This window comes from Molothrus ater, chromosome 2 (assembly GCF_012460135.2).
Source record: "Molothrus ater isolate BHLD 08-10-18 breed brown headed cowbird chromosome 2, BPBGC_Mater_1.1, whole genome shotgun sequence".
In the NCBI taxonomy this organism is placed as follows: domain Eukaryota; kingdom Metazoa; phylum Chordata; class Aves; order Passeriformes; family Icteridae; genus Molothrus; species Molothrus ater.
Genome location: NC_050479.2, coordinates 14,500,902 through 14,572,990, shown reverse-complemented (window position 1 = coordinate 14,572,990; position 72,089 = coordinate 14,500,902). Strand labels below are relative to the sequence as shown.

The window sequence follows — 72,089 nt, the reverse complement described above, 5'->3', positions numbered from 1 at the left end:
AACACCCTCTGCCTTGCCACAATGTCCTTTGACAGAGATTTAGAGAGTGATAAAGTCCCCCCTGAGCTTCCCTTTCTCCAGGTTTAACCCCCCCAGCTCCCTCAGCCACTCCTCTCATGACTCACTCTCCAGACCCTTCACCAACCTTGCTGCCCTGTTGAGCTCTGTCTTAAATGTCTCTGCAAATGCACAAAACACAGGGGATAAACAAGACAAGGTGAGTAATGCACAGGTCTGCAAGGCTGTGATCCTGCTGGCATCACAGAGCTGTGGTGGGAAGGATCCTGGGATGGGAGTGATCAAATGGAAGGATGCAGGCAGTTTAGGAAGCACAGGCAGGGGGACCAGGAGGAGGTGTCTCCATCTGTGTAAATGAGCAGCTGCAGTACAAGGAGCTCTGCCTGCAGGTGGATGAGGAGCTGACTGAGAGCTCAGGGTCAGGACTGAAGGGAGGGCAGGGACAGGTAACACTGTAATGGACATCTGTGACAGGCTGCCATACCAGGGGTTCTGAACAAAACACAGGAGAATGGAGCAGAACATCTGTTCCGATCAGAACATCTGTTCTCATAGGAGAAGAGATGAAGCCCTCAATAGACAGGTAGGAGCAGCCTCCCATTCACAAGCCCTGGTCCCCAAGGGGCACTTCAACCACCCCCATATCTGTTGGAAACACAGTACAGCAGGGCACAGGCAATCCAGGAGGTTCCTGGAATGCACTGATGATAGCTTCCTTCTCCAGGTGACAGAGGAGCCACTGAGGAGAGGTGCTGTGCTCTGCTGGACCTTGCTCTCACAGTGAGGGGCTGGTGAGGAATGTGAGGCTCAGGAGAAGCCTGGGCTCAGTGACCAGGGAATGGTGGAGTTTGAGAGCCTTAGGGCAGTGAGGAGGGTGCACAGCCAGCTCAGTGCCCTGGACTTCAGGAGAGCAGATTTTGGCCTTCTCAGGGATCTGCTTGGTGAAGTACCAACCCTGAGGGGAAGAGGAGCCCTAGGAAGCTGGCTAATGTTCAAAGATCACCTCTTCCAAGCTCAGGAGGAATGCATGCCAACAGGGGAACACAGGCAAAAATGCCAGGAGGCCTGTGAGGATGAACAAGGAACACCTGGACAAACTCAAACACAGAAATGAAGCCTACAGAGGGTGGAAGCAAGGACAGGTAGCATGGGAGGGATACAGAGAAATTTTCCAAGCAGCCAGGGATCAGGCTAGGAAAGATAAAGCCCTGATAGAATTAAATTGGCCAGGGATGTCAAGGACAACAAGAAAAGCTTCTATATGTACATCAATGATAAAAGGAAGATAGGGAATGTGGGCCCTTGTGGTAATCACATATCTTCTGAACAGAGAGAGACATAATTCTCTCCCAGGATTTTCCTAGGAAGCTGTGAGAAAGCTCAGAGAAAACAATTATCTCCACTTGCTGCACCGGTTGTTGTGGAATGTGTTATGGAGATTGTTTACCAAAGGGTGGTTTCTTAACTGGGCTCTGGTGATGGTTTTGGATTCATTGACCAATTGGATCCACGTGTGTATCATGACTGTCTGGCAAGGGCGATGGGTTTTTCTTAGTATAGTACAGTATAGTATAGTACAGTACAGTAGTAATAAAGCAATGGATCTCGAGAGGGAAACACTCCTGTGGGGAAAACTGAGGTTCTTAATGACCTCTTTACCTCTTTCCTCACCAATAAGCTCTTCAGTCACACCGCTTGAGTGACAGAAGGCAGAGGCAGTGATGGGGAGAATGAAAAGCCACCCACCATTGGAGATCAGATTTGAGACCATCACAGGAAGCTGAAGGTGCATGGGACCTGGTGAGATGCGCACACAGGGTCCTGAGGAAGCTGGTGGATGAAGTTGCTGAGGCACTGCAAACCACATTTGACAAGTCACGGCAGTTCAGTGAAGCTCCCACTGACTGAAAAAAGGGAAACATGACCCCATTTTTAAAAAGGGAAAAAGGAAAGATCTGGGTAACTACAGGCTGGTCAGTCTTATCTCTGTGCCTGGCAAGATCATGGAGCTAATCTGACTGGGAACTGTGCTAAGGCACATCAAAATTATGAAGGTGATTGGTGACAGCTAATGTGGCCTCACTAAGGCATATTAAGGATATTTACCTAATTTCTGAGTAATAAAAAATTCTAGGCAATATTTTTTTATTTCAAATAACCTACTATTGCATCTGCAGATGTATCATTCAGTTCCTAAATTCTGTTCTGTAACAGAATCATTTTGCCTTATCTTTAAATAAAACTCTATTCAGAGGATATAGCCTGGAAAAACTATGCTTTATCCATGAAATTGTTGCTATAATCTAATCAATTAAGATCTTAATGTGTAGGCTTTTTAGCTAGTTTTGACTGAGAAAAAACATTTACAATTCAGACTGTGGTTTTGTAACTGTAGCATCAACTGTGAAATGAAAATCAGGGCTTTTTTTTTTTAATAATTCAAAGATTCTTTTTTATGAATGAAAGAAATTGCAGTCCTAAAAAAGTCAAAGCATGTAATCAGAACTTGTAAAATATTCCATTCTGTTTTATGACATCTCAACCCCAATCAAATAAACAGAGCCAGAAAGAACCAGAGACTTGATTGACTGTTTAAAGAAAAAGCTGTCAGTTTGATTACAGGCAAGTGAACAGACACATCACTAAATGTAAACTGCATTTAATTTTATTATGCAAGCAGCTTTAATAACGTCACAAATAAGATATGCAAACTGAAACACTGGGTGCAACTGCATACAGATTTCTGATAATGAGTGGGGGCTGTGGATCATAGCTATTTTCAATTTAAGTGTTCTAAATTTATTAGGGAGCAAAAGGTAATTAAAAACGAGTGAGCATCAGAGAAAAAATCCCACACTATGTTGTTTCAAACTGAAGTGGTAGAGCTTTCAAAAAGGTTTGTAAGAGTAGATTCTTGCAGTGCTGTGAAGAAATGCCCTTATGGTGCTTCTATTCAAAAATTTGCAGCATTTTTCTACTCCCCTTTTCCTCTGGTTTCATTCCCCATGTGTAAATAATTTTGAAATTCAAAATGACTCATTAAGTGTGACGGATGTTTGACACTAAGCTTGTGCAGATTTTCTGGTATACCCACAGGAGGCAGCAAGACATGAACCATTTCATAGAATCATGGAATCATTTAGAAGTCATATTTGTATCCCTAGATATCCAAGAAGTGGTTGTATGTTTACTTCCTCTATTAAAGTAAGTTAGAAGTATTAAAGTACATTTAGAAGTATTAAAGAACTCAAAGACCATCAAGTAGGACTGTTAATACAGCACTGCCAAGTGCACCATTAAGCCCTGTCCCTAAACACCACATCTGCATGTCTTTTAAACACCTCCAGGGATGGTGATTCTACCACTTCCCTGGGCAGCCTGTTCCAGTGCTTGACAATTTTGATGAAGAAATTTTTCCTGATATCCAATCTTTATCTCCCCTGGAGCAACTTGAGGCCATTTACTATCATACTCTCTGGTTAGGAGAGGTTTTCTTCCTTACCTTGCTGCCCATGGGAGATAGTTCAAACCAGACTCTGCTGAGGACTTCTGAAAATGCTGGGATATCCAGCTCTTGTAAGCCCAAAATTGGGCTTTGCAGCAGTGGCAATAGTTCTGTGCTGCTGTACGTTGAGGGGAGATCAGATTTCAGCTGTGTTCTCCCCCAGCCCATGGGACCCTGGTTTGCCAAGCTGGAGATCCCATCCCTGCCTGCTTCTCTGTGCCTCCTGACCCACCCAGCAACACAGTTACAGACCTGGAACCGCTCTGGTAATGCACAGCTGAGGGAAATGTGCAATCACAGCATCTGATGCACATCAGACAAAACTTAGGAGGGAAATGGAGATGGGGAGACAGGCAGGGGTGGCTGCTGCAGGATTCCCAGCAGGAGAGCAGCACTGCTCCCTATCTGAGCACTCATTCCCAATGCAAAGATGGGAAAAAAATGTTGGTGAGATTGTGGGTCTCACCCAGAGAGACTATAGTAAAACACAACTGTCCTGAAGCAGAAGATGGTACATACTCACAGCAACAATACGTCCAACAAAAAGCAATTCTGTAGCAGGCATTGTTGTGCTGGCTTTAAAAAAGAAAAAAAAATATTTAGTCACTGGAGAGGAAGCTGGCAAAGCCTGGAGATCAGCGATCACAATCTGATTACATTCAGTGTGGAAAAACAGAGAATAAGGGTTAGTTTTGTCAAGCTGAGGGAAATTATGAGAAGTGATTCTTTTCTGACTGGCAATCTTTTTTTTTCTGGCTCCTCAGAGCACTCTTTAGAAACTTATATGAGATGATTAAAAAGCCATGGATGAACAGTTGAAAAGATGTAATATTTTTCTAAAAGCTCCTTTTATTCCACTAGCAGAATGAAGGTGATAAGTTGAGTAACAAATATTGCAAAGAGAAATGGGAGGAATAGACAGCAGTCAGTGCAAACTCAGGGTAAGCTTTTGGAGCACAGAAAAGTGGAACAGAGATCAGCAGGTGAGAACTTTGGAAAAGCTACAACTGGGCATCAGTGTGAATAGTGATATAGAATTAAAAAAAACTGTACTAGGAGAAAAATAATTCTTAGTATACTAAATATACTTGTCATGAAGAAGAATGATAGCACAGCTAGTAATGAAGGAAAATAGCAGAGTTTTCAATAACTAATAGTAAGTTTTTTGTATGGAAGGAAACAGAATAGCTTACAGATTCATGAAGCCACAAGATATGTTTATTATTCAAAAGACACTGAAAAATAAGATGCTATTTCCAACTGCCTGCAATTTTTAAACTAGCTGGCCTGAGTAAGCATCAGCATAAAAGGGCCAGGCAGGGAGATGTGTGACTGATGCATCTCCTTTGGTACTGTTAACTCAGAGTGCTTAACAAAATTCCACACAGTAAATGTTCAGATCTGATCAGCAGCTTGTTGTGGGCATCTGAAGAACACAGCTATTCTAACTTCAACCTCGAATATAAAAATTAACTAATAATTATCAGTTCAATGAAAGCCACTCAACACAATCTGACCACACAAGACTTGGCAAAACAAGCCTGATTTCTTTGTTCAGTGTGTTTACCTCCTGTCTGATTGCTGTACTATATATATGCATTATAGATCTAATGGATGTATTTTTATTTATTATTATCACACACACATACACACACATCCTGGCTGAGGAACTGACACTTTTTGATATCAATAACCTTACACTAAACTCTTTTAAGATCTCAAAGGGCAATCCATGAGGGCATCTCTTAAGTGATTCTCACCAAAATTAGTACCAAGTGATCCCCTTCATCATTTCTATTTGTGTTCTAGAAATAAATATAAAATCATTCCTAATACAATTTGGCTTAAGCCAATATGCAGGAATTTATCTAAGGATGTCTACAGCAACGCAGGCAGAGCACCAACAGAGAATGCTCACAGCAGATCACAAGTTGGGTCCAGACCACAGGTTGAGTCCAAATCATTATGACAGAGCTGAAAAAATTCTGTGTGTGTTCGAACATGGGGTGCAGGTCATGCAAGGAGACTAAGAACTTCTGTCTCAGCACAAAGCACTTCTAAAAGATGTAAGTATCTTAAATGAGAAGCTGAGTATTACTACAGAAGGTAAAAATTCTGGTACCTACATTTTAAAGAAAATTAAAACTATTTGGGATCACAAAAGTTATTTAAATGATTGAAAATTATTATGTGAAATTAAGTCAAATTAAATTTATTTTAAAATTATTTAAATTTCTCACAGTGAAAAACTAAGGAGTCTGTTTACCCTGTCAAAGAAAGGACTGGGAAATCACATGAGTTGATTGCCTTGCTGGACAAAGATGCATAAGGATTCAGTTTTAGCAAAGACAGCACATGGAGAGGCAGTGGTTCAATATTGAGGTCATCCACAGCCAGGTAAGAAATAAAGCACACTTCAAAAATGACAGGCCTTGACCACTGGAGAAAGACATTAGAGGAATAAATTTGATAACCACAAGCCAGGATTAAGTGCCTTTCTGGAAGCTCTGCTTCAGTTAGCCAGGAGAAACTGGTCTCTAGGCAAGGATAATGGGACCAATATTAAGCTTTTTCATGCAGATCATCAGGCTGCTTGTTTAAAGATTCTACTCTAATCTTAAATACTAAAACCTGGCAAGACAAAAGGCAAGCGTCACAAGAAGGATAAATGCTGAAAGTATTAGAGGACATTTAAAACATGTAAATTATAGAGATGATACTGGGAATTACTCCATCTCTGGTAAATACCAGTATAATTTTGATTTTGTAAAGATCTTAAACATGGTTATGATTTTATGTGGGTGGTTAAGTTCTCAATGTTTCAATAGAATTTAAGTATCTATTTAGCTCAATCGAAGTTTTATCTGAATAACTAGGGATGTGAAATTTCTTTTTTCAAAATTTCAGTTCATCTTCTGCAGTTTATCATATGTCATCAATTATAACTTATTTCCACAGTCTTTAAGGAAAGGGGAACCAGACTGCATCTCATGTTTATAGTATTCTGAACCTCTCTCTAGCAAAGAAATTATTAAAACAGAGTCTGAAAGCCAGGTAAGATGAGTATAATGGTAAGAGATCACACTTGGAAAAGAGAGCTTGTGAATTTGGTTGAATCTCTGTAGCATGAAAGAGCATGAGAAAACCTAAAAAATCATACTTAATTTCATGCTGTTTCAAAATGTCCCACAGCATGTTCAATGTACAATTTTCCAGAGCCACGAATGCTTTTTGTCTATATGAGGCACATTTGGTCTTTGATAAAACAGTTTCTCCATCCTCATCTTCATCCTCAGTTTCTATATATTGAAACTCATCTGTAATGAGATATTAATGGCAGTGGAGAGCACTGGGTCTACTACTTTCTTCCAGAAACACATGGTAAAAATTTCAGAAGTTTCTCATTTTGGCCTCCAGAGGTCATCAAGACCTTTACTCCAAGAGTGCAGTGTGTGCAGAGCGAGGGTGGCTGGAAAAATTTCATTGATAGCTTCAGTGACTCATCAGTCTTGTTATGGACCAGAATAAAAAGTGGAAAAGTCTATTCCAAAAATATACCATGTGGAAAATAAAGAGAAAAAGAAAAATATTAAGGGAGGGTGGGAGGGAGAAGAGGAGGAGAAGGAGAAAGAGAAGAAGAGAGAAGAAAGAGAAGAAGGAGGAGAAGGAGAAGGAGAAGGAGAAGGAGAAGGAGAAGGAGAAGGAGAAGGAGAAGGAGAAGGAGAAGGAGAAGGAGAAGGAGAAGGAGAAGGAGAAGGAGAAGGAGAAGGAGGAGAAGAGGTAGTCCAAGGAGTACAATAACAAGAAGTGGAGAAAGAAGAAGGGGGAGGGGAAAAAAGAAAGAGAGAAAGAAACCTAACCAATTATTTACAGTCTTGAAAATCTGTGTTAAATATTTCCTCAGTTATTTTATTTGCAAAGAGTTCCCCAAATGTGTAGAGAATGCTCATCTGTTGCCTGGCACAACGCAGGACAATCTTTGACCATGTGGGAATCAAACTGAGATCTCAAGCAGCCAGACAGAAAACTCCAGATGTCTTGTATACCAGCATTTCATTCTTGTGGAGACAAAATGCCAGGCTGTGGAAGTCAGATAATTCCCCTGCCCCAGTGCAGTGACAGAGGAGAAGATGTGAGTACACCTCTACTTGCAGAGCACAGGTACAGGTGCACTCACGTCTGTAGGTGCCACATTGCTCCTGCCACTTCCTCCCTGACACAGAAACTGGGTTGTGCTGGAGAGGCTGGGGGATGCTGAAGCCCCTCCCCTGCAGCAGGAAAGGCAGATTTTGGCAACAGGTTGTTAAGTCAAAGTCTAGAATCAATAATTACTGGACTCAATTTCTTAGCAGTCCTGTTTGTGAAGTTAATATGTGTGTAAAGTACCAATTTGCCTCTGAGAATTGCCCCAGTCTCTTTGGAAATTTGGCAGAACATACTCAGAAAGTACATTTATTCTTAATTACATTTATTCTTAATTAAGAAATTCCAAGAAAACATTTAACCTGTGATCTCAAAATGAAATGTGAAAGTAGTTAATGAGAATGGAAATCTAGTCTGAACTGCAGAGAACTCAGCAAAGTTTGTTCTGTAAAAGATCCAGTAGGATGTATCTATACTGAACGTAAAGGGACTATGCCAAATGAAATCCAGGTAGTGAGGATACTTATAAATGCAATTTCTTTGCTTCAGTGCTCCTCACAATGTCATTCCTAGTCTTGTTACTTAAATTCTTTCTACATCATCTATAGATATCATTCACAAACTGCCTCATACTTCAGCCCTACTAAAAATATCATTCCAAGGGTGTCCCTAGTCCACGTTCCTCCTCATGCAGACATATTTCTCAATATAACAAAATGAAAGGAGTGCTGAAAAAAAGTCCCCAGATGTGCAATATGGTAATGTATAGCAAGGAAAATTGCTGGAACTGGAGAGACATTTCCATTGTGTGAAGTCCTGAAGAAAGTACTTCCATTTTTGTACAAGTTTCTGCCCTTCTACCATTTTATGATTTCTACTGCTTCTTAATAAGATGCCTAAAATTTTTAGCAGGTTTTGAAAAATCATGGGTATGATTTCTTAAATAACAATATCTATTAAAAGGTTGCAGGATGTAAAGTGGCATGATATTATCTTGAGATGATTACATATCTCTCTTTCAACATATTTGTCAGCTTCAATTTTCCTTTTCATTTCAAATTTCTGCCATTTAATTATCAAGGGAGACTGTCACAAAATGGAGAAAATTCCAGGTTTATGCTGGGTTCCTTGTGTATATGAGAGGAAAAAGTTAGGGCTGTTTAGATGGAAAGAAATCTCAATAACCTAGAGACAGCAGTGTCTGACACTTCCATGATGGTGCATTTGTTCTTGTCAAATCCATGAGAACACATTAGCATAGTTCAATTTAGATGACAGGTTTTCTTGGTTGCTTTTACGGACAATTTAGTCTGTTCTCAAATTCAAAAGGGCTTTTAATGTCTTGTGTTGAGATCTTGTGATCCACATTTATATGGTTTAGTGGACTGGTTTTTTATCATTTAGTGGTGGACTGGGCAGTGCTGGTTTAACAGTTGGACTTGATGGTCTTAAAAAACTTTTCCAACCTAAATACCTCTATGGTTTTGTGATCAGCAATATCAGTAAGGAGATCCTGGGTAAGTATTCCTTGGCTTCTGTGATATTCAGCAACAAAGAAAAGCGAGCATGAAAATATGACACTGTATTTTCTCTCTAAAAAAATGGCAGCATAAGTTATGTATCAGGTTGTCCCTTTCTCTGGTTTTCAGTCTTTGGGATATTTTACTTGCTTTCTCTTTAAGAAAATTATGAGAAACTAGTTCCAGATAAATGGCTCCTAATACTAATTTTAGGAAAAACATAGATCAGAGATGGGCAAAAGCCTAAAAGATTTTCAGTTCACCTTATTATTAACTTAAATCACAGTAATGACACTCAATCTGCATGTCCAGGGCAATAGAACACAATGGCAGCCAGGGAAACCCACTGAAATATTTGAGAAGTGGAACTTGATTTCGCACTATGTCAGTGATATGGTGGCATTCTCTCCTATAAATGAGTTACAAAATCAAAATTAACTGCTCCAGGTACAGATGTTGCAATGATGCAATTTTTTAAGCACTGTGCATATCCAGTATATGCTATCTGATATGAAACTGAAATTTCTCATTTGCATGTTGTTATGCTTTTGTAACAGACTTGAGTGTTTTGTGGCCACAGAAGATGAAACCTATACCTCTGCAGAATTATTGCATGTGGAATATATAATCACTCCAATAATTTAGGAAATTTTGAAACCTGTGGTATTAATTTATCCGGAAAGGGGTAGTTCCACCAGAATTCAGATGAGTTACTTTTTTTGGGGAAACACAAAGGAACTTTCTTTGTCTGGATTTTCTTCTTCACATTCAATTTAATCTGTGATCAAGCAGAGAATGTGTGATAACCTGCCTTTGGTGTTCTGCACCACACTTTACTGTACGTGCTTAATGACTTTAGGAGATCTGCCAGAGCAGCTAACAAAGAGCCTATCTTGTTATGTCATCCCTAAAATGCTCTTGTACAACACACTCTTGTTCCTGATAACTTCTGTAATGTTTGAGTTGTTTCAATTTATTCATTGAATATAATCTCCCAACAACTAAAAAAAGTGACCTGCAAATAAGGCTTTGTGTAGTTCTATTGCTATGTGTCTGGAATTTTTCAAAAATGCTAAAAATCAAGTGAAAAAGTAACTTGCATTCCAAAAGGGAACACTATGCAAAAATGACATCCCTCTGGAACCTATAGATAAGGTAAAATATCCTGAGGAATTCTGTGTTTCTTAATTTAAAATCTTGGTATCTTTTCTTGGAGATTGCACTGACAAGCACATTAGAATTGGGAAGGCTTATTTCATGAACAATAAACCCCATCAGCACAGCTTACTGCTGTATCCTGGGCTAATAGTTTAAGAACTCAGTAAAATACTCTGACAAGTTAAATAAGTGGCAATGGCATCATTATGGCTGTGATGGTCCAAGAATGCAAGGGAGGAGAATGTGCAGAGAGCAGTACAGGTACTACCACAGCCCTTGGAAAAAGCATTTTAATTTCTCACCTCAGAGGAACGTACTCCCTGCAAGGAGGTCCCTTTTCACCAGCGAGGTGGGGCCACAAGTGCTGTGCAGAGAGCACTCACAGCAGCACCTGGGGGCCTGGCTCTGCAGCCCTGACCTTTTGGTGGCCTTTTGGTGACTTGTGGCTGGTGGCTGGTCTGTGTCAGTAATTATGTCAGCCCATGGGAGTTGGTAATTGCTGCCTTATTGCTGCTCATTTTCATTGTGGGGTCCAGAGGGATGCTGCTGGTGTAAGAGCAAAGAGTGATGATTAATGGCTTTATGTGGAAGTCAAAGAGTGAAATCAGATTTTCAGTCCTCAAGATTGTGAGGCCACCTATATGCTCCAGGAATTCAGCAGTTACTATTTAACTGAACAACATAATTAAGTTAAACTGTAAACAAATGCTCTCTACCTTACTTAGTCTAAAGATTTCTTCTTCTGATCAGATTGAAAGGAGATCATTTTTGCTGGAAAGCCTGACCAATATCATTTTGGTTTACAAACCTTTTTAACCTGTTTTATAGTTATGTTTAAGTAATTCTTTATTATATGTGTGTGAATTTGGCTCATTTTCCTAGGACTTGTGTTTCTTCCTGACAATTTACATAATCACAGAATTGCATACTCCAAAACACAAAGAAAATAAACAAGACAATGAGGAGCTTGCTTAAACTATCACATCAATGAAGTATGTAGCTAAGACCTCTTAAGGCAAGGCATTGATAAAATCCATTCAGCAAGTACAAAACAGTAACTCCATCACCATGATCAAAGAGTTCTCGTGAAGCCCATGATCAAGTGAACATGATACTGGGAAATAAGAACCCATTTCTTGGAAATAAAGTCACTATTAAAAGGAGAAAATTATTTGCTTGTGTACTTGTAAATGAATGATGCCTTTTTAGGTGCTTGCAGAGCCTTCATCTCTAGAAGGGGTGATGTAATTAAAGTTAACCTGTGACCAAAAGCTGAAAATGTTCTTTTGGATGGGAAGGTAAAACAGTAATCTGCAATGTACAATATATTGAACTGGATAAAAGCATTTGCTTCAAAGCTCAAGGACACCTCAATATCTATAATTAGAAGGGCTCTCAAAGGGCATAGACAGAATCTTTCAATTGGTGTAGGTGACACTTCTTCTAAAACAGTCCCACAACATGAAATTCTGAGTTCCTTTTAACCTTTTAAGGCAAGTAAGTGAAAGACACAGTACAGTCAGCTCTGCTTTTGACTTTACCATCTCAAAGCAGATATATCTCAGTAAAAAGTTAAAGGGTGCAGCCAATTTCTGTGCCTTTTAAATTGTAATTCTGAAGTCCAATAGTGACTGAAGGTTTCCAACACTGACTTATTAAGGTGTCTCAGTTTTTATAATCTTCCTGGAATGATGTTCTCTCCATGCTTGATTTGTAACAATAAATATTTATTCTTTCCCCCCTCCCCCCAAAAAATCCCTGAGATACAACCTCGTCACATCATGAAACGGAGGGACTATGGCAGAAGCTAATCCTGACCCTGGAGGAGGCATCTTACAAAAGGAAACACCTCTTTACTTAGAGGAGGGCCCAAGAGAGGCTTTGTTTCCTTTCCAAACACTAAAGGGTGAGTGATAAACATCTGAACGCTGTGCATAACAAGCAGTATTGGAATGCCATATACTTTTCTCCTTTCCTTAAGTATTTTAAGCTTCTTCTGGATAATTGGATAATAACTGGATAATAACTGCTGCATATGGATAATTGATATTCTCAAGGCAATACCTCCCTGTATGATTCAGATACTGGAAGTATCCATGGGTCTGTAATGGGAACTCCATCTTCACACAATACAGTGAAATAGCATGACTTCAAAAAGTTCATTATTTTGATTATTTAAGTATCATCCCACTATTATCTTCAGTACAGCTACTGTGGTACAAAAAATACATTTCTTGGCTCTAAAGGACATATTATGCTATCAGGTTAATCTGAACCAAGTTGCTGCAAAACCACAGAGTGAAATCCTACCTCGCTTTCTGTATGATTTTAAAGCATACAACTGATAAAATAAAATTGTATGATTTTAAAGCATACAATTGATAAAACAGTTTTAATATTAAACTGTTGCTATTCTTTTATTAATTAAACTGACGCTATGAACTTAATATAACAATTTGTGTTGACTTTATATATTAGTCCTATTTGAAGCTTGTACATTGTGCTGCAGCATACTGATGGGACACGGGCAGCTTTGGCGAGCATCCAGGAGACTGCAGTCTTCAGAAAGTGTTTTCCTTAGTATGAATCAATGTGAAAGAGATTTTATCTAGAATGGTAGAAACTCTAAAGGGGCAGTGTTGTATCCCCAGTTGTCTGAGTGTGTGTGCAAGGCAAGGCTTCTGGGATAAAAGTAAAACCAGTCCTTGGGCAAGGCAGGCAGGCTTTTGGCACCACAGCCCTTGCTTTGGGAGCACTGGCTCCTCTTCAAGTCTGAAATAGAAGCCACAACCCAGCTGCTATTTAAAGGTTGAGAGCAATTGCTCTGAATTTAGTTTAATTCCATCCATCAATTAGACAAATCTGAAAGGAAATGCAATTGGTACCTGGGGAACAGAGCAGGATTTTAGCAAGGAAAGAAGTGATAAGGTCACTGTCTCCCATGGGACAGAGAAAGAGAAAGACCTCTGATTACCACCTGTGGAACATGCAGATGCAGACTGAAATAAATGAAATTCTAGCAATTACTGGATCATGCTAATATTGCACCAAATAGAAATCACTTGAATCAGCATATGATTAGCAAACTATTTTATTTGTGTAATTCAAGAAGCTGGTTCTATGATTCTAGGGGGCATGGCTAAATCTCTCCATTCTTTTGCAACCAGTTGTGGGCAGATGGATTTAGCCTTATTATCCAAGATATTAGAAATAATTTGTTTTTTCATCTATACCCATGTTATAGGGACAACATTCAATCATCCCCATCAACCAGAAATCCATCTGGATTTCAGCTACATGGGTACAAATATCTGTCCAGGTGTTAGGATGATGCAAAAAGGTGCTGGCTGGGGTTTGGCTTCTTGGTGCCAGGCATTGAGAAGGAAGCCCTCAATCTCAGCCAGATCAGCCCAGATCCAAAATAGCTCATGTGGCATTTACTGCCATGCTCAAAGTCACAAAGGATGGTCTGAGGTGAGATGCAGAAAGCATGGTCCCTCTGAAGACCCTAAAATAAGGACAACAAACCCTGGCAAGTCTTGTGACTCTGTCACAGAATGGATGTGGGTTGGTAACATACTATGCAGCTGGGGAAAAAATTGTCTGACTTCAGCTTAGACCAGCTTGAGATATTTCTGAGCACAGACCTCCTGCAATAGGTTGAGATTCACAACAGCAATATAAAGGCTGGATGATTTTGCAAATCAGTTTGAAATTATGTTTTAGTAATGAAATGGGTAGGAAAAAAGGTAACAATGTGAAATGAGGTTTTTGTTCCAAGAAAGTAAAAGTAAGGTAATGATGAAACCACTGTTCAGTTTTGGACACAGGTCTTCTTTTCATTCACAGACAAGGAAATTCTTTAGACAGGAAATTATGAAGAGAAAATGAAAAACACACTAGGCCATATTTAAAAGTCAATTTTAATTGCAGGAATATCATCTTTAATTGTAGAAATAGCCTGAACTCTGAGGACAAGTAGTATGATCTATCTTTTCCTCAAATTAGTTAAATTCAAAAGAAGAGGTGATTAAAGGCACATGTGAATTAGTTCTTAGACTCTCTAAGAACATTCCTTGGCTGTGCTGCAAAGGAACAAAGCATTTTTTATGGATTTGAAATGACACCAAGTCCCAGGATGTCACATGAAGAGAACTTTAATCATTTAGATGACTCCTGGTTCAACAAGAAAATTGGCCAGGGTCATTACAGGTGGAGTGGACAAAATATTAGACAGGAGAAACAGATCATGCCTTGCCAGTGATTTACACAACTATTTGTTAGTAGATTGAATTTATGGGTTTTTTCTTCATCCTAGAAAGGTTAAAAACAACTCCAGTGCAAACACAACCTTGACAAAGTTATTCTGAAAGGCAGTGGGCTTAAAAAGCTAACTGTGGCAACAGGTCATATCCCTAGCCACGTCAGAGTTGACTTTCTGCAGCATCTTCCTTTATCCATCTCTCAAAAAAGTAGGAGCCCTCAGCTTCTTGGGAGACAGATATAAAGCTCTCACTTTGACCAGCAGTAGCAATAAGCAGTGGAAGGACTTTCTCTGGATCCTCCCCGAGCACTTCACTACCTCACTTTTCCTTAACACTGATAAGGAAAGAGCGGTGACACAGAGGAACGTGCTTGCTTTAAGATGGTCAGAGAAACCAGACCTGAGGATGCTTTTCCATAGATTTACCTTATACCACCACTGGTTATGTTAAAAGGTCAGAGAAGGAATAACAATGCCTCCACCATCATCATCCTGGCACCTCATCCAAGGAATGGTCCATGGGTAGGAGCAGAGGCCAGGATGCTCTGACCTCCAACCTCTGTGTCATCCAGACAGGCCCTGTGCCAGGAGCAGAGGTCAGGCAGAACCAACTTCTTGCTGCTGAAGGGAGTCTTGCCAGGAATTTCAGCAGCAGCTTTCAAGAAAGATGCAGAGGAGCACATCTGAATACCAATGACTTCCAGGGCCAGTGACTCACTCCAAGGATGGGCACCCTGGTGTGAAGAGCTGTGGCACCAGCCCCAGGAAAGCAGCGCCTGCCTGGGGCACTGCAGGCTTGGGTTGTGTTTATGCAGCAGCTGAGATCACTGTGCTGGGGATACCCACACCATTTGTTCAGGTTGACTTGTTAAAGCAATTTTCTGCTTCTAACAGCACTCCTGAGTGGTCATGGGAACCCAGTGCCACCATGTGGCACCTTGGCCAGGGAGCCACACTGGTGACTTCCCTAGACACAAGGTGGACAGATGGAGATCCCCACTGCTCTGCCATTGCATATGGGGGAGGAAGGGAAGGTCTCCCTGGTCTCCCTCCTCTTCTCCTGCCAGCCCCTTTTATCCAAGTAATTCTGAATTTCCAGTGGCAGCTGGGTCCATACCCTCTGTCTGTCTGTCTGTCTGTCTGTCTGCTGAAGTGCACCTCTATCCTCACCAGACCCTATAGATCCTGAGGTGGTCTCCAGAGACACAGATCAGTTACCATGAGCTCTCCTGACAGAGGGTAATGAATAATGTTTCCCTGCAGGCAGCACACTCTGAATTTTAGCCCTCTGCTTGTCTTTAGAACACTGCCCAAGAGAAGCAGAAACCACTTACATTTTACTTATTCTTCCTAAACTCATTCTTGGGAATAGCTGAGGAATTACAGTTGAAATATTTCAAAAACCCCTACCCCAGGCAGAGGTAAGCATGGCAAATTTCAGCTTGAGCAGTTCTGTGTAGTGATAAAGCAAAGAAAATAGAGCTAATGGCAAATACTAAGCAGCCTTAGCCACTGGCAGTTTTACCAGCTCCAGCAGGAATGTGTGGTGTTTTTCCCATAAATACTGCATTGAAGTGCTGTATCTCTCACTCTGCTTCTGTTCAGCTAGCAGCAAAACCCTAAGCAAACTTCTCTGTATGCACAACCCTAATTGAAAACAAAGTAAATTAAATGAATTCCAAGCAGTGCCAATAATAGCTACTAGTTATTTTGCAGTAAAAATACCAATATTTTATCAGTTTTTAATAACTGTGTTTCCCTGCTGTTTGCAATGACAAGAAATTTCTTCCAGTAACAACACAGTTCTTCCCATGAAATTATTCAGCAGGCCTCAAATGAGCAATATATTAAAAACATGCTACACGAAATTACTGAAATGTAATTGTGCTGCAAAGAAACAGATATAAAGGAGGGTCTATTTCAATTTCCATTTGGTGACTTTGCCTTAATCTCATTTTCAGTGAAACGCTTTTGCAAGGGGTTTCCATTCAATAACTTTCATCATCACTGACAAATGGAAAGGAAGATATAGTGCTGGGTAGCATGAAAGAATTTTTAGGGAATATATTATACACATTTATCTTCTTTTATGTTTGTAATTTATAAAAATAATTTGTGAATTTTTTTCAGCCTCTTCATTACCTGAAAAAAATATTTAAACCATTTATAAAATTGCTCTGCATCTCTGAATGCAATTATCCTGAATGTGCAATTAGTCTTTTCAGGTAAAATATCATCATATAATAAGTTTATCTAGAAGATTTCTAGTCAAATATTTTTGAAAAGCTAAAGTTCTACATAAAAAATGAAAGGTTGCTTCTTCAGCTAGCATATATTCTCACCCCAGTGTCTGGATTTGTGGCACACTTCTCATGGCTTTACATTTTATGGGATTTGTCAACCAAATAAGAGTTAGCAACATTTTCCTCATGCAGCTATTGGGTAACAAAACTCTTAGGTTCCATTTGCAGTGAAAGCAGGGAAAGCAATGCTATTGTTGAGCCTGAACTGACTGTTCCCAGCTGGGGCCACTGAGCCACTTGCTCAGGGCTCTCCCTCTGCAGAGCACCAGAAGAGCTCCCAGCACAGGGCAGGCTTTCAGTACTTGGTCTGGGTGGGGAAGGGGTCTTCTTCAGTGAAGTGATTCAGGAGTTTGTAAAATATTAGAATTACCATCCTAGGGGTTATTCAAATCTGTCTCTAACACTGCAGGGAAAAGAGTTTCTTTGGTTGCTGTTGAACAGAAAGAGTGAGAAAAAATGATCAAGAGTCTTGAAAGGTTTTGCGGTGACAAAGAATTTCCAGAGATTTCAGAGAATCTTAAAGAAAGAATAAATTATTTCTGGTTTATTAATATTCCTCAGATACTTGTTAAATGTCAATTCAGCCCCAAACTGTCTTTCTCCTTCATGGTACTCTGCCTTATTCAGAGGCCAAATGATCTTATTATTGAGCCTGGTGAGCCCACATCACACAAGAGAATGGAGACTTATGCAACCCCCATGTGGTAACATGCTGATGGAGAAACAGCTTTTATGCCAAAATCATTCTTACAGAACTTGCCCATCCAATTCTAATTAGAAGTTGGAAAATTTTAATGAAAGAAAACCATGAATATTTTAAAGACAATAGCCTGCTGGTAAAGTATTTAAATTCAGCTCTTCTGCTTCTCTCTTTTTGCCTACATCCAGCCTTTGCCAGTGCTTCTCTTGGGGGTCTCAGAGATGCACAAATTGTAGTCTCTCCTCCAAGCACTGGCTCTGATTTCTTCCCATCCAGCTGTGGTCAAAAGACTTGCTGGGGAGAAAAACTCCTTCTTGCAGAACAGTATTTATGAGGTCTTGCCAGAACAACCGAGCTTATCCCTCACCAATCCATAGCCACTGGCATGGATTTCTAGTGAGTCGTTGCTGCCAAAATAATCTGAAATGGTAGCTTACATCTAGAGCTATACAAAATATTTTCACTTCAGTGACAGTGCCCCTAATTTTGTTGGTCATTTCCATGGTGAATAGCGTGCAGCATGGCTAGAGTTTGCAGTCATGATCCAGCCTTGTTTTCCTAGGCTATATGAATGTGTAAGGCTGAAAGTCTAAGTACACAGACTCATTGGACAGCTCAAGGCACAGGTAGCAGCTAGGGAGATTTATTAACTTGGCTCAGTATGGTAGGCACCTAACTTCCATACAAATTACAAAAGTTAGGTACTTAGCCTGTTTGGCTGGTTTGATTTACACTCATCAATGCGTACCTGCACTGGCAGGTCTCTAAATACCTTTAAAACCTACTCCATTAAAGCATAAATCTCCTCACAACCACTTGAACTTTCTTTGTGCTAGGACTGAAGGATATGTAGGCATCTGTCTGCCCCCTCACCCCTTTGAAAGCCATGTGGAACTACACATATCTCATTCTGTAGCCTTGAGAGCCTGGGCTCTTGCACACAAATCAGATCAGAAACTAGAGCCTCTTTATTAAACTATATCTGGATTTTTTTCAGTTAAAGAAAGCAGACTACAAAAGTTACTTTGCTATTCTGACACACTAGCAGAAAATTAGCTTGAATGCACAGAAATATATAGCCAAGAAAGAATATATTATATATATACTTATATAAAAGCCAAGAAAGAATGAAGATTGCATTAAACACCAAAGTGATCATGAGCAGTAACAGTGAGATTTTTAGGCTCTTTCAACCACATTTTCCCATTCTATTTTCCATTTTTTAATTTAAAACAAGTGTGCATTTTCCCCACTTGAGGGGTTTTTAGCTGTATGGTCACCATGGTTATCACAAAGTCAATTTAAATGTTAGGAATGCACAAAATTGACTTTTAGTGGTTCATTCTGGAAAATACTTTAAATTCCTGAGGCCTGTGGGTAAAAAAGCTGGTTTAAAAAACATCTCTGCTCATTTATTTAATAGATTTGTTCATCTGGATGGTTAAGACTGGGCACATTCCTGAGAGATAGAAATCGGCATCTGGCCCTTCAGCTGGCTGTTTTACACCAAAGAGTCATTGTGGGCTGCAAACAAGAGAAGCTATAATCCTGGGAATGGGCCTAGGACTCTCTCCTCCTCAGTTAGTACTTGTACCAAGCAGTTCCTTACAAAGGGAAGAATTTATTACTTCTGCCCCCTTCAGCCATACCTAATTTCCATTCAGTGTTTTTTAAAGTTTAAAAAGGAGAGTGTTGTACATACATCTGGGAAAAGAGGCATTTGACTCAGGATCCTAAAATATAGGCAATGAGGATTTTTCTCCACTGGCCTCCAAAAAGTGCCCAGCTATCCCTCTGTTTAAACTTGACAACCTGAATATTTCACTTAGGAGAACTCCTTCACAAGACATCAGTAATTAAAGGTGGAAGATTTACTTACACCTCTTTTAAGATTTATCCTTGGCTGGTGGTCCAAACCCTTGTGCAGACCCTGCTGGCAGTTCTTTCCCCTCCTGCTCCTCCCCTGCCTGCCTCCAGCTCTGCCCCATTGCCATCCACGCCTGTGTTCTCAGGCAGCACAGGCAGCAGCAGGATTTCCAGAGGGGGAAACAAGCCAGCTCAAATCATCCCCACTGTGGGTATTCCCTGTTAGACTCCTTGCAGCTCTCCAAACTAATCCCTGATTGCTGTCTTTGCTTTTATTTTTTGTTAACAAAAACCATTAGTCTGGGAACACTGAAATCCCCACTGAGCCTTTTCCAGAACTGCCATATACAGCCTGGCACAGCTGTAATGAAAGTCTCAGAAACACAAAATCAAGCCAATGTAGTAAATTCCCACTGGAAATGATCACCAACATCTATAAAGTTCAACATTATCCTCTGTCTAATATAAAATCCCTTGGCAGAAATGATGCAAACTTGCCTTCACTGAATGTATTAGTGAGATGGGGGATAACATTTGCTAATAAATAGACTGTAAATACTCCACAGGCTTCCTTCATCTGAAATGAACAAAAGAAATGGAAAATTAAAGGAAAAGGAAGAGGCAAGGAAAATGAAGAAAAAGAGGAAAGAATAAAGTGGTTTTGTGTTTTATTCAGGTTTCTGGTTTTTGAGGTTTTTTTACCCTGTCAAGACAAAGTAGGAACTGTACAATTACAAAATCATTTTCCGTGCATCTTGCTAGAGGTGACATCAGATGAACTCCAACTTTTTAGACCCAGCTGAGAGTTCGTGCAGGCAAGGGCTTCAAGTTATGTGGATTCAATTGTTGCCCTCTTGGCTTTAATGTGATCATGGCCAAGCCACTTAATTCTGTGTTTCAGCCTTGCTTTTGCTCTGGTAGTGATAGCTAAAGCAAATTGGTTTTGGCAACTATGCTTATTCACAACAAAATTTGAAGATTGCTCAAAAAATATTGTTTTCCTGTTTGCTTCTGGAGGCAATAAAGATAAGGCAGAATTTTCTGCCAGGAAAAGGTCCAACATACAGACTCAGAGCAGATGACATTAACCAATCTGCTAATAAAGCTTTGACCCAATTTATGGGAACAGCAATCCCTCGGGACTCCCGTGGGTGCTGTTGCCCAGCAGTGAACACCCCTGCAGACACAGCCTGAGGAGCTGTGATTCCAGGAGAGGCCTGAGCATACACAGGGGCTCCAGGGAGCTGAGGCTACAAAGGGATTCATGAGACCACCTCCACTGCAGACAGAAGGAGGAAATTTTCCAAATCCAGATAATTTTAATGTCATCAGAATTCGTCATGTTTGATATTCTTGCCCAAACAAAACAGAACACAGAAACATATAATTTCCAAAGAGAAGAAAATAATCTTTTTCTTCTAATTTTCTCTTCTATAATTTATTTCCTTTCTCCTTGTCTGACACCTGCCAAGCTAGGCTTTCTAAGGAATGTCCTAATCCTGCATATTATAGCGTAGCAGTGATTTCCTCTTGGCTGGAGTCTAGGGAAGTGATGCCAAAATGAAGGAAGGAAGGAAGTGGCGGAAGTGGAGAAAGAAAGAAAGAAAGAAAGAAAGAAAGAAAGAAAGAAAGAAAGAAAGAAAGAAAGAAAGAAAGAAAGAAAGAAAGAAAGAAAGAAAGAAAGAAAGAAAGAAAGAAAGAAAGAAAGAAAGAAAGAAAGAAAGAAAGAAAGAAAGAAAGAAAGAAAGAAAGAAAGAAAGAAAGAAAGAAAGAAAGAAAGAAAGAAAGAAAGAAAGAAAGAAAGAAAGAAAGAAAGAAAGAAAGAAAGAAAGAAAGAAAGAAAGAAAGAAAGAAAGAAAGAAAGAAAGAGAAAGAAAATTGGAATTACCCAAGTATTGAGTTTTTCTCAAAAGAGAGAACAAGGGGCATTAAAATTGAGAAAATCCAGGTGTATGGAACAAGCATATACTGCCTTAATTGAAACCCAGAAACATTCTAATTGCTAGAAAATGCTAATAAGCAAAACTACTGGTTCCTTAAGTGAACATTTTACTCAATCACAGGCATTTAATTTCCTCTTGTGCATTTAAATAGCATGCATTGCCTGAAAATAAAGCACCACAAGAAATGTGAGGATTATGTTTATGAAAAAAATAATTGTTTTGACAATTAGAGTTTCTTCAAAATGATTTTTAAAATATTATGCATCAGCTAAGCTCAGAGAAAGCACATAATTTGGCACTAATTTGTCTCTAGTTTGAAACAGAGGGCACATTTCAGTGAAGTGTCTTCAGTAACCTTAGCAAGGGAACTTAAAGGAGCTCCTCATTTGACTAAGGGGATGGAAAGATCTGGCACTTTGGAAATCCCAGTCTTGCAATATCCTTATATTTCTAAGGAGAGCAACTTCATTAGTGCATTTTTAAGAGAACATTAAGTGATTAACTGATAATTAACCAGTGGAATTGATTTTGATTTCAGACCATCAGCCCACACATTTTTAGGGTCATTTGACTTAAAGACAGAAACTTCTCTGCAATTCAGAGAAGTGGACTTTTGGCACAGAATTAAGAGATTTTGCTTAGAATTACTCTGGAAGTTTTATATTAGTTATCAAGGTTTGATAGGACCTCCATTGTCAGGACCCAGGACATCCCTCTGGCTGTCCTGAGCAGCCAAGATCCCTGCCAGAGGTCTCAGAGACCCTGGCACAGAGCCCAAAATGCCTGTGGTTTTGATTATGACTCGTGGAACAAGTTACCAACCTTAGATGAAGATCTGTAAGCCGTGACTAATTAAGTAGAATGATAGTGAATTTATCACAAGGTGAAAAAGTAGATTTTGGGGTTTTTTAGAATGGGGATTCAGGGGGGTAAGATGGAGGAATCTGGGCGTGTCCAGCCTTTCTCCTTCTTCTTCTTGGCCTCCATCTTCTGCTGTGATGTTGGCACTTTTAGACTGGTTTAGAGTAGAAGCTCACTGTCTACCATAGGTGATAGGTATTGGAAAGTAATTGTAAACATTGTACATGTAGTTTTTAGTATAAAATATAACACCACCCCGGAGGCAGGCAGAGTGCCTGGACTGTCTTGCTGAGCGGACCTCAGCAGGACAGGAGAAAGAATTTATAAATAAGATACAATAAACAACCTTGAGACCAAGAAATGAAGAGCCCTGACTCCTTCTTCAAGCACTGGACTGGGAAAAGAGACTTTCAAACTCTTCTCGGGGTCACTCTGACAAGCTAGAGATCCCAACACTCCATTTCATTCCTCTGACTGAACAACTGGAATATTCCTGATCTTGCCACTGAAACAGCAGACTGGCCCTTGAAAATTCCCAGCTGGCCTGCAAATTTTCTCAGGACAAGTCATTCGTGCCAAAGGACATCTTCATTCTTATCTTGCTTTCCTCCTGAAAAAGCTGTGGCAGTAACCCTGCCCCATGCAGGCAGCTTGCCCTGGGGTCTGCTCAGACACTGCAGTGAGACACCCCCATTTCACCAGGGCCAAGCATTCAGTATTCACCTAACGGGGCTTTTCAATGAGCTCAGAGCAGCTGTGACCTGGCATTCACTGCTTGCTAAGCAGTCTTCCCTCTCCTCTGCCCACAGAACCATGATTGTGCTGGCCCTGCTTTATTAAGAAAATTTGGTTATTAATGTATGGGGAAGTGTGTGCCCCAAGAATATTGGTACAGACAACAGGAACACTGACAGCTTAAAGGGACAAGCTTCTAAGGAATCAAGTCTGTGTTTGGGCTGTGACTGAAGGTCCACAGAAATTAATGGACCAAATAACTTCAAAAAGAGCACATTTTTCATCTTAGTGGCTACATTCAGTGCTTCAAGGAATTTTTAAACTTCACTGAAGATACAGAAACTGTTACACATAAATGGAATAATAATTCCATTATTCCATATGGAAGAACTTCCAATAAATGGAAGTTCAGCTCTTAATCTTTTTACAAACCTAATACAAGCAACAAATTTGGTGAAGCTACACCAACAACTGAAAAAAAAACCTCCAGTGAGAATAAGTCCTTTGCTTTAGCAGAGAATGGGTGATAAGTATAGCCTTGTGAACTGTGTAAAATTTTTATTGTGCAGAAGACTGGTAAAAGTCTAGCAAAAGCAAAGGAAAAAGATGTGAAATAGCACAGACATCTCAACTGTGCCAGGTTTATAGTATAGTATATATAGCTTGTAACTTATATTTCAGCATTATAAAAATATATTTAATCAAATCTACTGAGAACTGTTTTAGGAAGGAATGCTGTGTTTCTTCTGACTCTACTCTTCAGCTGAGTATTTGGCTTCCATAGGTCATTGCCACACACAAAAAGCAATTGCTTTTTTACAACATTTATGCATCCATTATAATTATAAAATAAGTTCAACTTCTTTCTTTTAGATTTACAGAAGTGTTTTTGCATCTCCTGAATAGGAATTGATTGCATCCATGATGACAGGCTGCTTCAAGGACACTGAAGCACACATGTGACATCCACAGGGACCACCCCCATTTCCTGGGAAGGCTGGCATAATTTCCTCAGTCATCCTCATATTCACTTTACTATTTCCTCATGCTTTCTCAAAAGATGTGGGTATCTCAAACATCTTGCTGAAAGACAAATCTTATAGATCTAGATTTATCTTAATTTTCTGTAAATAGTCATTCCCACCTGCTCTGTTTGCTGTTCTGCTGGATGATGCCACCTCTGCAGGTGAGCTGAAGTGCTTCAGCTCCATTAGAAAAAGTTCAGTCATACACAGGATCTGAAATCTGAATTCTATTTCATCAGAATGAAAGACTTGCTGAAATCTCTCCTACTCCTTCACGACAAAAACCAAAATAAAACAAAGCAACAACAACAAAACCCAAACCACACAAACCCACAAGGAAAAACCACAGTGCCTGAGCATCTATTTGCACAGCCCTGTCATCGCCTACTTTAAGGCAGCGTCATTCACCTAAGATAACTCCAGATCTATCAGGCAAATTTGGCTGCCCAAATATTTCTTTGCATGATTCTGAGTATTTCATCCACATTATAAGCAAAACTCTTGCTTTTAATATTGACCTTTGTAATTTGACTTCTGTTCACTGTAAGCTCAAAACCGCTCCTCAGTTCAGGTAGGAAATTGCTTTTTCAAAGCAATACCCTAAGGCACACCAAAGTAACAAGGAAATTCAGCTGGCATGCTCCTCTCTGCACTCCTTGCTTGCCAACAGGAGTCAACAAAATGCTGCTGTCAGGAGGCCACTTGGGATGAGCCACCTCTAGCAGCAATGCCCAAATTTCTGGGAGTGATAGTGCCTGTGGACTGCAAAGCTTTCCTGTATGTCCTCGAGCACCCAGAGTGCTGTCCCATCCCTGGCAGTGCTCCAGGACAGGTTGGAGGCAGCTCTGAGCAAACTGGCCTTGAGGAAAGTGTCCCTGCAGATGGCAGAGGGGGTTGGAGCTATGTGATCTTTAAGGTGCCCTCCAGCCCAGATGGTTCTGTGATGTTCTGAAGGCTGGAGGTCCATCTGACATTCTCACAGCCTTGGGTTGCTCTTCTTTCCACGGGTGACCCAACTCAGCAAGGAGCCCACACTTCCAAAGCATCAAGGTAGAACACTCTTGTACTTGGGAAAGCAGGAATAATATTGCTTACCCAGCCTGACAGACAGTGCCATGAACCTGCCTGGAGAATCCTTTTATTATGCCTGGCCCATGAAGATACAACAGGTGAGAATTCCTGTCAGAGATTAATGTCACAAAAAGAATACGTTCTTGGGCCACAGAGTGATGACAATTAAATCACAGAAGTTTTATTAATTCTCATTCTATCTACAAAAAAGCCCAAATCTAAACAGACAGCAAAAACCACAGAAAACAATTTCTTATGCAAATAATTTAATAAATGTAAAAGTTTGTATTTGTGCTTAGCAAGCACCCAAACACTGAGAAGTAGGTATATTTTACATACTGACCAGGAACCTTGTCTCTGTTTAGGGTCCAGAGAGGATCTAACTTCACACTGCTGATGAAAGGGTGAAAGAATCTGAGGATAAAATGAACACATATAAAGTGGGGAATGATATTTATGTGTGAAAGTCAAATCCAGAGTCTTGCCCTTTCAAGCAAGTTGCATTTGTGGAAAAAAATACATCTCAATACTTAGTTTACACAGAATTCAGTAGGTTTCTACATATATATATGGGGACTTACTTACAGAAACTCCTGGGAGGAACATGAACACAGAATAACAAGAATACCAGATTACTGTTCTTAATATTGAATCACTAATAATGAAGGAAATCAGTGCAGTGCAATTTCTTTTTCAAATACAATTCAGTGGTGTCAACAAACACCATTCCAAACTCACCAGCCCAAGGCTGTGTGGGGAGAGACAACATCTATTTCCATTCCATGTACAATTCTTAAAAGCAACACACTAATTGAATGATTCAGAAATACTGGGTCTTGGAGCAGTTATTTTTTCCCAGTGCTCCAGAATAATACTTCAAAATACTCAAAATACTTCAAAATCCAACAGAATGTCTCCATAAAAATGTAGGGATCCCATTCTGTATGGCATCAGTAAAAATCTATGGTCCAACAGTCTCTGTGCTCTCCAACGGGAGCTTTCCTGATTTATTTGCCCTGGAAGTTGTCTCTGCTTCCAGTAGACTCCCCTTCCCTGGCACATGGTTTTGGGGTGGCATTAAAGCAGCAAACATCAGGAAACTGCTTCTACTGCCTCCCCATCCTCTGCTGAGCCTCCCAACACCATGCAAGCAGCCATTCCTCCTTGCTCTTCCTCTGGCTCCTCCTGTCTCTCCTGTTGGGATGTGACACAAGGATGTGCAGGTGTAGATCCTTGGCTTCCCCAGGGAACTTCCAGCCCTCATCGTCAGGTTCTCACAAAGATCCTCACACTGCAGCTCTTGGCAAAGCCCAGCCAGTCCTAAAAAGGAGCCCAATAGACAACTTATTTTGACAGCTTTTGAAGGTATCTGACTTTCTTACTGGCTTTTTTCCCTTCTGTCTTTAATAACTTCACCTTCTAATTAGGTCCCATGAAGATACATCTCCTCATTTAACTTAAAAGGTTCATTGACCCTCTGGCATACTGCTATAACCCAGTAACCTGTGAGTACAGTAATTAGGACATTATAAAACACTGACTTGATCTGCACACTTCGTATTCAGAGGAAGAGACGTGCTGTGTTGCAAAGAGAGCTGGCTGAAGCAAGGGAAGCCCAAAGTGAAGGAAAAATTAATAATTTAGGAAAGAAAGTTGGGATTATTCACAGGAAGAAGAGATTGATTGGAGCAACAAACTTCAAGGAGAGTTGTTAAGGGCAGCACTCAATTTGCTTCAAGAAAGCTCCAGGAGCAGTAAAGAATAAAAAAGAGAGCAAAAGGCAGGAGAGGGAAGGGCAGCAATCACTCTTTGACTTTTGCAACACCTTCCTACTGCAGCAGACTCACAGTAACAGAGCACATAAGAAACTAGCCAAGAGTCAGCCCTTGTGACATGCTGCTCTTGGTGTCACCTGTGAGATGCAGATGGTCCCAAATTGTCTTCACTGCATTTGTGCAAACATTCACGTAGCTTCACAAGGATATTCATGCAAATCCAAGAGGCACAATTTAAGAGGCACAAGGAAATCACAGCACCTTTCCTAAAGTGTTTTTCTGGTGAAGGCAACTGCCTCATTCTATTCTTATTTACTATTACATTATTTTTCAGCCAATAAAAGTGGAATGTGTCAAAACAGCTGACAGCACCAAACAGCAAGAGACAGATGAAACTGCAGATACAAGCTGGGGCTATACATCACTGACTGTGGTTACGAAGCAGGATTTCAAGCACTTGTTTCAGACATCCCTGAAAGTAATGGCTCATGAACCACATCCTGGGCTTTTTAATCATCACAGATGTACTGCCTTCAACAGGAGTGCACTGCTAAATATACGTGTACTGATGCCCAACATGATACTCTAAAATAAGTGTATCGGGCTTAGATCTATGTCAAAATAAAAAATGCATTAAGGGTGTACATGGAACTGTACTTGTACCAATGAAGAATGTAGCTCATTAAATTGCTAGATTTAATGACAAGATTGTTAACATTGCAGAGATATCTGCAAAATCCTTTGGATCATCCTGGATTATCTCTTCAGCTATTCCTCTTACATAATTTTTAATTTCCTTGGCTGTTAATCCTGTTAGGGAGGAGGTTTTGAACAAACAATTTAATTTTGCAAATTGATTTCCATGATAGCCCTTTTTAATTGTGCCCCTTCACCATCCAAGTTCTGCAATAATATTATGTAATGGAGCCCACACATCACCCTTCCCTCTTTTATAAAAACAGTCACATAACACCATGTACTTTTACAGGCACCTCAGAAAAATGATTTGCTGGTTCCAAAACCCACACACAATTCTTTTTTTTTTTTTTTTTCACACAGAGATCCTGATTTGCTTCTTCAACATCAGTTATTTATCCCTGTAGCAGCCTGAAAAAATAGGCAACGTTAGTCACTCCTGTAAATCCTGAATAAGCGATGTTAACGATTACAGTTTACAAAACTGTTACTGCAGGAGACACCTCAAAGTTCATCAATGAAATAAAGTGTGCCTTAAAGTCTAGTGCTATTCCTATGAATCAAACCTTTCCTACTTTATAGAAGCAGGCACACTTTGAGGGTATGTGTGTCTGGGGAGCTCAGCTTGCTGTAATTCCATAAACATTTGTCGTCCCTGCAGAGTCAGGAAGGGACTCAATCAGGTATGGTGTGACCTGGCGTGAAAACGCTGGGGTGCAGACACACCTTCTACCTCACCAGATATGTGTCTTTGAAACTGGTCCCTTAAAGCCCTGCATTTCATGTTTGGCCAGGAGAAAGTGGAAAGGCTGTGGTGATGCACAGACAAACTTCAATTCTTGTTCAAAAAACTTTTCTCCCTCTTTTTGATTTTTTTTTTAATTCTCCATTATATTGGAAGCTATAACACTACTGCATCCACAGTGCATCTAATGGCTTGAAAGGAAAGAGTTTCTGGAAGAAACAGCTATCCCAGATTTACTTGGTATCTGACCAAATTCTTTCTCTCAAGCATCATCTTTATCAACCATGCTTTGTTTTCACATTAGAAGAAAATTTTCCCCTAGATGGTCAGCATGAGATCCAGGTAAGTGTGGGATGGTAATTTTGGCATTTGGTTGTTTAGGTGTACAAAGTCAGCTATTCAAATCCAAAATTCAGGATTTCTTCAAAAATCAGCATCAGGGCACATAGAATTGAAGTAGTGTCCTACAGACCCACCTTGATATAAAATCACTCTGGATAAAAGGTAAGCCTGTGTCTCCATCCTGTATGAACCAAGAAATATGGTTGGATAGTGGCCTTTGTAAGTGTTTTCTGGCATCAGAGAAACAAATATATGCCCTTGTCCTCTGGTCCTCTGGGTTCAGGATGTTCAACATCCTCAGGTCTCAGCCACTCCCTCTCTCACCACTTTCTAGGTCTTTTATTTTCTCCTTCCTGACCAGACACCTCACCCTTCTCTGTTGACCAGGCACCTCACCCTTCTCTGCGCTGCTTCAATTTCTTTACTTTTATTATTGGAAACTGGTCTCCCACTTCTGCTGAAACAAAGACAGCCTTAAAAGGAAAAGGCTTCCTTTAGAGTCAGCCCAGGAGATCCATTCCAGTCCCATGTTGTTCAGAAAAATTTGATATTGTTCAAGTTGATCATCAGGGAAAAAAAAATTAAACTGAAACATAGTAATTGAATTTCACTCAGCAAAAAGTAGCTCTTTCAGAGCCCCTCTGGTCGAGAGTAAACCCCACTCATGGACTCTGACCACAGATGAATGTAATGATAGGCGATCCTTTTTCTTATTTTTTTTAAAAAAAGGAAGTATGAACTCTCTTCAGCATGTCTACAGTCCCACTTCTGGGAGCCAACATAGTCATACCAATATATCACTGTCACTGCTTGATAAACAGCCCCAGATTTATGACAGGCACAGGACCCTAAAATAAACATATAACAAACTGCTCTGAGACCAGTAGAAGAAGCAAAGCCTGATTTATTAGAGATGAGTTATAGCTGAATTTGCTAACAAACTAAGCTCTGACCAATCCTTTTCCCTTGGCTGAAACAGCCAAAACACTTATTTCAGAGGTGGTCTGCCTAGTGCAATTGAAGATGTCCTCATGTTAGTCTATCCCTTACTGGTCCCTCCCCTTTTTTTTCCAAGTCAACTTTTCCACTTCAAACCTGTTAGAAAATTGTGTATCTATGTACTCCATCTCCATGTGAAATTCAGCAAAAGAGATTGAAAGTTATTGGAGAAATTATACATATATGTGTATTATCTTCATACAGACATTAGTTGAAACAAGAAATCTTAGATCTGTGCAGGATACAGATATTTTCATAGTTTTCCAAGTACTGATATAATTTTTCTTTTATTAAAAATGTCTATAATATCCATTGATTCTGTAGATCATTTTTAGATCACAGAAATTCGAAATTCAAATTATGATGAGTGACCTGCAATAACTTAGTCAGAAATAACTGTTTAGAGAGGAATGAGTCAAAGCCAGTCTGTGATGCCTCTGACTGCTGACCCATGTTTATTCAGCAAAGGCACACACACTGTGCTGTGGGGCACCTATGCCAGAAGCTTCTGGGTCAAGCCACTAAAGATCTTTCAACTTGGCCTTCACTTTCTTTTTTAAATGTCTTAGTGAGAATATCCAATACAAAAATATCCTGGTATATTTGATTTGATTTCTCTGTATTATAGGAGGAATGATGGTGCTTTCCCATAAGTACAGTTCACACTACAGGGAACAAATTATTCCAAAAGTCAGTGGCAGTGAAGACAAAGACCTAATTTGAAGTATCAGAGACAAAAATTCTTGGGGAAATAAGTAAGGGGAAAATTAAGAACTGATAAGACAGAGGGAATAACCCAAAATCTCTGAATAACCTACAGCAATATACACACCCTTCAGAAATGCAGTTTTTTGAATTAATGTGGTTTTATAGAATACATATTGCTATTCCATCAGCCCATGTGAATACAGATTTCAGCCTTAGGAAAGTATGTTCTTTCAGGGCACTCTGAAATACCTGTTCTGTTTATTCTATCCTACCCTTTCCTATCCTACCAAATCCTATTCTTTTTACATCTCACTTATCATTGCATCTTGTCACAATCTTTCAGCTGAATGTTACACAATATTACTCAAAACTGTTACATCCAGTATTCCAAATTTTTCAGTAATTGTTTTATTCTTGAGACAATATTTTCCTAAAAATAAAAAAACGCAAATTCATATTACACTGACTAATTTATATATTTTTTAAATCCAGATAGTTTCACAAAATACAAAGTGAATCCTTGTGCTCCTGAAACTAAAATGGGATTTAATTAGACAGAAGGTAGCTCTTGGTGCTGGGGCTAGTAGAGTTAGCATCCCTACAGCCATTCTCATGGCCAGAAAACACCAGCTGGTAGCTTTTGGTGATTTTTGTAGATCAGACACCAACAAATAATTTTGAACCTTTTGATTGCCTTTTGAAAATGACCCACTGGACCTAATTTGAGTATCCTTTTTCTTCTTGATTTCAAGAAGATCTGGGTGTAAGCAGATCTTCTTGAAATCTGCACATCTGAAACTGTCTGTGGTCCTAATCTCTAGTGACTGTAGGTTAAATATTGGAATTGTTTGGGTTTTTTATGAAAGGTTTCAGAAAGATGCTCCCTCCAGAATCAAAATGGCACTGGGTACTTTCACTCTAAGTGACTTCTGGAGACAAATGCCATCCACTTAAACTTCAATATTTGCTGTTGTTTTTGAGTTTCACAGCTGTGTAGCTCCTGACACACATGTATTTGACCTGCACATCCTAATGTTGCACAGCACAAAGTGGTGTGACCTTGTAGAGTGGACCTTGGGGTCCCAGCATTACAACAAAAGGACAAAAAGATAGCTATGAAACTAAATAAAGTGCTCAAAGCTAAAATTTCTCTTTTAAGATCAATGAAAATATTTTATTTGAAGAAGTTATGGCCCATTTCTGTTAATAATGAGGCTGCTGCCAGACAACCTAAGAGATATGTCCCCCCAGGCATTGGTACAGAATTAAAACCAAGTAAAAGAGAATACAATATATTAATTAATCATTGGACTTGCAGCTTCTCATTAACAGTCTCCACTGAAGTTGCAGTAATTCCTAAGCATTCCATAATAAAATTGAACCCACTTCAGGGAATCAAGCAACAACAGATTAATTCAGCAAACTTCTGAATCCCCCTAGTGTGGGGGTTGAGTTCTAATCCTAAATCTAAGGAGGATTAAGGAGGGAAATACCATGAACACAGAAAGGCCAAGACAAAACCAGCCAACCAATAAACAATGAAGCAAGACAAGGCAAATTTTCTATTATATTAAATTTAAATATATTAAATATTCAATTCTTTTTTTCTCGCAAAAACTAGAGAAGTTGGATTGCCCGATGCTATAAAGAGATTTTTCAAAGAAATATGAATGCTACCATCTACAAATTAAAGGTTTGGAATTTTTTGTTGGAGTTTGTTTTTGGTGGTGGGGTTTTTTTGTTGGTGATTGATTGGTTCAGGTTTTTTATTTTTTACATTTTGACTTAACACATATAAAGTAAAGGGTTTAGTTAGTGAAGGACCAAAAACTTTAAATTTGCTGAGACATTCTGAATACTCCATTTCTCTAGTCAGATGCCAGGAAGCCTGGGTTCAATTATTTTGCATCTTGTGCTGGACAAAGATTTCTGTTGAGCTCTGTCTAGGCTGAAGTGTGAACTTATTAGCCTTGCTAGCACTTTTAGAGACAAGAAGATCTACAAGGGGAGCAGTGGACAAGCAGAGGAGGACCTGGCTAAGAACAGATCCTTTCATATGTGCTTTCTGTGGCACAGGGTTGCTTAGTCATGAGGAAGTGATGCAGGTCAGAGTCCTTTTTTGGAGCCACATAAATAGAGTTTTCTAAGAAATTTTACAGAACATTCAACTCCTGTGCATTTTCCTTAAGTGTCCCGTGTTCCTTGAAAGAAAAAAACAACACAGAAAACCACTTTTCTTTTCCCAAGAGTTTCATTTTTCGTCTTCAGCATGGTGTTACAAGTTCATGAGGATAAAAAAGGCAGTAAAAGCATTAAGTCAGTCCAGCTTATTCTAATAAACAATGTTACTCTTGCAGTCACCATCTAGCTAAATGGTACCCCACTTCAAATACTAGCATTATGAGTTGAAAAAAAAAGTAATTCTAAATTTTTTTAACATAAAAAAAAAAGTCTACTCAATACAAGTAAGAATGCCATATTCTGGTAACTTTGAATTAGGTTTGCCATAAATTTAGAGGGCTATAGAAAAATGTATTTCAGGACAGGCTGAGTTTTTCCTTAACAAAAGTTACAGCCATTATTTTTTTTTCTAATTAAGTCAGGATAACTCTAGAAGGGCTCTGCATCAGTTACTCCACTGATAAAATATTGTCTATGTAAGGCAGTGAAGAGCTAAGGAAATCACAGAACTCTCAAAGAATCATAAAGAAAAAACCCAGTGCTCTATTAGAGTGGTCCCCTCACCAGCACAATTTAAGTTCACACATTACTTTTCTGTATTTCAGTCTCAGTGCCAGGGACTTATTCGATACAAGGAAGTATGAAGAGGAACAATGGCTTTTTTCACCTTTACAGAAGTCAGCTCCACAACTGCAGTGAGCAGATATTCTGCACCATGCAATGACAGCAAGGAAGGATTGAGTTTTAAGTTTAATTCTGCTGTGCCACAAAGAAGTTGAAAAACTTTCTACAGAAAGTGAGGAATTTCTCAGAATGGATGAAACAGGATTATGTCAGCTTATATTTGATATCTGTTCTTATTTTTGCCCCCATTCAAAAAGATATTTTTAATGATTTTGCTTTGAATCTGAAAAGAAAATCAAGCTAGGAACAGTATAGAAATATTTAAAAGATTATCTGGACTACCTACCTGAAATTGAGCATTATTGCATTACTGTTCAATATACTCTTCAAAGAGATGGTGTCTTAAGCAATAATCACTGCCTGAATCTGTGGAGCAAAAGGAAGAAATTAGGCTTGATTAATATATGGTTTTGACTAAGTAATTCAACAGAACAAGACATGAAAAGGGAAAAGATCTTAGTACTGTGTTAACAAGTTCACAAAAATGCAGGGAGGGTAACATCTGTGAGCCAGATAAAGTAGGAGGCAGAGAAATAACAAATGAGACATATGCTGTCAGAGATGGAGACTCACCTGGAGGATAAATTATTCTGTCTAACCATCTCTAGTTCAGGGACCTACAGCTCTCCCATGGGCTCTGACTTTTTTTAGCTGGTTTAGAATCTTCCATTTTTTCTGGGATTGCAGCACTGTGAACATACTATAACTCATTTATATTGAGAATAATTTGATTTGGTTTTTTGTTAAATTTGTTTTGTGTCAAATGAAAACTCCAGGGATATTAGCTGCATTAATTCACACAATTACTAGCAATTTTTTACCAGTTGAATGTCATTTTGTCAACTTGGTAAAGATCAGTAAGACTACAATAAAAAGAAAGCATGATTTGCAGACACATCTGTTAACTCTGGGGGCTTTCTCACCCTCCTCAATACAGATGATGAACTACAAGCAAATGGGGCTCATTGGTTTCTTCTTGGTAATCCCATTGCACAAACTTATTTTACATCACCTTTGGGATGAGAGACAATCAAATGTACAAGCAAATATTCCCACAAACTTGGTATTCCTATGATGAGAAATGTGTAGAAGTTCAAGATAACTTCCACATTGGAAACACAAAGATGAATATGCAGCTAAGGTTGGGTCATTGTATTCAGAATACTAATTTATAGGTATTTTGTATTTATGTAAAAGGAGATAATGCACAATTTTTTAGTTTTCCTTTTATCAGTGAATCTCTGTGAAAATATAGATGATTGCTCCCATGGTGACTTTGAACCACGGGTATGCTGACCTTTAAAAATCAACACCACTTTGTGGTTCCGTTCTTATCTTTCCTCTCACTGACAACCATGACGAAATTGTTGGCAGACTGTCAGTATCTCAGACCACGGACTTCCCGTGAGTCACCAGCTGTTCAGATACCTCGTTATTCACAGTCCAGTTTCCTCCTCAAGCCTCAAGGGACCACTGGTGTGGGAAGTGCAGGATGTTAGTTGTGATTCTGGATCTGGCACCTTGATAGAAAAGCTGTCCTGCCTTGAGTCTTAAGGCAAGGGCAGCTTATATGCAAGTGGCATTGAGTTTCACAGGGGGTTTGGCATAAAAAATGCCTGTGCTGCTTTGGGGCCCCATGCTCAGGAAGGCTTTGCAGAGTACATTATTAAATTAGTTTCCCCCAAAGAGCGACAGAAAACATTTTGTATTGCAGTCCCCATCTGCAATACGGCCGATGAGGCCGCATCCTCTCCCCAGGAGTGGCAATGCTGCTGCAGTCCCATCAGGATGGGCAAAAGGAACTGCAAAGATTGCAGTGAAACAGAGCAGGGCTGCAGGACCCCAGGAGGTGCTGGGCTGTACCAGCTGGGGATGGGGGAATGAGACAGGCTTGGCAGGCTGTGCCTGGGAGGAGCAAGGGGAAGAAGGGGAGAATGTGGGAATTTGTTTGGTGAGATGCTCGGCATGTGGTCACACTTTGGTCAGAGAAAAGTGCTCTTTGGTTAGAGAAAAGAGGGGACACAGAAAAATATATTTTTCCAATATCAGCAAGAAACTAGGTCTTGAGGCAATATAAATCAAAATATAAATATAGCTGCTAACCATGACAACCTAATACAGATTGTCACCTCTCTTCTTAACCTTTTGCTAGTATTATGTCCAGCTTCTGCTGCAGTCATGGCATGTTGTTACAATGAACTTTGCAGCTTCTTTGGCTTCCTGTGGAGATCTAGTTTTTGTTTTTTTTCTTTTTTCTCAATTATCAAATAAAGAACAGCAGTCGGTACTTTTGTACAGCTGACTAAAAAGTCTCCCCATGTTTTTGCTTTTGACATGTATAAATCAATGTAACCAGTTACCACCATTGAGAGGAACTACAGAGAGCATTCACTAGGAAAAAATAAGCAAAACTCCTGTTGAAAATCCACCCTGTTGATTTTTGTATTACATATTTGTGTCTTTACAGTATTTAAATTAAATTTATTTTTCATGATATTTTATAGAGGCATGCTTATAATCACACATAATTACCTGAGTAAGAAAAGAAATACTGACTTCTAAAGAAATACAATAGATTTTTCAGATACTTGTTTCAAAGCACAGTAAAAGGTGTCAGAAAGCCCCCACACTTCAAAGTTTCTAACTGAAGTCCAACCACTGCAGCTCAGGTCCATGTAAAATCATCTGCTGTGGTCAGAAAAAGCAGCCCACTGCCTGTGTGACACTGTCTGGAACAGTAAACCCTGTTTCTCATTACAGAGTTCTTCCAGGTCTGCTTGGGCTGCTGGTGCTTTCAGTGCCTCAGTCAGACCTACTTTGTGTCTTCTCTGTCTGCAGTCCTCATGCACCCCTTCAGACTGAGAGAGATAAATACATGGATGGGGCAACTCTTCAAAGCAGTGTGATCAAGAGTGTCTTTCTAATGGCTCCAGGTGGACTCTAGAGTAGGCCTTGGTGCTAGTGCCTCTTATCTGAGCACAATAAAGCTTCATGGAATTGGAACCTAGCCATATATAAACTGTGAGCCATCCTAGGAGCTGGCTACTGTACTGATTCCACAGATTAGAAGGTCTGTTGTTTTTGTTTTTCAGAGGTAGGCATCAAAGCTCTGCAGCACATTAAGCATTGTCCATTAAGTTTGATATGACAGAAAACTACCACCTGCTTCTACTTAAACCTCTAAAAAATTGGGATCTAAATCACTAAATCACTAAAAAAATCACTAAAAAATTGGGATCTAAATCACTACATCACCCACTGTCTTGGGTGCTCAACAACAGTAAGGTGGAAGAGCCTAAAAACAAGATCCACCTGTTTAAGTCAGAGATGGCTGAAGACAGGTAGAGATGAGCAAAAGACTTTGAAATAAAACTCCTTTGTAAGAAAAACTCATCCAGAGCCTTTAGAGAATCATGTTCCTGATTCACAATCAGCTCCTGGCCTCCTTGAGGAAGGTGCTGATAAACCATGACTGGACTTTTGACCACCCTGAGCTGTGTGACTCATGTGGTTTCCTCCATCATGACAATTCCTCTTTAACACCCCACACTGCTGTTCCTGATTCCTGTGATCTTTAGAGGATGTCTAAACTCAGTTTTGGGGGTGTTTCTTCTGTGGTGTGGATGGCTCCCTCACCCCTTGTGAAGTTCCAACACATCACAGCTCCTGGAAAAGCCTCTGCAGGGCTGTTTCACCAATGGCAGATGATGACTGTAGGATCCCAACCCTAGAGCAATGAGGGAGAAGGAAGGGATAGAAAAGCTTCAACTTGAGTTAGTTGTCTTGAATACAGAACTGCAGTTACCTTCTTTCAAGATTACTAGGCACAATTTTCTTTTCTTTATGTGTCTCATCTGAGGCTCTTTTCCTTGTTCCTCTAGTAAATTTGAGACTATTTATGTTTCTATTAATCTTCTATTAGGACACTTTTCAACTTTTGTTTTATGATCTCACATTGGCTTTCCTTTGATAAAACATCTATGTTAAGGCATTCCTCTGTGATATTTGGATATAACAGACTTTGAAACAAATTAGTCCTTGATTAGTCTCTGCCTGCTTTTCTTCTCTCTCTGCCTTTCCTTAAACTTATCCCAAAATTTCAGTGAAAAAAACACTTCAACTTAAAACTTGAATTCTTAAGATTAGAACATGTGCAGTGAGACTCACTACTTTTTATCTGAAATGGGGTAGACAGCAGGCAGCATTTAGTGCATTCCCTTTTTCTCAAAATTGCTATCTCTTATTTTTCCTGCTGTTGTTCTGTACTTTTGCCATATCTGTATTGAAGAAAACATTAGAAAAAGAGGGAAAAGGAGGATAAAATGGATTTTTTGCCTCTCTGGTGTAATTTCTTTCCCCCGTTGATTTCTGTGAAATGATCAAAGCCATCTACCAAGATAGCAAGAAAAGGTTTAAAACGTGTTTGTCCTCTGGTTTCTTGCTGCTCTGCCTGAGCCTCTTTTTCCATTTGCCATTTACAGCATTGGTAGCTTCATTAGCAAGGGATTACAACAACCAAACCTGCCCTGATTCTCCAGGGACTGCCCCCCCATCTTCAATTACTTATTTAGCTGCTGCTGTACATTCAAACCAGCCTCTTTTCCAGCTGGTTTGACCTGGCCAAACAAACAAGAGCGGCCCTGACCTGACAGTATGTCCTGATTGAGGGGATCCCTCCTGGGTGAACACAGCCTCACCTGGCACAGAGCCTCCCCAGCCATGTCAGGGAGGAAATTGCAGCTCCTAATGCCTTGGCCATTTAGAACTGCTTCTAAGTCATCCCTTGGACCTAAGGGTCATGCACCTTGGCCAACAGTGGTCTCCACACCAGTCAAAGAGAAGCAGAAGAAACAGGTAGTCCAGGTTTGAAAGTGTATGCACCTCACTCTTCACACCCTCCTCTTCCTTCTCACCTCCCAGGGACTGAAAGTTTTGTCACTGCTGTCAGGGTCAGATTATCACATCACACTTACCCCAAGGAATTGTAAAATGTCTGGCTTTTCTGCATAGAAACATGGATTCAGATGCACTCCTGAAACACTGAAGGGAAACATGCAAAGATAAGTCAGCTCAACAGAGAAACCATGAGAATAATCATTCCCAGCCAGTGAAGGAAGCTGACAAACAATTCATCAGTGACCTCTAGCAGTTCAGATAATCAGTGGTAAAGCATGCTCTGACACCACAACATGTAGCTCCTCAGGGGATTTTATGAAACCAAGATGATGCTGAAAACAGAAGGACCTCCCAACAGTTGGTTTAGCCCCAAGGAGATAGCAGTTCCTTTGGGAATCTGAAGAAATACATAATAGCTTATTGTATAAAGAATACAAGTAATGCAAAAGGTGGTATCATGGTTTTTGCAGGGACCTTCTACACAAATTGAGTGAATCACAGGAAATCTGATCTTTCAAAAAAAACCAAACAAACAAACAAAAAAAAACTCCCCAAAAAACCCAAACCAAACCAAAACAAAAAAAACCAAAAACAAACCAATACTTCCCCTGGGTACAGCAAAGAAAATATCATATTCTATTAAAATCAGTTAGTTATTGGAATTTTTTTTAGCTGAGACCAAAAAAAAAAAAAAAAACCAAACAACAATAACAACAAAAAACCTGGAAAGAAAGCTACTATCTACAATCTTGGTACATTTAAATGTTTCCTTGATTTTATAAACAAGGTTGCATTGACAGGTGCAATACCAATGTCCATCCTGTGTGCCTTTGAAAACAGCCATCAAGGATGATTAAAACCAACATTATTTCCAGTCTAAAAATAAGCTCTGAAAGCACTGTACTCCATGTGTCTCTCAGTCATGCTTTGTTTCTTTTGCACTGCTCTGGCACAAATGGGCTCTCAAACCAGCTGATAACACTGATCACCTTGCAGAGAGAGATAAAAGGAGTCTCTTTTTGAGAAGACTGAGAACTCTTCTCTTGTCTGTTTTAGCACTGGGAAAACACTTGCAGTTCTGGACACTGATTTCTGAACCCAGGAGTGTAAAGGTGGCCCTACTGCAATCACTACATGCTTCACCATGGGCAGAAAGCACAAATGAGTTCAACATCCTCATTTCTGAAGAAATTTGTAGCAATTGCTAAACCTAACTTTTTTCTTCCTATTAGCACATGTAAATATATGAGATAGACCATTTCTGCTTAATGAGCTGGTCTTGACTAAAATATCACTAAAATGAAGGCGCCTCTAGAACACTCTGCTTGACCAATACTGATGCTCTAATTTGCAGAAGACAGGTGAAATAGTGAGCTTGGTCCTCTCTATTTCAATGCAAAGTGTTCAACAGACATCTACAAACCTTATGCTACCATCAAAAGTTTCACCATAGTAGGGCAGCTGGCAGACAAATCTCTGAAATTACTATTCAGATGGACTCAGAAATAATGGAAATCAGGCACATTCTGGACAGCCTTATGTGTCCAGAGAAGAGGGGCAGAATCTCCTCCCTCGACTGCTAGCCACACTTCTCTTGGTGCAGCCCAGGACCCAGTTTGCTTTCGGGGTTTCAAATGCACATGGACAGCTCATGTTCAGCCTCTCACCCACCATCACACCCAAATCCTGCCAGGCAGGGCTTCTCTCAATTTGTTCATCCCCCAGCCTGGATTGATACTGAGGATGCCCTGACCCAGCTGCACCCTTGCACTTCACCTTGTTAAACCTCATGAGATTCCTATGGGACCAGTTCATGGGACTGTCCAGGTCCCAAGGCATCCTGTACTTCAGGTGTGGCAACCACATCACTCAGCTTGATGTCATCTGCAAACTTGCTGAGGGTGCCCTGACCCCTTTGTCTATGTCAATAATGAAGATATTAAATGGCACTGGTCCCAGTCCAGACCCCTGAGGGACACCACTTGTCACTGATGTCCATTGGGACACTGAGCTGCTGACTATGACCCTCTGGATGTGACTGTCCAACCACTTTGTTCTGCTCCAAACAGTTCACCCACTGAGTCCAGCTCTTGCCCACTTAGGGACCAGGATGTTCTGGAGGCTGTGTCTAGGGCTTTGCAGAACTCCAGATAAATGGCATCTGTAGCCCTTCCCTTGCTCACTGATGCAGTCACTCCATTACAGAAGGCCACTGGGCTGGCCAGGCAGGACTTGCCTTGGTGAAGCCCAAATCTCCTCCCTGTTCTCCATGTGCCCTAGCATGGCTCCAGGGAGGATCTGCTCCATGATCTTCCCAAAGGTGACACTGACAGGTCTGCAGTTCCCAGGATCCTCCTGTTGACCCTTTTCCTCTTTTCCAGTCACCAGGGACTTTACCTGACTTTACCTGTCACGACTTTTCAAATATCATGGAGAGAGGCTTGGCAACTGCCTCAGTCAATTCCCTCAGGACTCTGGGATGCAGCTTATCAGATCCCAAAGACTTCCACCCATTCAGGTTCCTCAGGTGGTCACAAACTTGATCTTTATTTACAGAGGGAGGCACTTTGCCCTCCCAGTCCCCATCCTGATTTCCATCCACTCAAGGTGTGGGAAGAGAGGTTGCCATTGAAGACTGAGGAAAAAAACCTCAGACTTTTCCTCATCCACTGTTACCAGTTTACCAGTGCTGTTTATCAGGGGCATTCACCTTCTCTGACCTTCCTTTTCTGGTTAACACACTTGTGGAAGAGTTAACTTCCTGTTAATCTTCCTTGCCAAGTTCAGTTTCAGCTTCACCTTGGCCTTCCTCACCCTATCCCTACACAACCAAACTTCGTCTCCATACTCTTCTCTGCTCACCTGTCCTTGTTCCCACTGCCTGTGTTTCTTTTCCTTTAGTTTGACCAGCCAGTCTCTAGCATTCCTTGCCCTATTTCTTGCTCCTGGGGATTGCCAGCTCTGTTGTTATTTTCATAAATTTGCATAGGAAAAAAGGTGCTATGAATTGTTGTGACATTTTTGTTGACATTGTTATGCTCCAGAGACCCCTCCCAATTCAACCTACAAACCTCAGTAGAGTGTATGCTCTCCATATTTGCATCTGTTGAAAGATTTTCTGAGCACAATGCTGGGCATTTCAAGTATTGTATTTTACAAGACCACCAGATACCAGAGTCTTGTTGAGCTGAAAGAGAAGCAGAACCTGCAGTCTGCTGAAGGGCAGGACTGCTAGGCTAGCTTAGGTGTGCTCCTCCTTGAAACATGTGGTGGTCAGACCCCAGTGAGGTGCCTTGTAGGGGTGATCTGAGCTGGTAACAGTGTCTGTCCCCTCCAACTCAGTGATTGCACTGGAGGAAAGCTGGGGAATTGAGGAGATTCCTGCTTCACGGTGGTCGGCTGGACAAGTGCTAAAGCTTCCTTCCTGCATGGGCTTGGCAACAGCAGTCCCATTCCTTTTCACCTTCCCAGAAGGTCAAAGTCAATCAATTCAGACCTTCTCAAACCTATTTTAGTTTTGCTTCTGACAATTCTACTGAGGCCACCTTTGGACAACAACTGTGAAGAGCAGTGAGTCGATAATTCTGCTGTGGTGGCTGTCCCTCAGTGCTGCCACAAACCTTTCTTAACCACACTGCTGAGAACATGTGGAAATTATGTGCAGTCTTCCAGGAAGCTTTTCATTTGCTATTCACTTCCAGCAGCAGGAAAGCCTTCCTCAGCTTTCCATTTTAAACATCAAATCAAACTAAGCCTGAAGATTATTGTTTTCCTATGAAAAACAAATGAATAATTAATTGTCATGGGATTTCTCTGCGTAGTTCCAATCCATGAGGAATTAGCTGGAGTCCTTGAGATTGAAAACAATTAATGAACACAGGATGTGCAGCCTCTACATGAACATTCTGGACTATTCCACATCATACTCTGCCAATAATCCTACTGTTGCTAAAGCACACATCCAAAGCTCAGAAGTTATGGCACATGTGATGATGACACACTCACAATAATGCCCCAGATGTGATCACCTTTAATTTCAATGGAACACTGACAGCAATACACAGCCAGCATGTCTTACAGTGGCTGTAAGAGAGTCATTAGGGTGGGATGCAAATATCTGAAATGAACAATGGACAAAATTTGGCAAGTGCTAGTAGAACCATTAAAATATCTGAATAACAAGGAAGATGTTTACAGCTCCCCACAATGGAAGGGTTTAAAACTATTCAGACCCAGAAAATGAAGCTCTGTGTGCTGTTCAGGAAACACAGCAGTGTTACCACCACTGTATTGCAGCCCAGCCTCTCTCAGCCACACTCTCACTGCCCGTGCAGGTGTCCCAATATCATGACTGTTCACTGCCTTATTAATTTATAAAGGTTACCTTGGGATAGACCCAGTCTAAACCCAAGACATAGAAAGGATGGGATTAGTTTACAGCTAACTATTATGTCTCCAACCTTGGCCTTTCTTGCTGCAGACTCCCCACTATTTTCTAGCATAGACTCTTTTACAAAAACCCAGAGTCTGGAAACAGCTTGTTTTAATATGAAAAATCTTTTGTGACTTGTAAGTAACCTTGCTCTAAGGACATCCCCTTTTTATCTGGAAAGTGCATGGCCACATTGGGCTTATTCCAATTCCTAGAGAACATATGCATTGATAACACTTACGTAGAAGTATACATTTGTTTCAGGGGCTTTTGCAAGCTGAATGAACTCAAATTGCCAGTATATCTTGTGTGTTTCTTCCCAGCTGTAGATGCTATAAATCAAATCCTGGCAATTAATGAGTAAACTTCAAAAAAGCTTGAAGTTGCTTTCAATGGAAAATCAAATGCTTGAAATTTTTTTTCAGTTATCAGCTCCCTTATGACATAAAGCTGATCTGGAAATCTCACAAGCACTGTCACTGCAAGGTCAGCAATTCAAACCTGCAATGCCAGAAAGCCAGCTCATGATACCTTGAGGGCTGCTCCTGACAGTAGAAAATGAAGATATAAAAGAAAAAAGGCATCCTTAGAGTTGGGCAGAAACATAATTTCTCCATCTATTATGAAAACAGTGGCTCCAAAAAAACAGAGAGATCCAAAAGTGTCCCACCTGAGAGGAAAACCCTTCCATTTGCATTCATAGTTTTTTAGATACCAGAGTAGTCAGAGAAGAAACTTAGAAGTATCAGAGATATTAAAAACTTCTGACAATTTTGTTCACATTCACAAATATAATCACTGAGGAGACAATAATTCACAAATTCTGATATTTGTGATGAATATGCTGAACATGCTGGAATTTACTCAGCACTGACTTTCAGAACTGCTGCCTTTTGACTTTGAGATGAAACTGTAATGAATCAAAATACCAGATACTACTGCATAAATGTGTGCAAGTATCTCAGTGAATCTTTTGGAAGAAGGGAATGGATACTGGTTGAATGCATTAGGAACAGGAATTCCAAAATATATTAGAATGCTCTAGAAATTGCTCTCTGTGCTCAAGAGCCTCATGTTCCAGATGCTGTTTTGTGGAGCCTAGGTGAAAGGAATGCTTTATCCTGAGCCTAACTTAGCACCTTAGGTGGTTCCCTCCCTAACACAGGGGTCCTAATTGAGGCTTTTATTCTTTTGTGACAATTACGTTTTATATGAAAAGGAACTTGTTTAATACAGTCCAGAAGTAGAAACCTCACTCATTTTGTGATCATTTTCAGAAGCAGTGTCCCTGAAGATGGCACATTTGGAAATGGCATTATTTCATACTGCTGCATAGCAGCAATTGGCACCCCAGTCTATAAAAGATACTACTCAAACAATATAAAATAGCCAACACCCACAAGAAGAAACAGAGTTCTATTCTATCCCAAAATATACCTCTGCAGAGTACCTGTTATACTGCACTTAATCTAATTTACTAAAGGAGAGATGAATCCCCTTGCTGCAATCAAGCTATTTTTAAAAAGAGATTGGTGGTGATTCAGCTGAATGGTGACTAAACCACTGACAAATTTCTCCTGTCAGCTTGTGTGTATAAAAAGATGCTTTGCTGGAATGTATCATCTACAGATACCACTGTCTTTTTGGACTGATGGGGAGTTTTCCAGTCAAACTATATAATTTTAATTATTATTTAAAATTATATGCATATCAAGCTTTTAGCACATTTCAGAGAGGCATCAGGTCATACAATTGAGCTGTACTGGGTTTTCATGGCTGGGAGTGGCTCCTGTGGGCAGTTTCCAGAAGCTTTCCCCAAGTCCAACAAAGCCAATTCCAGCTGGCTACAAGACAGACCCACCACAGGAGAGAGACTGTGGGAGGAACAGCTCTGCAGACTCCCTTTGGAGCCAATTGTGGAGAACTGTCTCCCATAGAAGGGACTCCCCACTGGAGCAGCAGTGAAGAGTCATCCCAGTGAGGGAGGAGTGGCTGAGACAAGGTCTGACCACAGACTTCATTCCCCATCCCCTGGACCACTGGATGAGGGGAAGGCAGAGAAAACCAGGAGTGAAATTATGCCTGGAAAGAAGGGAGAAGTAGGGAGAGATGTTTCTAAGATATGGATTTATTTCTCATTATGCTACTCTGATTTGATTGGTAATTAATTAAACTAACTTCCCCAAGCAGAGTCTCTTTTGCCCATGACAGTAAGTGGGGAGTGATCTCTCCTCATCCTTATCTCGACCCAAAAGCCTTTCACTGCATTTTGTCTCCTGTGTCCAGCTGAGGAGAGGAGTGACAGTGGCTTCAGTGGCTCCCTGGTGTCCAGCCAGCATCAACCCACCACACAAGCCACAACAGAGATAATTTGAAACAGATATTGCACAAGATCATTAGCTGAAACTGCTTGTTTAATTTACTTTATCTGAGCTGAATGTATCTTCTGAAAGGATAAACTGAGATATATTCCCATGAAGAGAAAAGCAGAGTCATCCCCCATTCTGAATGTTACCCTGCAACTCAAAAGATGCAGGTTGAGTTCTTGCTCTCTATGAGCTGCTGCCTTTGGCAGGTACAGGATTACGTCTATGGACTAGGGATGACTCTGATGCCTCCTACAGCTGTTCCTACCTGCAAACTTCCCGTTAATATAGCAGAGTAAGGAGGGGAGAAGGTGAGTTCTTCATTTACATCAGCAGAGAGGAAGAAATTAAATCCGTAAAGTAAACTAAACCAGAAATGGAGTTGAGAAACAGCTATTACAATCCCTAGAGTAGGGCACCTAATTACTCTATAGCTCCTTTGGAAACTGCCTTCTAGGGACTATAGCAAAAGCTCGCGCTCATGACATTTATCAGGATGTAAGTTTGGAATATAATAATCCTGGTAGTTCACTAGCGAGTTTGCTTGGTCCTGAAAAACTGATTTCCTAGGAAATTACTTTTTAAGATATACCTGTAGTTCTGTCTGGCTTCTCTGATGATTTACAAAACTAGACAACCTGTTTTCTTGCCATGGTGAGAACAAGTCTTAGAGAGCACAGATGAATGTTTGTCCTTCTCTTCACCTTGACTTTAAATATCACAGTTTATGTCAGTGAAAATTGTTACACATTTAATTAGCTATTTTGTTGATGCAGAGTTAAAGACAGTTTAGTAAATAGTCTGTCTATTATTTCTATCCTCATAAGTCAATAATGAAAATTATGTCACTCACAGGACAGCATATGCAAATAAATGTGCATATGATAGACTGAAAGCAGAATTCACTGGCATCTAATAGGTGTTTAATTGCTTTGGAGTGCTACTAAAAAGCAATATTATTAGGATGTTTTTCTTGCAAATGGGTTTTAAAAGCATATGGTCAGCGCTGTATAATCGCAGGCTTATAATTAAAACTAAATAGGTTAGAAATTACAAGGTAGAAGAAAATAAAAGCTCAGCAGCAAGTGTATGTATGGCTAACCATGGAAAAGTGTGTGCTGTGTGGTACTTGTGGGTGCACCTAAATGCTGTGCTCCAGCACTACACCTGCCAGGAATTACCATTATGGCTTAGGAGGAACTGTGGCTGTCTAAGGAGACCTCCGGGAAATGAATTCTTAGCTGGGGCTGACATGAGTACAAATTAACCAATTAAGGCACCTGTATCAATATAAGCATCCTGACTCGTTGTTTAATGGGATAATTGGAATTCTGTAGAGGAAATAAAGTTGATTACAGGGATCAAACAGAGTGAAACCTTTCTAAGCATTTGTCTCTTGCTTGTGACAAGTTGTAGCTTATGAGGCTGCTGACATTAATGCCTTAAGTTTTAGCTTTCATATTTTTCAGATTTTGTACTGCCTTAGTGTGTAACTCTGAATTTCATATAAAGTGTTAGCAAGTTCTCTTCACAGTGTAGTTAGACAAAACAATCCTTTTCCAGCCAAGAACCAAGGACATCATGGCAGCTTCAGGCCCAAAAAGTACAAACAACAGAGAATTGAGGAGAGCAGTCTGGGAGGATGGGACTCCATAACCTGAAGCTGTAATTGGACAATTAATCCCAACAGGTAAATGGACCAAAACTTATAAAAGTGTGAAAACTCATGACCTGTCATCCATCTTGGGTGGAGCCATGGCTAGGCTCTTGTACTGCCCAAGGTGCATCCTTTGAAAGCCTTTTAATAAATACCTGCTTTATTCCTTTAACACTTGTCTAGCCTCTGATCCAGGTAGAATCAGCCATCAACATGGAACAAATAGCAGTACGGGGAGTAAAAGGTCAGGTCATCACTTTTCAGTGCTTACAATAAAATTGTGTACATGCTATGAAGAAATAGACAAAGGTCTGCATGTTTAGGAATAAACATGAAGTCTATATTCCAACTTTGTATGTATCTGAATTCCCAGAATGTTCTGGTTTCACTCGATGAATTGTTCTTGGTATAATGCAATTCAGCAGATTTTCCCATCATCTCACAAGCATCTATAAATCAATTTACAATACAATGCTAGGTGTCTACTCCATGGTTTTGATGGGTGGATTTGCCCATGAAAGCATATGATGAACAGATGGTGGAAGAGAAAAAGTCAAAGAGATGAGGGGCTAGTTGGGCTCTTCAATCCAAAGAAATAAGATGCGGATGATTTACTCTCTATAAACTGAAGACAAACTGATCTCCAGAGAGAAGGAAGAATGAAAATAAATTCACTGTATTCTCAGGAAGCAATCTATCACAAAAGGTCAGCATGCCTTTATGTTTGAAGAAGAAAATGAAAAGGCATCTGTGGCTTACTGTGTCCAAATGTATTATTTCCTTTGAAGGATTCAAAATATTTTTGTCCAATGGAAACTGAGGCCTACGTAACTTCTCTTACATGTTTCTGAAGAGTAGTCTGATTATTTGAGAGAAAAAAAAGAAAATCAAGTACAATAAAAGACCTAGCATTATTTTTTCTTCATGTGTCAGATGAAACTTTTGGGTGTACAAGACTTGTCATATTATATCTGGAATATCAACAGAGAAACAATAAAGAACACCTAATGCTTTATTTATTTATTCACATTCTCCTTTTTTTTTTTTTCCCCGTTCCTGCCATTACTCTTTGCAGGGCACAGATCTTCAAAGGACTCCAGCTGTAATGATCTGTATTTCTCAGGATACAGATATCCCATTGGTGTAGAGTGAGAATCTTACTGTTCAGTTTTAAAACTGCAGGAGCAGCTGGGGACCATGAAATCAAATAAGAGGCAGTACTAGAACTCTCCTTAGGCTACAGAAATTTGAAAAGCAAAAATCTTCCATTTAAGGAATTTAAAATCATTTCCTTTCATTTAAAAATGTCCAACCATCCTGTTCCAATTTAATGGAATTCTGGCATTTTAAAATTTTGCCCAATTTTACATCAAAACCCATGATGAAAAAGGATAGAAATTCTCTATTAAATAACAGAAATTGTCTATTCCATAATGACTGACATTGTCTAGAACACAGAGCACAGCATAATGTTATTGAAACGAATAAAATAGATGAGTACTCTGCAAGCTCCAGAACACATAATGAAATGAAAAATAATGAAACACATAATGAAACACAGAAGTCCATTAAATTTATTATTTCCTATAATGAGAGTCTACCCATCTTATCAAACTTCTGTGATAAAATTTGCCCCTTCTGGGCCTGATGAGTTTTGAAAATGGTGCAAATGAAACAATTCTTATCCAGCATTACCCACACAGAAGAAAAGTGCACACTGACCAAAAATAAGGACATGCAGAAATTCTTTAGACCACATTGAATGAGCCATTAGGATCCTTCTGTAGAAGAGAGCAGTCACGTTAGGACAAAAAGATGACCTTAACATATGCACTTTCTATAAGCCCAGGATGAAGTTAGTGTCTCAGTAGATACCAGATTCTGCTTTGAAACAAAAAAAAAAAAAATCAAAAAAACCCAGGCATAATACGAAAAACAATGTATTCTGCTCTTAGTGTTTAATATAGCATAGGGTAAAGTATACTTTTTGTTGCACTTGCAGCAACAAAGTTAACAACTGCAGAGTGATTAGGACTCTGAAGTCTCTCCATCTGAGATTTCTTTCTGAAATCAAATTCAGGCAGAGAGAAAAGGAGAAACAAACAAGTTTACTGCAGCTCTGCAGTAGCAAATAATCAAGATAACTACTTGAGGAACATAAAGTAAAGCACCAGATTCTTCAAATGATATGATAATTGAAACACAGGTGTTGAATATCCAGTTACGTGCAGATCTCTCTCCTCTCAGAGAATGGAAAGGGCACAGAAGGGTTTAGCCTGAGATGAACAACAATGCAAGGGAAAAAAAAGAGCCAGACTGTGAACTGGAGGACAAATCTATCTCAACCTAAAATTTGTCATTGGCTGTGTTGTACAGGCAGTCTGTTCAAACACATGACAAATGACACTGCTATTCATAGAGCAGGCATAGCACAGGTTGCCACAATCTAAATTGTTACCAATAGTGTCCCATACACCAAGAAATGTCATGCATTCAGCTGTACAGCACCATGGGCTGAAGGTGTGTGTAAGAGGAAATTACAGTTTATACAGTAAAAAATATCCAATAGCTAGCTATATGCAACTAATCTTTATGATTTGTTAAAAAAAAAAAAAAAAAAACAAAACAAACAAAAAAACCCCACAAAAAACAAAACAAAAAAAACCAAAAAAAAAAAAAAAAAGGAAAAACCACAACCACTGAGGCTTTTAGCAACTCTTTTTGCAGTTGCACTGCATTTCAGGAAATGAGAAATATTGAATCTCTGGTTATAAGGAAGCAATATTTTGTTTTGACATCCAAATGCTCCACATCAGTCCTTGATTTGCACAGCTCTGAAAAAAAAGGATGCATACTCAACTTATTTGTAGCCCCCTCCTGTCTTTTTAAATATATTTCAAGAAGGGCACAGATTGTCTAGCCAATGAGTTATACTGTATGCATAAAAATATGTGGATAATAATGTTCTGGCTTTTTCATACAGCTTCATGGAGAATCCTGGCTTCAGGCCAAACAACTGCAAAAGCAAAGCTTTTCCCCCTCAGCATTTTAGCAAAGTGCACATAATACATCTTTAAGTAAATTAGTGTTATAACAGGTTTCCACTGATCCATCTTGAGGAGTCAAATGAGAACGAAAAATAGATCCTGTTTTCAATTTCCCCTGAGCACCAAAATGATTTGAAATCCTCCCTTGCCACAAGGAAACAAACAGATAAAACCCCCAAATTTGGCAACGATTCAGTAAATATATGTGCCTGTTTCAGTATTTAAATCCAGGAGCCAAGGAACTCTTAATTAGAGAAGGATTTGCAACATATCCAATAAAGGTAGGGAGAAAGTGTGACTCTCCAAGAAAACCCCTTCCTCTGTAGTCAGATGCTTTGTGCCATTTGCAAAGGAAAACTCAGCTCAGAGTATGCAGCAGATGCCACAGCCACCTCTGCAGAGAGGTGCAGAACATGTAAACAGCCACACACCACAACCATTCCTATACTTAAAGGGATTGGCAAAGCAGAGGTGAAGATATGATCAGATACTATTCATTGGAATAAACAGTACAGGCTAAAAAATAGATTGCAATTTCAACTTGAATTATGAAGAGGGAAAACCCTCCTATTTGGAAAATTCCTGCAGAGTGGCAAAGTCATTGAAACAGTAACAAACACAGCAAGCATTTTGAAGCAGAAGAGCCCTTGGCTTTAGGGCTGAGGGGATTATATGCAATTTTTCAAGTAACTGCTCCTAGATAAGTGATTGTATTTTCAAAAATGGAAACAAGATGATCTCATTTAAAGGTTTAGTACTTCCTTAAAATATTTATGTAAAAAACTGGTCCCTGGCAAGGAGATTTGGATGTGTGGAAGGAGAGGACAAAAAGTAGAAACAGTAGCTCAGCATTCAGCTCAATTTTAGTATATACTTTTTAAAAAAGGATAAAATCAAAGTGTATGATTTCATAGATATAGTTGAGATCAAATCCCTGAAAGAAAATTTTGCTGAATGTTGATTCAAATGTTGTAAAAATTTTGACTGGCATCAACCAGCCCATCTCCAATTTTGCTAAAAACAGAGGCACGTTAAGTTATTTTTCTTAATGCCTGTTAATAGAATTGGCATTGAGTAACAAAAATTGATGATTTTTTGTATCATTGTTGCTAATGTGATGTTCTGTTTGTTTTTCAGCAAGGCATATGTATAACACTCAGCACCAGTGGCAGTGTAAGCAGGTAGCATGATTATCATGACATTAAACTAATTAAGATTGGCCTGAAGAAAGCCAAGGGTGCCCTCCTCTCCAGCTCTGTAGAACAAAAGTAATGGGGAGAACAAGGGAAATATTAATAACAGTTTATATAAGAAGTGCTTGATTTTGCTCTGCTTATGTGGGATTGCAGCTGAATAAAGTGAAAGGAGAGAGAGGAAAAGTATATCTTGGTCCTTAGAAAAATAACAAATGGGTTGTTAATTGGCAAGTGTTTAAAGGGCTGGTTCTAATCAGGGTAAATGGGCTTGTTTTTCCAACACTGGGTCTCACATCAAAACAACAAGAAACAATTGAAAAAATCTTTGCTGAAGAAAGCAAGAGGAAGTGGGTTGTCACCAGCTGCTCAAAGACAAAATCCTCCAACAAATGTGTAGCAGCAGATGCTGTGTGAAGCACAGGGAATGTAAATGCACATGAGTCATCCCATAAGCTTAGGGGCACAAGCTGCAGGCCAGATCCTGGGGGCAAAGACTTTTGTGACTTTAGCCATCTCCCCACTTGCTCTGTACTTTGTTCAAGTAGACAGTATATTTTTTGGAAGATGTTTTTCATCCCTTTTAAAGAGCCCTGAGCAGAAGGAGAGTATCTTACAAAAATATTATTCTTTGGGCCTATGGCATCAAAAAAAGGAGATGGTCCAGCATCATTGTCTGTCCAGCAGGGAGAAGAGTTTAAAGCATTTCCCCCTTTCCCCTCTTTTTTAAGGTTCATGATAATGATAAAAATTGTTAAAAGGATCATTTTTATAATTTCCAGCATTTCACTATTTATTTTACACTTCAGTTTCACAACATGGCACACTGGGAAATGATAGAAAATTGGCATAGCAGCAAAAATAGAACAACTACCTGCTGTGTTTCACAGAGATAATCCTGAGGATCCCATCTCAGGCTGGTTGCCCCTGGGCAGAGGCATAAGACCTTCCAAAAGTTGAACTACGATGGAACTTGAAATGAAAGTGACAGAAGGATGCTCTCTAGGAGTTTTCAATAAAATCCTGTTTCTCTAAAAGAAATAGCAAGAAAGAGACAGAGGGAGGAGTCCCAGAGTCAGCTCTTGCCTTGGCTGTCCCAGCTGTATATATTTAGGCATTCTCATACTCTAGTCATTATAAAACACACATTGATTTGCACAATTCCATAATCTTATAAGAAAATAGGTCATTGGGGATTATCGAATTCTCATCCATTTAATTTCAAAATTCTTTTCTTGTTTTCCCCCAGCAACACCAAGGTCTCACATGGAGAGGAAAAAAAGGATTTAGCAGAAGACTTTGCATGGAGGTGGATCTACACTTTGAATCCATTTTTATGTTTGATGCTGCCATGTTCCACTGTGACAGATCCTGAGGATTCTCTCCTGCCAGTTGCCCTCAAGGCAGCCATCCCCAGTTTCTCCACTGAATTCATGCTGCTTAACATGTCACAGATAAGGAGAGGCTTTTTGTCCCTTAAAGGGGAACTCCAGAGCTGACTGGAAACAGTGATTTAATTTTGTGAAAATATGATGATATATTGATATTAGAACATACTGATATGTGATCTGTCCTGGTTTAAAGAAAACAAAAAACAATGCAAAGGAGTGAGGAGGAGTGAGGAGGATGGGCCCTCAGTACCCAGTGGTGCAGACATTTGGAAATTCATCTGTGCCAGAAGGGACACTGCAGGAATATCAAGCCAGTGGGGAAACAATGACACTCTGAGCTGCATTGGGTGATGATTTTCAGGCTCCAGTGGGGTAATGCTGTGAACCTGGTGGAACCTGAAACATACACCTGCATACTCTATCCGTGGTCAGGAGAGGCATGTAAGATTATAGTTTTCTTTGGGATATTTTATCTGCAAAGCTACTTTTTAAGAAACAGAAAACCTCAAACACATTTGTACCTGATCTCAGGAAGGAGGCTTGAGGACTGGGCCTTGCCATGTCTCACTGCAGAGCACAGGTGGGAGCCAAGCATTAGCAAGTCCTTCTTCTGGACCTGGGCAAATTTAGCAGGAAAGGAATAAAATTAGATCCTGCTGCCCTTTGTCCCTTGTTTGCCAGATGTGGTGGAAAGAAACAGCATTATATGTGATCCAAGCCAGATTCTTCTCCAGGCTCATGACATGCCCATGTCTCTAATAGTGTTTCCCATGGCAGTAATTGGGATCCCACTGTGGGAAGGGATGGGACAGCACGGGGCAGCCTGACAGCACACAGGCATGTTCCTCAGCCCTGGGAGCCAAACCATGCCATGAATCCATAGCTCATGGTGTCTGGCTCCTCAGTGATGAGAGTGGACCACAGAGCAGCTACTGTATTTCCAAGGGAGGGAAATCCAGCCTGACTTGGTTTTGTCATAAGTGATTAGATTTTATAGTGTGCTTATGTACTTCTCCTAATCAAATTAGCATCTTGGCTCAAAATCAGCCTAGCAGAAAACCTCTCATTTTCTTACCCATTCTGCTTCATTTATCACCTGGAATTACCAAAGTTTTGAGATTTTCTTTTCTCTGTGCTGGGCCCAGTTCTTCTTAGATTATAAAATTTGAAACATTCATCGCCCAAGGTTGCAAGAGCAATGAATATTTATAATCCCATCTTCCCAGCACACTCAGAGGTGTCTCACAGTGTGGCTTCATATTAAAAATGTCCCACCTGTGGGGATCACTCAGAAAAACACAGATTACAAATCTATATAACATAGAACAAGGTCAATGCCCAAATTATGGGAATTATCACCTTAAAAAAGGTTGCCTATCTGATGATGCACTGCCCCAACACTGATTTATAGGTGCTGTACTAGTGACTCTCCCCTGTGAAGACAGAATTTCAGCTATTAAGTTACAACATTATTCCCTGGTTCTTTTCTCAAGGCTTCTTATGAATCAGCTGCAAATTGTATAATGCACTCCTCTCACCATTTACAATGGTAGCCCCTATCTCCAACAGCAAGAAATGAAAAAAGAGTTTCTGACCTGGCTTCAGAGTCCAGGGAAATATAGTTTGCAGAACGTAGGAATTAGTGACAAAACACAGGCAGGATTATGACAATAAGAACTGCTTAGAAAATACTGCAAATGAAACTTCCTGACCTGCAGGCACCTTCTGTTAATTCACTTCAAATATGGTCTTTTTCTAGGCTGAGGCCACACTCTAAAAAACCCAACCCCCATCCCATTCATCTCCAAAAATGCAATTAAAGCTTAATGTTAATTCAGATTATTTTCCTACTCAAGACAGTGCTATGAGGATTACAGTCAGTTTTTACACTTGTCAGGAAAATATGGTTCCTTCCACTTTGCAGACAGGCAATTAACGCTCAGCAGCAGCACTGAAATTAGAAACTATCTAGAGGCCATTTTAGGCCAAGAAAGTTTTGCCATTGATTTTAATGCATCAAGATATAACGTATTCTCCAGTATCATGCCCTTTCCTATTTTTCCCAAACTTTGGTTCAACCATTAAATTGAAGCCTGCCCTGTAAATCCCATAAGCTATTAATGTAGTTCCCTTAGCTGGAAGATAGATTAATGACCTGAGACTTCTGTAGAATATTTGCTACTTCAGTGCAAATTAATATCATATTTTATCCTCATTTTATACCCACATCCAGCACTTCCTTCTGCAAAGGATACCAGAAGGAGCTGATTATTTAAATGCCAAGATTCTAAATCTTATCTTCAAATTTTTAATCAAGCTGTTAAACATGAGTCTTAAATTGCTGCATTTCCATTTTTCATACTTCTCTCACCTCATTTTTCATGATAAGAACAAAGAAAAAATTAAGCACACAGATGTGTTTAGAAGGGGTTTTTTAATACTAATGAAGTTTTTTAAATACTTTATGTTTTTCAGGACTCTGTTCTCCTCCACACATTGGGCTGGACTAAATTAAAATGTCTTTCACTTCATCCAGGTCTAAGTTCTCCATTTTAAAATGGGTAGTTTTAAATTTTCTAGGTATCAAATGCTATACTATCAATAATGATTTTGTCCACAGTCTCCGATTTTTTAATGTATTTTTAATTAAGTTACAAATTCTTATTCCACGGCCTAAAATAACACTGTTTGCTAAACACATTTCTCTGATGATGAATGTAATTTCTGGAGAAAGCAAAATCATGAAAACCTGAAAATGGCTTGAGACACATGTTTAGTTCTAGAAAACTCAGGTCAGGCCTCCTTTCTGTAGGAATTAAAATTTATGGCACAGTCTCCACTTCCTCAGGCAAGCACATCAGGCTATTAGAAGAAATAAAAGTAGCAGGGGGGGAAAAAGACAAAGTTGTTTTCTCTTAATATTCCTTCTTGCCAGCACTTTAAAAAAGTTTGGTCTTTATTTGTAAAAAGTAAAACTAGGTTGAAACTTCAAACTTACAGCAAAATTTTTATTTCTATACTTCAAAACCTCAATAATAATATTACTAATAATAAAAGGAAAAAATGTTAAGAAAATCACAGAAAACAAACAGCATTTTGGAGTGAAACTATACATTATATTTTCTGTCTATACTTGCTATTATAAAAAATCTATGAAGAAAATATTGTCACTTCAAAAAGCTTTTATTGTTGAATCCTTAGGCTGTTTTGGCATCAGTATAAGGTATCAAGTCATCACAAATTTAAAACAGACTTGCAAACACATTCACTTACACTTGATTAATCTGCCTTGTAAACTTCATCAGTTAGTATTGGGGATTGATGGTTTTGTTAGTCAAAACACTTTTGGGGAGCATACTTAAGACACTCTCTTGATTAGAAATATCCTTTGTATCCAGTCTTAACATATTTGGAACTCAACACGACATTTGTAGGGGACCTACAAAGAACATCTCATTCAACAGAGATGACCACTTCAGGTCTGACCAAAAGGTAAAATATGTTGTTAAAGGTATTCTCTAAATGCTTCTTAACTGATGATAGACTGGTGACATCCACCACCTCTCCAGGAAGCCTGTTCCAGTGCTTGACCACCCTCTTGGCAAAGAAGTGCTCCCTAATGTCCAGTGTAAATCTCCCCTGGTGCAGGCCAGCAGTCCCTCCTGCCTGCAGGAGTTGTATCTGCCAGGCAGTGCTCCTCCCCTGCTGCCCCATTTCCCAGTGCTGCTAATTGTCACTGCCTCAGAGCAGCTGATGCACTCCACAGGTCTTCCTCCAGCAGCTGAACTCTTCCTTGTCCCTGTAGTCATTCCTATGGACTGACCTTCCAGTGGATTGACTTTTCTGTGGCTCAACCTGCCATGTCTTCTTGCTCAAAAAGGGTCTCTGACTCCTCCTGTCTTCTCCTCTCACTTGCACAGTTTCCTCAGTGGCCATTTGAATGTGTGTGACCATGCTGTGAGTCTTCCCTTCCAGCTGTGAAGGTACACTTGGCAAAAGGTATGGCTGTGCCCTGAGGTTCAGCTCAGTGAATTAACCATGAGAAATTAGTGGACAAGGCAGAAAACAGAGCAGGAAGATAACAAGTGTTACAAATAATACCATGAAGGATGACCAAATTTCACAGGTGGTTAAGATGTGAAGATGGCCAAAGTGGGAGGTTGAGATTGGCTATTAGGAAAACTTTTTTCACTAGAAGAATTACTAAGCATTGGAACAAGTGGCCCAGGGAAGGTATTACCCTGGAAGTATTTAAAATATTGAAAAGTGTGGTTGTGGCACTTAGGAACACGATTTAGTAGTGGACTTGGCAGTGTTAGGATAAAGGTTGGACTCAATGGTAATTTCCAACCTAAATTATTCTATGGAATCTCACACATAATGGAGGGGAGAACAAAGATATTTTGAAGAGTAAACCCTTGCTAGGTCTCTAGGTACTGCTAAATGATTGGATAGGAAACCCTATCAGAAACACCAAGTTCAGATACAGAGGTAGCAAAGAGACTTGTGAGGAAAAAGTAGCCAGGGCACAAGATTATTTGAGAGTAGAGTGAAAGGGAGGTGATCAAGGTAAATGAGAGAACAAGCATGGAGAATGGAGGGGAACAAAAGGGGACAGCAGAGTGAGCTGATGTTGTTTGAGCTCTGCACCTGATGACCACAATCAGTCCTATCTTCTCATTCAACTCAACTCCTATTTTCTGAGTGTCTACCATGAGAATTCTTGCACAGACCCTTTGTTTGAGAAATAGCTTTGAAGTTAGAAAAGAGAGATACCAGGATACAGAAGCAAGAGAGGAGAAGCAATGTAGGGAACATGAAAAAATTCAGAATGACAAACTCTGCCTGTTCTGGCTTCAGCTGGGACAGTGTTAATTTTCTTCCAAGTAGCTGGTACAGTGCTGTATTTGAAATTCAGCATGACAATAATGTTGATAGCACACCAACTAGTTTTGGTTGCTAAGTAGTGTTTACCTTAAGTCAGGGACTTTATGTCTATGCTCTGACAGTGAGGAGCTGCACAAAAGCTGGAAGGGAACAGAGATGGGACAGCTGACCCAAACTGACAAAAGGGACATTCCACACCACAGAACATCATGCACCCTGTATGAACTGGGGGAGTCACCCAGAAAGGGGCTGATTGCAGCTCAGGGATGGGCTGGGTACCAGTCAGTGGGTGGCGAGTAACTATGTATTATTTGTCTTTTAGGTTTTATCTCTCTCTCTCCCTATTCTTTTTATTACTATTATTGTTATTTTAGTTCATTTCAATTATGAAATTTTCCTTATTTCAACACATAAGTTTTACTTTTTCCCCCCTGATTCTCCTTCCCATCCCACCTGAGGCAGGGTGGGGAGTAAGTGAGCAGCTGTGTGGGACTCAGTTGCCAGCTGGGGTTAAACCACAACACCCCAATAAAATTCCATGCAGACACTGCTGCCTATTGTCACTGGTTCACTGGTGCCCAAGCTGCTAAGCCTTTTGGCAGGGAAAATCAGAATGCACTTGACTCCACTCTGCTGCAGCCAGCATGCTTCCAGTGCCCAACATATTTATTTTATTGCCAGGTCCAGTACCACTGCACTGCAGCACTGCCATACTTTGTCTCAGCAAGGAAGAGAGCAAGCTAAACAACTACACCTCCAATCAAAACTTCCCTATCTTTTGTTCTAGATGTAACACTACAAGCGGCACCAACAAAAAGAAATATAAATAAATAAATTGGCAGTAGTATTGCCTCTGAGATCTCTGCAGTAACTCTGTTATAATCCAAATAAATTCAATAATTGGAAGACTCAACAGAGGCTTTCATAGAAAACACTGCTACCCAAGAGACTGAGACCCTATCTAAAATACTGAAAAGGGGAAGAAAAGGGAAATTCACTAAACCAAAATCCAGAGGAAAAAATTACAATGTCTAAGTTTCAACCTTGATTTAATAATTGAAACATCATGTTCTCTAACATTACATGTGACATGCTGTGGCATGACTTCTCTGATGTGCCAAACTCAAGACAACTGCCTGGTTTAGATGTTATTAGTCTGCTGACACCCTGTCTGTCTTAATTCTGCTGTTTGCAAGTAGAGATAAAGTCACAGCTCTAAACCATGGTGTGGATACCCACGCATTGCACTTGTCTTTCCAATGGTGCCTTCCCAACAGATCAGTCTACAAAGGCCAATCCCATTTGGCTGGTATCATTCTCTTGAAATCTAAACTGTTTGAGAAGATAAATTATTGTTACTACATGCATAGCACCTGTCATATTTTACCCACTGAAATGTGTATAAAATACATTTCCAGTGACTGTCAGGGAAGGAAGGATTGGTGCTGGCTGCCACTAGTGACAAGTCCCTTCCTCCAGCCTTTTGCCTGAGTTATGCAAGCTCTCATGAAGACTTATCCATATCCTTTACCAGACTTGAGGAAAACCTCAACCTGGGCTCTGGGTACTTGCCACAAATTCTTTCAACTTTAACCTGTGAAATAGATGCTGTCTTTTTCTGCTGGCAATTAGCTCAGTGTGAGAGGATGACACGGAGGAGACTCTGGGCTCTTGTTCAGCAATGATACTGCTGCTCTCAGTTTGTCAACCAGCCAGGCACAAACAGTTTGTTGTGCAAGTGTTATCATTTTACTGAGCAGATCCCCAGTGCCACACTACAGCTGGCAAAAAACAGAAACAGGAGTAGCTCCATTAAAAGCATGTGCTGCACTCCAGCCTTCTACAGGACACACTTCCAACATCCATCATCTTTGCTCTGGTTTCCCTGCATCACTTCCCCACATTCACTCTGGCTTTTCCACATCCCCACATTTGCCACCACAACCTTAAGAATACCAAGTTTGAAGGTTTTCAGCTTACTGAAGAAAAAACATGTTTAGCATTCACACAGTGAGAAAGCTGTCTTTTCCAAAATGTTACATTTAAGATTGATTCAGAATCATAATGGAATGAGACCTCAGCTGAGAAAAGGGAGAAGATGAAGTTAATTAAAGTGCTGTCCAGCTGGAACTTGAAAATTCTTCAATCAAGGAAATATATCATACTCTGCCTCTTCCCATGTACATTGAAAAATAGCAACTGCTGTGAATTTAATTAAAACTTAGACTTCGTTTTTAGTTAATACTCTTTACTTGATTCATTATTATTCAGTCAAGATGCAAAGTTACGACCCTCATCATGAAAAAGAATGTTTTCCTACATTATGATAACCTATGTGAGTTTTTTGATTGTTTTGAATTTCTTGTAATACCTGGGGAAAGCTGGAGAACAGAAAGGTTACTAGCTCAGCTGGTTTAAGTTGGCCTTTCCATTTAGTCTAAAGGTGGAGGATTTTTCTTGCTCTGTTTTGCTCAATAAATTTTCATTGTTTCTCAACCACAGATTTGAAGTTAAAATGTTATTTTAAGAGTCAGAAACTCAAAGATTGCACAAAACTCTTTCTCCATCAAAGCCCATAATCCATATTTCTTCTCTAGTAGGGAACTGTGCTGCAGCTAAAGAAGCCCACCTGGAAGCAGCAAGGTACTTCATTTTAATCTCGCTGTGGTTTCCTCATCACCTACAGAATCCAAATCCCAGCTCACCAAATACACCTGTATATAATTTTAAAAAGATTCAAGCTCATTTCTTCTCCCAGCTACAAGCACAACAACAGCTCAGAGGTCTTTTGGCATCAAGAACAGTAACATTTAAACCAGCCTCCCTCAGCTGCTGTGCCACATTACGAATAAAGGCTGAATTCAAAATCACTGCAGGGGTGGATTTCTCCACCTGCAGGTGCTCTGTCAGCAGACCAGACTGCTCTAAGCTGGTCCCATGCTCCAGTGGCATAGATCCAAGTCTGGTGGGCTTTGCATGTTTGCATACAGTCTCACACTAAGAAGGATCTGCTGATTTCAGAGGCCTTTTGGAGAGCTTGGAAAAGATGGGATGGTACAAGGCCCAGGCCAATAAGATGTTTCAAACATTACCTGATCTCATCCTGGTATCTGCATCCTGGCATCTGCACTGCCCTCTCAAGTACAGGCACGCTGAGGAACCAAAACCACACCATATCAATCAGTTTTCACCATCTGAACATGCTCCCTCCCACCCTCTGTGCTGATAGAGTAGATTCACTTTGCAAACTGAAAATAAATCCTTCTGGCCTAATTGATAAATCAAATCTATGAGCCAAAGCCACTGCTTCATCGTCTGCCTCAGTGGCTGGGGACAATGGTACAACAACCACATTACGGACTTACAGCCTGCCTTCAGTGACCAGCATTCAGCAGCAGAGGAATCTTTACCCTTCTGACATAACTGTCCCCCCAAACTCAAACAGAGATGCTGTGTTTCTTACTATGGTCTCTGTTAGGGCAGTGCAGAGTCACTGAGCCTCCTGAATCAATATAAAAAACAAGGAAGGTCTTTAAAAATATGCATACTAGGAAGACTGAAGTTAAGGTAAAAATGTCCACTTTAACCCGATGACACAAATAACAGAACCAAATAGGTTTAAGGCTTGTAAGAATGAGAGAGATGAAAGAAAACCTGTATCCAGGAGTTATCTGAGTTCCCACTGGGTGGTTGTGCAAGTACCATCCTTTCAATGTGTAATCTGTAACCGTGGCAACCCAGTTCTTTTTAAAGGGGGCAGGGTTGGAAAATAAGGTCTTCACTCCCCACAGCCTGAGATAACCATCACAGAACAGCATAGGCTTAGGCAGGGAGACACATCTGGTGGGAAGGAGTCGAGGAGAGGCTGAGGAGGCTGCAGAAGGGTTGGGGTCAGGCAGGTGAGAAAAGGAAAATGCTCTCTGATGTCTACATACCTGCAACATGCACCACTGCTCACTTACAGGGTCTGTTTAATTTTGAATCTTTGTTGTATGATTAACCTAAAGATTTAATCAATCAAAATGTAGTTAGAAAATACAGGAATAAGAATAAAATATTCCTGAAAGAGGTTTCCCTCCATAAGCATTAGGATAGAAATGGGGAAAGATAAGAGACAGCTGCTGCTCTCTGTGACTTCCTGTCCTCGTCTCCTCCTTCGCATTTACAATTTTATGTCACATCATAGATTCATAGAATATGGATTTAGATGCAAGAAATTTCTACCTAGATTTTAGAGAGACTAAATTCTTCACATTAACAGTTTTTAGTATTTTTGCTTTTTCATTGTTTCATATCCTTTGCAAAAGGAAAGGAGAAAACCTCATAATACTTCCTTGAAAAAAAATTTTTTTTGATGTTTTCTGTCCTCACATAATGAAAGAATTTGCAACACAAATTAATCCCCCAGTTTAACTTAAAATATGGTGGATAAATGCATTTAAAACCCTATACAGTATTGATATACTTTTATTCAACTTTTAAAAATGTGTTTCCATGGGTAAAATAGATAGGATAAAATAGAAAAATAGGATAAAATAGAAAAATAAGATAAAAGACTCAGTCCTCCTATTAATGTTACCAAAAAAAAAAAAAAAAAAAAAAAAAGAAAAAAGAACAACAACTACAAAATCCATTAAGTGTGGGAACTGAAATGAACAAATTAGTATTCCTGGAATTAGTTTTCACATTCACAGCAGTGCAGAAAAACTAAATTTAAGGCAATGTGATAGAGACATGTCATTTACATACCCCTTTCTAGAGTAAGGAGTAGTGCTGACAAGCACACGTGACATAAGAGAAGAGCAAGTGTTGTAACGCTCATTCAGCAAGACCCCAGGAAGATCCACACAGAAAAATGCCTTTCTCTCTAAATTTTCTACTGCAGCCTTTGAATTTTCAATACCCTTATTTCATGTTAGTCTGTTTTAATCAACAAAAACCAACTCACTGCCTGTTTTAGAGACCCCAGAGACACACTCTGATCTGTGATGGTGAAGCCTCACCACCAGGCTGCAGGAAGCAGGGATCAGACAGCAGTGCAGCCTCTGCATCCAGGGCATGCACAGAGCAGAGTCAGCGCATCCACAACAATTCACGGTGGTGTGGCTTTGGATTATGAAGAACCACCATGGAAAGGGTAGCCTGGAAAATTTGTCCCACAACACACACACTCACCGCTCACACTCAGATGAGCCTGAATATACACCACAAACATTTGCCAAGAGTCTAGACAAGTACTTCTGGTGGTGTTAGCTGAGCAAATTTGCAGTGAGTTTGCACAAGCCACAACAGAGCTGTGAACACCAGCCTAGAAAAGGCCAAATAAGGTGACAGATTCATCACATCGAGTCAATTCCCATCTTTAGGGCAACACAGTAGGTCAGGCACATCCACACAAGAAAATGCTTCACAAAAAGAACAAGACACAAAAAGATGATAAGATGTCTGTACACAACACCATGCAAGCCAATATGTTAGGATAATGGCACGCTCAAGTCCTGCTTGCTCCAGTTTCCCATTTCTCATTTAATTCAGTGGCTTGAAGGGATGGATGATACCATGTGGAAGAAAAAGGCAAATTAAAAGGATAAAATGGGAAAGCAAGAAGGAGAAGAGAGATGACCAAGGGAACAACTTTTGCCAATTCACTGACCTTGGTATATTCTGTTGTATTTTTTAAAGATAATTTTTCCCTTTAGAAATACTCATCATTGGCCACATGCCTGGATGAGTCAAAAAGAAGACACATGGGCACTCTACAGACAGGGAGATTTAACATATTGTCATTGTTCTCTGGAATTTATTTCAGATAATGAATATTCCAGAACAGAATTCTTTTCCTTTGGTCCAAAAATTACAGAAAATATTTAGCTTAAACCAGTCTGCTAATGTATTCTCATGACTGTGTATCTTTGACAGTAACATTAGCAGCTAAAAATCCACAAAATAAACAATATAGGGAAAACTAGATCATCAGTCATACTATGGAATGAAAAATGCAATCAGAGCTACTTTTAATAAACGCTCACACAGCATTTCTGCACTTTTGTATTTCTTTTACAGAAGGTTTGACGTTGCTGAGTATTCAGTGTTGAATTTTTATTTCCGAAAGAAGTTATAAATTAAGAAGCCTATTGTGCTTAGAGTAAGGTTATGATCACTGTACTATATGTCAAGTCATTCTTTCAGACTTTGTGCTAAAAATACAACTTTGTGAAAATCCCTGCTACTGCTAACAACCCCACGAAGTTCTTTGAAGTGCAGTGTGGCTGTCAAATGTGTCAGTTGCTTAGGGAGCCTCTCATGGTGCTGAAGAATGAAATATTTGATTTGTGAGTCATAAAAAGTGGAATAGAGACGTGCTGACACAGAACTGAGCAGGTTCAATAGCCTGATCACCAGTTCTTTAGCTGGGTATGCGAATGTCAGATGCCAGAAGTGGATCAAAGTGCCCCAGGGTGCCGTGAGCTCTGTGTGGCACATTTGGAGCCATTAGAGAGTCTGTCCCTGCACTGCACTGCAACCACATGGAAATCTGTGCAGAACAGAGGCCAAAATGCTGGAGGAGGCATTAAGGGAGAAGCACAATGGGACAAGTGTTTGGGAAGACACTCTGAGCAAACCAAATCAATCAGAGGGGCTTGTGATTTGAGCCATTCTGCAAGACCTTAGGTTGAATGCAGCATCACTGGCACACCCAGCCAGACTTTGTAGTTCTGCTGTTTGGGGAGGATGTCTCACAGCCTCTCCCCAGAGAAATGGTCTTTATAGGGTGAAAGAACATGGCCTCAAATGCTGGTTGTCCGGGCCAGTTCCCACTGCTATGCATTATATGCAACATTTGAACCCTCCAATTACAACACTATTATGTTAACCACTGCCCAAAATACTGTGAAACCCCCACTCCAAATCCAAAAATACTGTTATCACTTACATATCTTTGATTGTGCTAACTGTTTTGTCAATATATTTAAAAAAAGAAGAACATGAAGAACATTTTGCCTTTTTCATTTTAAAATCATAACTACGCCTCCTAATCAGGGACTGCAAAATAAAGTCATGTCATTGGACTTTGAGTTCACTTCTTCTTTTGCAACATAATGCAACACATTTTTAGTTTCTTCATCTTAAAGTCATAAAAGAAGCTGCTGTCACTCTACAAAAAACAGATTTCTCTTCTTATTCCCACCCTCAAGATACTTCCAGTTTTTTCAAGCTGATTCTGAGCTAGTGTAGAAATTGCTATTGTTTTAATGTAATGGTTTGGCTTGTAAAAATCCAACATATTTTTTTGAAGGAAATAAAACAGAACAGTTTTACTTCTCTTTCTAATATCTGAATATTAAAAGCATTGCTGTATGCTTTAGTTCTCCAAGGTTCAAATCTCACTGAAAGAGTTTATTATATTTTTCATTTATTTTTTTTATTTATATATAAATTTGAATCTCTCTAGTCAGATTACTCCCAGCTTCTAATACAAAGTGGCCATAACTGAAGACTGGCATATGCTATTCTCCTCAAAATCATTTTGCCATGTTATTCCACCTGATGGACCCATGTTTGCTACACTATTTTTGGTATTGACACAAGACTGCTACCTTTGTGAGCAGCTCTATGATTGAAGATTTAATGAGAATTGCTAAAGATGAAAGATGAAGCACTGAATTTCATGAAATTGTAAATCCTACCACAATTAATTTGAAGATGCACATTCCAAGCATGTGCCAAGACACAAACCCATGTGATTAAAGGAGAAAGCATCAGTCTTCTTTTAACACTACCTAGATTTTACATCACAGTCCTAATTTTGTTTAAACAAAATTTGAATGTTTGACTTTGGAAAGGATGAGTTTGCTTTGTTTAAAATTAGAAGTACACCCAAGGAAAGTTGAGGGAAATTATTGGCCTGTAGGGTTAGGCAGGAAGAGCATTGGTCACACCTTCATTAATGGTTGGATGTCTGTGAAAGTCACAAGAAATACTCAGAGTTTTTAGAAAGAAGAATCCCTGTACAGGTGTGCAGATTATAATCTTGCAATGAGTTCCACTGGTCTTTCAATTCATATGAACAATAACTTCCAAAGAACATTAGAAATAATGAAGTCATGATGAAGTACAAATAGGGAAAGTATGCCAAACCTCAACCTGGGGCTGGCAAGTTATAGAAACATTTTTACAAGCTTAAACTAGCAGGAGAGTTGCATAATTGATTGGAAAATTACAGAGAAAATAAACTTTCATTTTCATGGAAAATGTAATTTTGTGCCTCGGAGGCTACATTCAGAAAGTTCCTTTGGTGTTCAAGCACTCCACTCCAGACAGTTCATGTCCAGGGGCAGGAGTACCACATCTGTGCCCTGCCCAAGCTAGAAGTCTTTTCAGCTCAATAACTTGAGCTCTGTATCACATGAAAGCAGTCACCTGGCCTTCTGATCTGAGCAAGCCTTCCCAGACCAGTGGCACAGCCTTGTGTTCCCAATCCAGGCATGCTTCCCTCACACCAAGCTGCCTCCTCTTCAGTTGGATCTGACTTGAGAAAACAGATGAGCCTTTTAAAGGATTTTCACATTCCCATGGATTATAGAAAGACACAGTTTATTAAAGCTCATTTGGAGCATTTCCTCAAAGAGGAATCTTACTGTGCTTCAGTCCTGTTGCAATTCATCAATGCTGATTTTTTTAAACTGGTGTCGACTCTGTATTTATCTGCTGACTTTTTCAATATTTACACAGGATGTAATGATCCACTGATAGTTCACTAAGTAGTTCATTTATCTTGTTGCAAACCAAACTAGGAAATCTCTAGGAAGCATGGCCAGCAAGCCAAGGGAGGTAATCCTCTCCCTCTTACTCCACTTCCATGAGAGCCCACCTGGAGTACTGAATCCGGCTCTGGAATCCCCAACATACAGATGTGGACCGGTTAGAAAGAATCCAGAGGAGGCCATGAAGATGATCATAGGGTTGGAGAAATTCTCCTATGAACACAGGCTGAGAGGTGGGGTTGTTCATCCTGAAGAAGGCTCCAGGAGACCTTCCAACAGTCTTCCAGTACCTAGGACAGGTGGAGAGGAACTTTTCACAAGGGCATGCAATGATATGATACAGGAGAATGGCTTTAGGATGAAAGAGGTTTAGGTCAGATATTAGGAAGAAATTCTTTATTGTGAAGGTGGTGAGGTACTGGAACAAGTTACCTACAGCAGTGGTTGAACCAGGCAACCTGGACAAGTGAAAGGTGTCCCTGCTCACAGGAGAGGAGCTGGAAGTAGATAATCTTTAAGGTCCCCTCCAACCCAGACCATTCAATGATTCTATGGTCCCCAAACTGTTTTTTACAAGAGCTCATAGCCAAAGATTTATGACCTGCAGATCAATATGCAGGATCAGTGCTTTCAGAATTCCTCCATTCCGTATATTTCCAAGAGAAAATCACAAGTGCAATCTCAGCACTGTGCCTAGAACCTGCAGGGCAAGTGGCTATTTGGAACACAGATCCTGAACTGCCCCTGTGCTAGGTTGTCCCTGTGGTTCCCTTTTCCCTGGCACCTCTTCTTGCCACCCTCAGTTCATGGCCAGAACAACCAGGTCTCAGCCCTCCTGGGGGAGACTGAATGATATTGCAACACAAATATTAGCAGCAAGACTCTTGAAACGCTCTGAAAGGGAAACAAAGGAAGACTCTGTTCACACCATTACCCCTCTCTGTACTATCACACAGTGAACCTAAGTCACTGTTCCTTGCTTCTTCATCAGCCTCCAGGTTTTCTGGTATCAGCCTTTGGATGGGTTGGGCCAGCAGCCACTCCTGGACATATTCTAACTAACTCCGATAGAATCAGCCACATTTTTCCAGCTTTACACTGATATTACAGAAGGACTGTGCAGAGTATTGGTGAAAGGCAATGCAGACATTTTAAGATTATAGTAACAGATATATTCAGAACTTCAGAGTAATCATGTTCACATACTGATGAAGGTAATATATATATTTTAGTTTGACTAAAGAGGGCATAAGATTTTTTCAAGGAAGAGAAAGATAATTGAAATGCTTTGAGATTAATTATTGCTTGTATTTTATGGATTTTTACTGGTTTGTAAAGTTGAATGTGATAAAATAGCTTCAGAACACTGTATTGAAATGGAAAAAGAAAAAACATTACTTTTTCAAGGCTCCCCCTTTTCTGATAATTATTTGTTGAATTCAGCAGAAGTTAATTATTAGAAATTTCAGGACTTTTTTCCAGGGGGGGAGTATTTGTTTTAGGAAATAAAAAAAAATTTGCTCTAATACCAAATTTGTTCAGAAAAACACTCACCCTGGCTTAATGAGGGAAAGAGGAGTAAAGAGCTCAGTTTTGTGATCTTCTGTCACACTGGTGTGTACTTTTTTCTCCAAGTGCTTCAGCTGAGGCCAACATAATCTGCATGTATAGAGCAGAGAACTTATCAGGTTATATAAGATTAAATAAGGGTGGCAGATTTAGGTCACACCAAAGGTAAAAATACCCATTATTTTTCAGAAATGAAAAAGTAGATACCATAAAATAGGAAAAGATAATACATATTTGACAAAATTTGGGAGGAAGAGACAAGCCTTGTATAGAATTAAGAGGTAGCAAAGACAATTGATGCCACAAGCTCCATGGCTGGAAGCTCTCCATCTCAGTGGGAGCACTGAGACAACCAGAACAACCTGCCACAAAGTCTCTACCCGAGGAAGTACCATCCTCATTGATTTCTTTGATTTAGAAATTATTCTAGTGCTCTAGTCAGCCAGATAATCGCTTTACAAAAAGAATTATTAGTATCAGAACTTTTGCAGCTCTGAAATGTCCCTCAGCAAGCAAACAACTAACTCTTCCACCCACTCAGTACGCCCCCACTTGTGAATTGCAATTAGCATTGCAAATGTCTTTCCCTTTTCAGAACTATTGATTGTGCTATTAAATAGCAGCAGAGAGTTTAAATGCTTGGAAATCTGCTTTAGCTTCCATTCTCTGTTATCTATCTACCTACCAAACTATCTATCAATTATCTATCTATCTATCAGAAAAAAAAAATCCAATTATCTACAGGTACTACCATGACACAACCATTGCACAACCTTCTATTTATGGGCAAGATATATAATACTATAGTATTCCCACTCACCTTTTAAAAGCTTTATTTAACATGGTCTGATTTTTTTCCCACTATTTAGGGGAAATTCTCCTGTTGTACATTCCCCCTGAGCATACCCTAGACAAAACTTTTATGACTAATTAAAAGAAATAGTATTAGGCCAGTTCATCTTCTGTGTGTCTCTTTGTTTTTTCTGCTTAATACCTCACTTTATTTAAACCTGAATATATAGATATGTATGGATGTGCTGGTTATAAAGAGGCAGAAAGAAAGTGATATATTCAATATATAGTTGCTCTTACATGCAGACATTGCTTTTAAGGGTGAACAGAAGGCTGTATGATGACTGACAGGAGTTCAGAAAATTGCAAATGTGGGCAGTGAGCAAAACTCCACATTGGTACGAGTGTTCTTAATACACTTGGTGCAACACTGGTATAAACCCAGCAATTTACCACACACTGCAAGATGATTGCAAACATCCTCTATAATCCTGTGAAGGCCTAGTGGTGGAAGCAGAAAGACTAAGAAGTATTAACACTCTGAGGAAGAGGTTGAGCTAGAGCCTCACTCTGCCATGCCTATGCCCCACATCACAACCTCCTCAATTAAGAAAAAGAAGGTAAAGTAGTAAGTACCTGAAAAAAACCCTGAAAAAACCCCTGAAAAATATAAGGGAAAACTCTGTCCCTTTTGAGAGGAATGGAGGGCCCAGTATGCTGACTAGACCTAATCTGCTGCTCATTGTCATCTTTGAAAGGTCATGGGAATCAGGAGAGGTGTCTGAGAACTGGAAGTAGCAAAAGTCACCCCAGTCTTCAAAAAGGGAAAGAAGGAGAACTCAGGGAGCTACCAACCAGTCAGGTCAGCCTCAGCTCAGTCCCTGGAATGGTGATGGAGCAGAGAGGAAAGTGGTGGATATTGGTTAGCTGAACTTAAACAGGGTTTTCAACACTCTCTCTCACGATGTCCTGATAGACAAACTCAGGAAGTGCAGACTGGAAGAGTGGACAGTGAGGTGGGTTGAGAACTGGCTAAATGGCTGATCCCAGAGGATCATGATGTGTGGCCCAAGGTCTAATTGGAGGCCTGTCACTGGTGGTGGTCCCCAAGGTTCAATACTGGGCCCAGTATTATTTAAGTCATTCATCAGTGACTTGGGGCAGAGGCCTCCTCAGTGATCTCACTGCAGGCCCAGAGCTGGGAGGAGTGGCCAACACCCCCGAGAGCTGGGCAGCCCTTCAGAAGGGCCCTGACAGGCTGGAGGGATGGGCAGAGGAATGGTCTGGAATTCAGAAAAGGCAAATGCAGGCTCCTGCACTGGGGAAGGACCAGCCCAGGCACCAGCACAGGCTGGGGGTGCCCTGCTGGAAAGCAGCTCTGCAGAGAAGGGCCTGGGGGTCCATGGACAATGAGCTGTCCATGAGCCAGCAGGGCCCTGGGGCCAAGAGGGCCAATGGGATCCTGGGGTGCATTAGGGACAGCAGTGCCAGCAGGGCAGGGAGGTGACCCTGCCCCTCCACCCAGCCCCAGTGAGGCGTGTCTGGAGGGCTGTGTCTTACCTCAGGACAAGAGAGACACGAGAGAGACACAAGGAGCTCCTCAAGTGGGTCCAGCAGAGAGCAACAATGACATTTAAGGGGCTGGAGAACCTCTCTTATGAGACTGAGGGAGCTGGGCCTGTTCAGCCCTGAGAAGAGGCAGCTGAGAGGGGACCTCATCAGAGTCTGAAAGTATTTGAAGGGAGGGTGTCAAGAGGAGCCAGGCTCTTCCCAGGATTGCCAAGCTTAGGACAAGAGGCAACAGGCAGAGACTGATGCACAGGAAGTTCCACCTGAATACGTGGAAGAATTTCTTCTCTGTGAAGCGAACAAGCACTGGCACAGATTACCCAGAGAGGTCATGGAGTCTCCCTCATTGGAGATGTTCAAGAACCATCTGGACAGAATCCTGTGCCATGTGCTCTGGGATGGCTCTGCTTGAGCAGGGAGGTGGGAGCAGGTGACCTTCCAGCCTTTCCCATTCTGTGATTCTGTGAGATTGCTGTACCACCACAAAAAGATTCACAAACTCTGTGTCCAGGAAGGGAGGAGACAGAAAACTGCAATTTTAACACTAGAGGATGAGCACGGTATGGAAAATCAACACATCAGAAGGGCTTTGTTTATTTCAGACAAACTCCAACAAGACTTCATTTGCATTTGCACAAACAGCAAAGTGTGCTACAGTAAGCTTTTCTAAAGTGATTAGCTGGAGGAGGGGAAAGCAGACCTTCCCAGCTTTGAAGATCCATTTGTAATCAGGGGAGGGATGCAATGAGTGATCATATGAGGCAATCCAGGGCAGGGGAGTCCATGCTGCTCCAGAGGACTCTGCCTTGGGAGAGCCCACTGGGCTAATCCTCAGCTGCAGCTACCAAGGCAGCTTTTCCTGAAGTGCTTGGGGAAGAGATGAGTTTTTGACACAAGTTTGCCTAATTTGATGCTTTCATAGAAGCAGCTCCATCTCCATAATCAAGAGCTTTTCTCTTTGCTTTCTTGTTTTGCTTTTAAGCTTGTCTAGCCACAGTATTTTGACAAATTTAGAGTACATCAGCACTAGGGATGTAATACATTCAAGTGATGTTGCAGACAGGCCTTATGAAAACTGAGACAAGTCTGGGAATCCATGGGGTCATGGTGAAGTGCTAGGAACAAAGGAAAAAACCTCATGCGGAGGGATTATTCACTTGTTTCTGACACAGAGTTTCAAGCTGAGAGAATCAGCTGCTTTGGAAAAGTCTCACATTATCACATGTGTCTCTTCTGATAAAACATCAGGTAACACTGTGTTCCAGGTGTAAAGTACTCAGCTTGCTTATTGACTGCACAATGGTAAATTCTTCAGTAAAGCTGGTTTCTAGCTGTATCTCAGAAACTGAATGTTCATTAAGTGAAAAGTGACCTGAAACCATTGCTACTGAGCAATCAGACCTTATATAGGAAAGTCTGTGCAAGTCATCAGACAGATTGCAATAAGCTATCTCAGAGGTGAAAGATAAAAACGCAACTACAGCTGGCTTGGCAAAAAGTGTTCTCACAGGAACATCTTGCTCCACGAACACTGCCATTCTTAGAAACAGACCAGCTTTAGGCATGGTTTCTAAGATTCAGGGGAGTCTGGGGACTAGGCAAACATCCTTTCTTGAAAATAAGAATTTAAATTTTTTTCTGAACTGAGATGGACCAATCAACCAGGCCAGAAGAGTGGAATCCCCCAAGAAAGCTGCCATGCATGCAGTTGGTCTTCATGACAAGAAGGGGAGCTTAAACTTGTGACTCCTGCATGCCAACAAACTTTGGTAAGTAATTAGCTCAAGACCATTAGTTTCTTAATTGGTTAGCTATTCCTTCCTTCCTATATCTGCAAATGAGAGGGTAAATTTTCCTGTGATAGGAAACTCAGCTATAATGTTATATCCTAAGGAGAGTAGTTTCAAAGTGCTTGTTTTTCTCTTGAGACCTGATGAGACAGAATCTAACTGTTTTTACCTCTACGAGTTAAGGAACTCAATGACCTTTTTATCTATGTATACAAAAGTAAGACCATTCACCAGGCAGGTGGTCCCACACCATTGCATCTCCAATCTGTAACTTTTCATTGGAACTGCATTTCACTGCTCTAGCTCCAGCACCTCCAGGTGAGCCTCACATTTCAATCAAGGTGATTTCCAGCCAGTTATAATTTTTATTCCTCTACTTTTACATTGATTTATAGAAATTGTGATGAAAGATTAGGAAAAAAAAAATCTGTTAGTGTTCAATTACTTCCTTTTTTTCATAGCAAGCTGGTTACATTAAGCAAAAAAGGTATTA

At 40.1% G+C, this 72,089-nt stretch overlaps 1 long non-coding RNA gene across 2 annotated transcripts; it reads right to left on the bottom strand.

The window, feature by feature from the left end:
• Positions 1-25,271: 25,271 nt before the first annotated feature.
• Positions 25,272-67,706, bottom strand: LOC118692710 (uncharacterized). Of its 2 annotated transcripts, XR_004981179.2 has the most exons (8): positions 67,431-67,706; positions 65,984-66,166; positions 52,746-52,840; positions 51,708-51,864; positions 38,216-38,282; positions 36,879-36,969; positions 33,529-33,608; positions 25,272-26,432 (listed from the first exon to the last, which is right to left on the bottom strand). It is a non-coding gene; the product is annotated as an uncharacterized LOC118692710 (long non-coding RNA). The 2 variants fall into 2 exon arrangements; XR_008508248.1 differs by lacking the exons at positions 36,879-36,969; positions 51,708-51,864; positions 52,746-52,840.
• Between the last annotated feature and the right edge of the window lie 4,383 nt (positions 67,707-72,089).